General features: G+C 38.3%; 1 protein-coding gene across 1 annotated transcript; it reads left to right on the top strand.

The window, feature by feature from the left end:
• The first annotated feature begins 41529 nt into the window (after window positions 1–41529).
• Window positions 41530–45716, top strand: msx2b (muscle segment homeobox 2b). Its single transcript, XM_042431300.1, has 2 exons — window positions 41530–42150; window positions 42742–45716. The coding sequence occupies exons 1-2, from the start codon at window positions 41748–41750 to the stop codon at window positions 43194–43196; spliced, it is 858 nt and encodes a 285-aa protein (XP_042287234.1). The 5' UTR covers window positions 41530–41747; the 3' UTR covers window positions 43197–45716.
• The last annotated feature ends 26373 nt before the right edge of the window (window positions 45717–72089 follow it).

Raw genomic sequence — 72089 nt, 5'->3', positions numbered from 1 at the left:
TAGGCCTTGTATATGTTCTTAGACATACTGTAATAATAAAGAAATATAGTTGGAAATCTTAGATTAATTTTCCAGAGTATATTGAAAATAAATCTCACAATTGCCACAAGATATAATTTTAAATGGAAAGTATTACAAATAATGTGCTTTTTTTTATCTAAATGCAGGTGATTTCATGAAAAATTCAGAAGTTCGTCTTCAATGAGGCCAGTGGAGAGGAATTCATGGCCTTCAGTGTGTTGGCTGGAAAATCAAGAGTTGACAGCTTCCTGTACAAGGTCATGAATGAATGTGCAGAACTTTGGAGCTTTGTGGAAAGGCTGTTGCTTCTGTCCCATGGACAAGCCTCTGTGAGGCGTGGGTTCTCTATAAACAAGGAGGTGGAGATGTGCAATATCGAGGAGGACACTGTAGTCTAACAGAGACTAATCTGTGACTATGTGAGGGTGTGTGGTGGAATGGTGAAGATGCCACTAAGAGCTGCTAAATGAGTATGCAACTGCACACAACTGGTAGAGGAAGAAAAAGAGAAAAACAGAACAGATGGGCAAGAGAAAAAAGGCTGAAGATGAGCTTCAAGAGCTACACAAGAAAAGAAGCACAATCACAAATGTATGCGAAACTCTAGAAAAGAATGCAGACAGCCTTGCAGAGAAGGCTGAGGATACAACGGGGACCTCTCTATTCATTGGTTTCTCTTGTTAAAAGAGTCACATGATCCACTCATAACATTTGTGTTGTTTTTCAAACAAAGTCAGGAAAAATGGAAATTCATTAATTTGGATTTTGAGTGATATTAGTTCCAGATCTGGTAATATTTTCATTTAATAGAGAATAATCAAACGTTGCCCTGCTTATGCAGGTTGTTTTTCCATACACCTGATGATTTGCGAGAGAAAAAGACTGTTTGTTGGTCAAATTGCTGATGGACATACAACAGAGTAGCAGAGGACGCACAGCAGGTGTGCAGAGGAGTGTCTCAGCAGTCAAGAGGACTGATTCACTCCGCATCTCCTCATCACTTCATACAGATAAGCACTAAGATCTCACCACACTCCATTTAAAGGAAAAAACACACCAGCCAGGTCGATGAACATTGGTTTTATTTAATTTGATTTGTTATTTTCTCAGAGCTCTGAATTGTTTATTTAGTTTTTTTCCTCACCCTGAATTGGTTGAAGGGGCAAAGAAAAGACACTGAGTCTCCCAACTTAAAGGACAGCATAAGGGAATAAAACAAGAACTGAATCTATCTCAAACTATTTGGACTAAGGGAGATTTTGTGGTTTATGTTGAGAACTGGTTAATAAGAAACAGGGCTACATTAATTGATACAGTATTATTTTTCTTGTGCTGTTAGCCAACTTTCGTAGTCCCTTTTGTAACTGTGGACACTGAGCAAGAGTATGGTACAGATATAAAGAAGTCTGTGTACGGTATTGCAGTAGCTGATACTGATGAGCAGATAGCTGAATTCTGCTTACCTTTTGGGTCTGTGAACAAAGTGCTTTGGGTGAGGCAGACAGGGCGAAGCAGTGGTGTTAAAGCTCTAGTAGAGTTTGAATCTGAAGAATCTGTTATAAAGTTGGCACCTAGCCTCCCACAATATTTTCCTAATGTTGGAAACCCTAACATTATGTGGCATATAGCTAGTAGGAATGTACAGAGGGCCCAGTATTTGTATTTGTATCTGTATTTGTTGAGACAGCAAAATTATTTGTATTTGTATTTGTATTCGAATAAAAGTGGAAAGAGGCTTAAAAATCCTGTTCATGTTTTTATTACGCTTTTAATTTTAGAAAATTAAAGTGTTACAATAAGTGCTCATGAATAAACTACGTTATGAAGGAGATCCCCACACCGAGTCTCAAACTGGAGTCTCCCAGATCATGGATAGACGTAACAGCGCAGCAGAGGAGAGACACTGAGATAGTAATGTAACCAACCTGCGTGCTGGTATTGGACATGTTTTTCTTTCTTCCTATATTTTACAAATATTTGTAAAAAAACCCCACTATTTGTGCTTTGCCGAATAACGTATTTGTATTCGGGCACACCCCTAGTAGATAGAGCTTACAAAATGGCTCAGACCCCTAAGAAAACCTCACCCACAGTGCTAGCAGACCTCCTGGACCCAAATAACAGCTCAAGCTCTGAGAGTAAACCAGATTCTGATGATAGAAGGACACCTTTAATATGCAGACAACACACTAGGCATACTCAACATGTTCTTCCTAAACTTAGCTGCAAAGCTAAAGATTGGACAAAAGTAACAGCCAGCTCATCCAGTCAACCAAGGAGCCTCAGACAATGACATTTTCAATCCATCTGAGGTCCAGAGGATCATTGTAGAACAAGTTATTAAAAGTGATGGTTCCACTGTCAGGGATCCAAATGGCTTTGCCCTTTTTCAGGAAGAGTCCCTAAGCCTCCAAATTAAGTAGACTTTGAGACATGGTCTCTCCATGTGGAGCTTATGATCCTAGATAAACCCCCTGTTAACGTGCAGTGGCGTAAATTCTTAGAAAGCCTGCTCCAAACCAGCTTCTGATTTAGTGAGACAGCTAGGCCCACATGCAGCTCCTTGTGATTATGTGAAACTTCTCAGTTCAGCATATGGGTTAATTGAGGATGGGGAGGGGATCTTTGCAAGGTTTCTTAGCACTCATCAAAACACAGGAGAAAAAGCACCTGAGTTTCTACAGCGATTGCAGGTGCTGCTTGCCACAGCTATACAGAGAGGAGAGGATATCATGGGGAAACCTGAAAAAGTTGATGCTCTTGAACTCGTGCCTGATCACACACAAACATGGATGTTCCCTTGTTGATATGCACCAACACACTGGACCATCTGTATAAAAAATGTACACTTACCCAGGACAAGTGTGTAGAACACAAGACCAAAGGCAGCCATTGTCCGTTTGTGAAACATTTGAAACATCAAAGGTTCAAAATCTATCAACAAAATAACAGAGTTGGGACTGTGAAGCTGAAAAAAAGCAACTACAGAGCCAGAAGTAATCTAGCTGCCGGTATCTATTGAGTGCCTAGCCATTGAGGTATCTGCCATACCTGCAGATTTCTGTCGAACTGATGTGCTTGGGTCATGTATGTTGCCACAAATGTCACTTGAAGACTGGGCATGTGAGCAGAGACAAGATATAGTCATCAGTAGAGTAATAGCCATTGTTAAGGCGGGAAAATGTCTTTCATACAGAGCAAGGAAGCAGAAAGACTGAGAAGTCCAGCTGATGTTGAGAGTAATGGACCAGTTGGTCTTAACCATTAAGGTTCTATACAGAAAACAATTACAATAGAAAGATTAAGAGCAGGCTGCAGTTGGAAGCTGAGAGAGAACTTGGGAATCTAATTTTCCTTCACCAAGACAAAGATTTACTTCTGTTTTATTTGCCTATAGAGGAACCTAAGCATGATCCATAAAATGTTTATTCCTTCCTGCAGCATTGTCTAAAGGATTTTTCATGGTACATTGACTCCCTGTAAACTACATCATATCAAACTATCCTCTGCATGAACCTTTGGAGCATCTTTCACAACTGAATGCACAAAGACTCTGCCATCAACAGTTGCCTGCACCCAAAGAGGAATGTGCATTAAAATGTATCACACAGTCTTTGTTCTTTTCCCTTTTACAAGTGACATGAAGAGAATTAAGTTTTATTACTGAACACACAGACACTCCTCCCCCAGGTTGTGGTTGATGACAATTGCAAGGGAAATGTTTTTCAGAGTGGGTTTGTCAAAGTCACAGACACATACACATCATTATCACCACATCTCTTGAGTGAGCTAGATGTTGTATTAGGTTTTATTGTGTGCAGCTACATAATCATGAATATGAGCTGTATATTTAAATGCATACTATATAGGTGTTTTGAGTATTGTGATGAGCCAAAATAAATAAATAAAATAAAAAGGTTACCACCCTCTATTATTCGGAACAAATTATATTCAAAATGACAGGTATGCCATTCTACAGACTTACAGTATTCATTATTAATTAAATAATAAAAAATGAGTGTCAGTGATTTAATTTTGTGAAAAATGGCTCTTTACATTGTTGCCTTACGATAGCATTTCTAACAACAAATCTTTTGATCTTTCCACATTTCATGCTAGTGATTCAACATTGAAATCACTTGAAACGCCATATAAACTCTTTTTGAACCAGAGACCAAACAGCTTTCACAGCTGTCAATTTTTAAATAAACTAAAATAACTCTCATTGTTATGTTGTATGTGGAAGTTGCTATGGTGATCCTGGGGGGGTTGCTATGGTGTATTACGTGTTTGCAGTGTCACAGAGATGTTTCAGCACCATGGAAAGAGACAGCTCCCTCCAGCGCCCTCCATGGTAGGCAGAAATATTAATGTTTATCCCGAAGTCCCTCTGTTTTAACTTTTCCTGCCAAACACAAGTAACATTTGAGTCCATTTTCAGTCCAAAGAGGAAGATTTGAAAAAGAAACTGTAGATGGAGGTGGATGAGCTGGTGAGAGAGGAGGAGAGGAGAAAAATTGGTTCCAGAGAGGGGAGTGGTGGTTGTCATCATTCAAAGTCAACACATTAAAACAGTCTGTCTGCAGCACAGGAGTGTGAGGAAGTGAAAAAGCCTTCCATAGTGACAAGTTGTCTCTCCACTCACCGTGCAATGAAGGAAAATGTAGGAGAAGTGTTTATAGAGGAGGAAGGGGGTGGTAGTAGTTGTAAGAAGGCTGTAGGTATATGACTACTCAAATGAGCAATATCGTTAAAACTGTTAAAACTTTCTTTACGAATGTGTGTAATAACAGAACAATATACTAAGTTTAATATAAGTTTAACTACATACTAATACATCAATTAAGGAGTCATAGCAGCAATGAAACTTAAAACATATCACACCATATCGTAATCTGTGAAATTCGTTTGCCTTGCTTCAAACACGACTTGACTTTCAGAATATTGCACCCTCTGTGTAAGCTAAAACCTCTCAATATGCCAATAATGAGAAGTCTCTCCACTCTGGGTGTGGAGTTGCTGACACAAAGCTTCAGAGTGATACATGGCTTATGAGTGTGTGACTAATAGAAATAGAGGGATAATCCCCCTCACTGCTTGGGTCTGCAACTGACTGGCTTTGGAAAAGAGGAGAGAGGCTGATACCCTGCCTTTCATCCCAGAAAGATAGACGGAAAGAGGAAGGAGTCAGAAAGGAGGAGAGGGCAAAGGAATGACTAATAAAAGAATATGAAACAAAATCCCTGGCCGCCAGTTCATATTGTAATCACCATGGTAACAACAAGGAGGAAAATGGCAATACTTTGCCACATGGCAAGAACTGTGCGTCATTTAGGAGCCAGTTACTAATCAGAGAGAAAACCTGATGATTATTCTGTGAGAAACCTCCTGAGGAGGCAATGTGACAGTCATTTTGGAAGCTACAGTATGTTGTGAGCATGTTAAATACAGAACAGGTGACAGAAAATACGTTCTTCTCTTTAATCACTTGGTGGTTTATTCCCTCTCAGCTGGTGCCACTAATCCCTCGTTGAAATCTGATCAGCAGTTGTGCATAATGTTTAAATTGCAACATTTTGAATGTTTTGACTGATAGCTGACTGCTTCTTCAAAGTTAAAAGGCAAATTAGATCTTGAAGTTGCACTAATCAGTATTTTTATATTAACAATGAATCAAATGACTACATGTAATAGGTGTAAAAGGTGTTTTTTTAGTGTCTTTCATCTCTTTGTTTTGGTGTCTGAATGCAGGGAGATAAAATAAAAAAATGTCCTCATTTAAAAAGAGAGGTGAAAACTTTGGCTTACAGCAATTTAGTGGATATTGGTGGATATAGTTTCCTGTGTAGCAAACATTTTGTCTCAGGTAAGGGTGCCTGGAACAAACTATTGTGTAATACAACAGTACTTTAGTCCTGACTATGTTGGTTAGCTTTCCTGAATGATAATTTAGAAAAAACATACAGGTGGGATATTGAAACTTAATGTGTGTTACGGCATATTGATACTGTTGTAAAAAATTGTGGTTCATGAGTTCCTTATGTAAAGATTAAATCTACAGTAAATGTTCTGAAAGAATGAAACAAATGCATTTTCCAGTTTAACTGAGACATCACTAATGCTGCATTAAACAACACTTTAAATATTAATTGTGATTAAAAGGACCCTCTATTGCCAAAAAGCTGGTAGTACTGCAGTTCCGACTGAGAATCACTCCTCTGCAGCTCTGTATAGCTTTCAATTAATTGTTTCACTTCGCCACTTCATTGAAAAGAGTCAGGGGCAGACACTTATCTCACTGTCTCCCATTACCTACCCAGCACAAAACTGCAGATAGGTGGAGTAAATCATCAAAGCGGCAAAGAGATATTTTCTCCTCATGTTTATGTACTTTTCCCATTTCTGAAGTTCTTTGTCAACATTGGTTGGTAGTCTGTGTCATTTTGTCTGCAGAGATTTGACCTTGATATGACCTTTGCCTGTATTTTCGTATTAGTGTCAGTGTTTTGCGAACTAGTAGATTCTGTAAGCAATACCATTGATTGCAAATTATGAGTAAATTCGTCTTTGAAAGAGCAGCTTTCAGTGTGCCAAATAGTGTTTCATATCTCAAACATCAGCAATAAACACAGTGTACATCTATTTAAAAACGGTTTGCAAAAGAGAAGCTCATAAAATAATGCTAAACACAAGAGACTGCAAGAAAAATCTGTGTTTGTACGGATATACCTACCTCTCCTAACTCCATTGTTGGAATCCGTTGTTTCTAGTCCAATCTGTTACAACATAATGCCCTGTCTGGCTCTGTGCTTCTGTTTGACGGAGCTGGTAAAGTACTACCTTGAGGCTGACAGCAAGCTGAGGATGTCAGCCAGAACATCTCTGGATCCAGGGTGTTGAGTCTGGAAGACAGGATTGAGTATGTGAATGGAGGCTAGAAACGGAAGGGATGTACAGATTAATGGATTCAGAGAGCTCTTAAGTGTGTGAATAGAGGAAGTGGGGGAAGCTCCTTTGATCAGAGCTGCTACTAATCCCACAGACATCCAGTAATTAAGCTCAACTAAAATATTCTCAGTTTGCAGCATGTGGTCAGACTGAATGAAGAGACATTTAGTTTTCCTTGCTCCGGGTAGGTTCTTTATAGTTTTGTTTTTTTTTTTATAAGGGAGCTATCCCCTTAAAGGCCCTGCATGCCTACACAGGTGTTTTCAATTACCCAGGCTAATTAGATCTCTAGTCTATGTAAGTTGTCCCACCCAAACAGATGCAACAAAACCAACACGAGTGAGGGAGCTGTCAATCAAGCACAGTCGGTACACACCCATACAGTCCAGAGAAAGTCCTAATCAGGCACTGTAAGTGAAAACACCTGTGTGGGTGGACTATGGGTGGGTTACATCGCTCTAATGTACTCCAGTGATTATTGAGTACATTGGTAATGCATCATATGTGGTAGATATGCAGACACTGTTATTAACATAATACATATAAAACAGCCTAAACATAATAAAAATAACAAAGTGTATTATAGGTTAGAGTTAATAGTTTATAATGGTATAAAAACACTTATAAATGCTTGAATTGCTACTACTACTACTACTATTGTATTGCATGAGTGAATACTGCAGGAAAAAAAAAGGAGTATGTTGTCAGTGGAATATTTGCAGATATGTGCAGCAACATTTTGCGACTGATGTTTCCTCTCCTCTCATTATGTTGATAAAAATGTAATCTCGGCAGAATTACATTAGTTTCAAAATGTATTTGCTGTGCAAGTTAGTAGTATATACACATAATTTCTAGACAAGGTTGTCGAGAGCCTGCATGGTTTTCTTCAGACACTGCCTACTGTGACATGTAGCATTTTCCCTTTCATGTGGAAATTAGGACTGTATACATATTTTTATGATGTCAAACATTCACTTTAGCAAACTCCACTGAAAACAGTAGCAGTAGTGATCTACTCTGTCAGGAGCCCCGCATTATAAACCTAATGGATTCTGTTTAGCTTATCAAAGTTGTCAGCTGCCATGTTCCTCTGTCTCATCCATCAATGTTCCCCGACTGTACATTCCTGAAATTTACCAGAAAGATGCACACAGGAGAGACTTCAAAACCTCAGAAAAAACAAAGAAAAACAAGACTCAAACACATAATTTAAAGGAGGAAGAGAGTTTTTGTCAGAAAGAATCTGAAATCTCATCAATCTCAGGTTAAACCTCCTCCATCAATGCACAATCTCATAACCTACAAGATGACATAATTAATGGTACTTTTGATACATTTGACATTCACCTTCACATTTCAATGTACAATTTTGACTTAAAAAAGGTCTGGTTGATGGAAACACTAAATTTAGGATCTCCTTGTGATTAGCCTGATCACTGTTCACTCTTGAATAAAATTTTTAGTATTATCTGCTCAACCTCATACCATTTATACTGAAATTTGAGTAAATAACATAAAAGTGGGAAAAAAAATTGACATTGAAACAACAAACTACATGTGTAGTTTACTTTGCTGGATATTCTCAATCTTCTGTGTCTGAATGCCTCATATACTATAGTAGATTCTTTTCAAAAACAACGCTGACTGAAGACACACGAGTCACCTATATCAATGTCATTTTCTTTTTCTGACATGTTGGTGATGGTAAAATTTCCCTGATTGCTAAGATAACACTACACACAGCTCTGGTGTAACGTTAACCTCTCAAGTGGTGCTGACACTTTGTCGATGTGCAGGAATACAGTTCTCGGTTCTTAGCTTTTATATTAGACAATTTCTGTTTTTATTGTGAAGCTTTCTAAGCTGGCTGTGACACTCAAGATTCAATACTGTACATTTTTTATGATTGGTGATATCCGATCAATACCTCTGACCTAAACTTTGATTTCAGTTTCACACGCTGTGAAATTTCTCTGCTGCACTCCAACGTTGGCCTTTTTCACATGGAAAAGAATAGAGTAATGAACACTTTATATGGATTTTAGTATTCATGAAGAGTGGCATTTATGGCTAACTGCTATTTAACAGGTTGGGACATAAGACTTGTTTATGTGTACACATTTACAAGCTGATTGGAATTAATGAATGAAGCCTTGCAAGTAAAATTATACAGTTTTATTAATCAGATTTATTTTTGTTTCTTATTGCCTTTTTAGTCATATTAATGACCATTTTTAATGAGACCCTTGAAAATCAGCCTCCCTGCACTTTAAGCACAATATTAACATTGCACTACTACCATGTGAGTATCTAAACCTGATCCACGTTCTAGTGCCATGTCCCATTGTGTTGAATTCATGTTGTTATACTGTTACAGCTCCACTTCATTGGATGTAAACATCTTTGGTGAGAGGGTTTTTTTCAACCGGTATTGTGTGCATTGTACTATGTTCTGTTCTCTGCTGTGCTGCAAGCTTTTTACTCAAACGGAGCACAGTGAATGGACAGAGAAATTCCTGGAATAGTGTTCCTCCACATTTAGCACAAAAGGAGAAATTAATTCACTGATCCATACACACATACACACCAACCACGATGTAGCTCATTGGGGTTCAATGAGAAAATTCTGTCAAGAACCATCATCTGCAACTTTTAGTTGTAATCACTGTTGTTATTGTAACTGTTAGTGTAATTACTTGTTGATAGGCTCCAACAGTCATATACTTGATTCAGCCTCATTTATCTGTATTTTATTGGGTTTTTTTTTAATAATGTAATAATAATGTCACACTAGCACAGGTATAAATACTAAAATCAATGAATCCTGGCTCACTGTCACATTGTCATGGCTCCTGGGATGCTTGAATAGAATGGAGGCATTGTTAATCTTATTAGTACAGTTTTACAGTTTTACAGTAAACACCTGTACAACAATGACAAGTAAAAGTGTCTGTTGTGAAGAAGGCTTATGCTTATGCATGCATGTTTGTCCTTATTTGAATATGAAACATATTTGAAATTAATCAGTTTTAGTACTTATGGGGAAAAACAAACACAAAAAACAATTAAGATTTCCTGACGACTTAGACTAATAGAAGATGCTCGTGCTGCCAATGATCCAAAGAGGGAGAAAATACCAGAAGACTTCTTCTGGACATTTAATAAGCTGCCAATTAGCTGGAAGTTATCAAAATGGTTGAGAAACATCTGCAGTGTGCTTGATGAAGGCACGTCTCCAAACAGCAGCTGACAGTTTTGACATGCACTAGTGTGCATTGTAACTTCAGTCCTAATAAACAAGCACTTGGCACTTGGCACATCCCTATGCCTTGAAAATTAGTTGTGTTGGACATGCACATATCAATGCAATTCCATCACTACACTATAGAGAGGTATTATTCAAAACAGTGGCAGAGGACTTTAATGATAGTCCAATACTTTTAAGAACTATCAAGAGCTGCATTTGTGTTGATGTGCAAAAAACTCTATTAAAATGCTAATGTTTCCCCTGAGTTGACCTTGTAGATGTATCTTAAACAGGATGTATGAGTAAAACCGCTGTTGAAAAACACAATCACAACTAGTATTTGGGTGCTGAGGTGATTAATGATAGCCCAGAATAAATAGAATTTCTGTGAATCAGAAAAAAAAACTGTAAAGCATTTAGCTCCCTCTATGAAATCTTACACCAACTGATAATTTTAACCATAAAAAACATATAATTTTAAACTGCACTTAAGATGCTCTTCAATTTACTCACTATGGTCCTGCACAATTGATCACTTACTCAGCGTCTGTACTGAATAGCACTTAATACTTGTAGAGACAATCAACAAAGCTATAACGAGAGAATGAAATCAATAATTGCTTTCTTCTGAAGCGTCGCTCCAATAACTCTGAGGTCCACCATCTCTTTCTTTTATTTTACTCCATTTTGCTGTCTTTTCTTTCTCTTTCTCTCTCTCTTTAATTGACAAGCATTCTTAAGGAGAAAGAAAATAAGTGTGTGTGTGTGTGTGTGTGTATGTGTGTGTGTGTGTGTTTGTTATGGAGACTATTCCAACAGGGGAGAGTGAATTGTGCTCAGTGATTAATCATTTCGTACCCATGTTGGTTCGGTCACACTGTGTACTTATGTGCATGTCCTCTCGTGTGTGTGTGTGTGTGTGTGTTTGTGTGTGTCAGTGTGACCTGTATCCGTTGCAATTATCATTGAAGGAATACACACACACACAAACCGATCCTGCAGCCAGAGGAGAAGGAATAAAGTCTGAAGTACGTGGTCAGGGTATGAATAACCACTGGACTGTACAGGCCCCCGACTTTGGTGCAGTGGTTGACAACCTCTGCAACACAGCACCAGATTCACCTGATAGGAGCTGGAGAACCAGAATGCAATAACTCCCAGATGACAAAACACTGTCTGCCCAACACATTTGGTAAGACATTACTCTGTAAACCCTCATACAAAAGCCACTGAACTGACTTACATTTTCATCTCAGCATTTCTCAACATGAAAGAAACACAAAACATGTCAAAGAATTCCCTGAGGTTGGGAAAAACAATCACCAGCTGTACCTCAATTAGAGCATAAATCATACTAATATAAATTCAATATTGACCATTTTCACAAGAAAGAAAATATAACTAACAGATATACAGTAGGTGGTCAAGGCATGCCCAGCTCAACCCTGCTTTGGAAGCAAACCCCTGAGGGTACTAATGATACAAGATTCATATTCAAATCAGTTAAATTCTCTGTGTAGTAAAGTGAAGAACCAAAACTTATTAATTATTACAAACTTCACGCTGAAACAACAATCCATCCATTGCGTTATCTATACCCCCTTATCCTTTGCAGGGTCACGGGGAGCTGGAGCCTATCCCAGCTCACATATAACAGCTAAAAAACAAACAAATAAAAAAAACAAAAAACAAACAAACAAAAAAAAATCCAAAGCAGGTCTGTTAACTGAGCCTCTCCATTTAACACAGAAATCTAATTTTCAGTTGTGGTTTTGTGTAGTTTCCCACAATATAAGAATGAATAAGAAGGACTGTATGTAAGAAGACAAAAGAAAAACAATGATTGTTTGGGAAGCTGCATCAGTTCCTCATGATAGCCATCATTTATTTCATAAATAAAGTGTTTTTTGACGTCATGATATTTGTGAGAGCTCTTCTGTCTGCAATTATTTTCTGAGGAATCACAGTGACATCTGCTGGCTGTTTATATTTATTCAGGACACAAAGCTTTGGGGCTGAAGGATGATTTTCAGATGGATCAAGAAAACCTACCCACATATTCATTCATTCATTCATTTTTCACTCACATTTGGCTGCCCTACAGTGGTCGTTGTGGAGCGTGACAATGCCTCTACGCACCTGACAAGGAAAATGTTACAATAAAGAGACATTTGGTTAGGCTGCTTCTGTCTGCAGTGACATCTGTGTGTTTCCATCAGCTCAGTCCACATTATTAAACTGTGTTGAGATCTGAATCCAGTAAATTGTGTTCAGATCTTTTGAATAGAAATTCAGCTAGAGATCATGGATTTGCTGACCTTAAATGCTTGTCAGAAGTGAATCAATCACACTAGTCATTAGAAATGTTAATCACAAAAAAGCATAAAATCACCATCTATATTGTGTCTTTTTACAGCAAAAGGAATCAGTGAAATACTTATTTGCTTAATAATTCTCTGCATATAAACCACATATTGTGCAGAGTCTATCCATAGGTACTGACTGTTACCATTAAATATTTTGCATCTGTCTTTTTTCTGCTTGTTTTTGGTTGGCTATTTGAAATGTTTAATGTAGCTTGTTTAGTTTGGTTGTGTTTCTGTCCATCCTATGTCCAACTCTACTAAATTTGTGAGTGTGACATTAGTTCAGCCCTGTTCCTTCTTTCTGATGATCGTTTATGAGCTGTTTACAGCTGGAGTCAAAATTCAATGGATACTGAGCCCTTTGTAGGCAGAAGCTGTGTCTGTTTAGGGGAGAGAGTCAACATGAAGAAACCTTCCGTAGCCAACTGTGAAGGTTTGCTTATCTATGAAAGCCTGTTATTTATTAGTTATACATTAAATGAGGCGGAAATAATTGTAAATACTTTTTTTCTGAATAAATTCCTAGAAAGTAACTGAGTGGAACTGTTATTTCTTAGACTATACTTGGAAAGGATTACATATTTTGGTACAAGGGAAAATACCTGCTAAATTGAGTTTGTAACAGGAAATGACTGCATAGAAAATAGAAGAGCACATTTTTGTAGCAGTTTATCTAAAAAAGCACTACAAAATAGTACTGACAAGTATTCATTGATGTACTGAAAATTTATTTTCTTCACATGGGACTATGCTTACCCACAATTAACCGTACAACAAGACACACTTAACCAGCTGACCTGTACTACTGAGTTAAAGACTGTCTGGGCCATGCTAGGAATTAAAATATGACACCACATCTCTCCTAGAATTATAATGTAAGACTTTCCAGGAACCTTCCATAACATTAACAAATAATTATTTTCTAGGAAATTATGCCTTATTGTGTCGCAATGAAATGAGTGCCTTACAATGACTCTCTGCTATAGGATTATAGGAAAACTTCAATACTGTAAAAAAAAGAACCATTTACCCAAGTATATCTTTTCATCATAGCAGACATGAACTGTTATAAAATTCATTTCAAAGATTTCCTTTGAACGCTTTCTCCTGATCTTCTCCACAGCCCCTAATTGCTTTGATTTTATGACTTTTTTTATGACTACTGAATTACATCTGACCCACGTTGATCCCTGAGGATCTTTTTCCCTCAGACAGGACTGGTATTTATAGATGAAGACAAGCAGTTTATCTTGCCCATTGAGACCACAGGAAATCTAACAGAGATAAAGGAGTGGAGAGGGTTGGAGAGAAGAGACTGCATATGTTTCTGCTTCAGTGCAGCAATAAACCAGTTACCTGCTCTGGAGAATGTAGGACATCAGTACATATACATGAATATACTGTGGATGTATCCCAGTGGGTCACAATGGCTTCTGAAGCAGACATTTAAGAAAACAAACTTACCTGAACACAATAAATACTCAACAAACCATCAAGATATTATTCAAGGACTCAGTAGTTATCTGTATTCATTTTTTTGTGTACAACATCTGTTGGTCTTTTATGTACATTTTCAAACTGGATTCAATTTGCCGAGGGGCATCTACCTTTTATAGGAATCAAAAGTCAAAGTTTAGAATAAGACTAACTTTGGCCGAGCCTGCCAGGTGTCAAGACTAGAGACTATACTTGTGACTTGTAAATATGATACTACGATAAACCCCCTTTCACCAAAATTGCTGCATTTCATTTGCTTTCCATCCTCCATCTCAATGATCCTCCTCAACCTCCTGCTTCCAAGACCAAGGTGTGCATCATTACTGACAATGGGATGATGAAATGTGAGGTGCTATGAGCCTCTTAAGACTTAGGCATATCTTGTCAAATGCACTCAGATGCAGTAGGAATGTTGAAAACAATACACTCATCTATCCAGAATCTCCTCAAGAGCATGTTGTTGTGAGTGTGTGATTGTGTCACAAGAGGGAGCTCCTGTACAAGATAATCACTGCCCTCACTCTATATACAAATGTTACGTGAACTTGAAGTGCCACAGAAATAGATACAAGATATAAAAGTGTAAACTAACCAGGAGTACCAGAAGGTGCATGGAAAGATTGTGGAGTAGCTCAGCTAATTTGAAAAATATTACTTATGACGCAACAAAAAAGTCCCTATATCTGTGTCTAGCAGGGAAATAAACATAAAAATCAGATTACAGGTTGGTATGAGGTTGATCTTTGGCATATTTATTCTCATAATAACCAATTAACTTCGAGGCACGATGGATGAGCTGCATAGGAAACGCCTCCCACCAACAAGTCAACATAACAGTAAATGGACTGCATGGACTGCATTTATATTGCATTTTTACCCAGTTGAGAGTGCATGAAAACTAGCATGCAACGAGCATTAGAGTCAAAATATAGCTAAAAAAGAAACTGGATAAATAGTTTAAACTGCTACTCCTATTGGTAGTAGCACAAACACAAACTTGACCAAATCTATTGAAAAAGAAACAAAAGGAGATCAAGCCTAAGTACAGACAATTACAGGATCATCTCTTGCATGAAAAAAAAATATTGTAACACTATCTAATGTGAGTTATTTAATAATGTTAAACAACATACAGTTTAAAATCCATTCAAAAAAGTACATTTGGAGCATAATGGATGGTGTTCATGAAGATATATTTCAGTTATGGTGGTACATCAGACAAAACAAATTGGTAGTTACGGCTGTATAGATACTGTCACTGTGTGTGCCCTGCTTACGAAACAATGTGATATAAAAATGACCAGACATTGATTTGATTTAGCATGAAAGTTCATTCTTGACCTTGGGAAACAGTTGTTTGAGAAAAGAAAGAAAGATAAAAAAAAAAATCTTTATTCAATGTCCACTTACTAGCCGATACCGGAGCTGTCACTTCATCTGTGATGATCAGGAGTCAGTGGACGGCTGGAGAAAGGTCAAGGAGGTATATCCACATCTGACGTCAGACACCATTGTTGAACAGAGACAGGGGTTACAATCTCTACCTGTTACCTCAAGGAAAACTGAGCAACTTCCATCTAAGAAGACTACTAATCAAGATGTGGTTGAAAGCTCCGGTAAAAGCTAGTAGGACCCTGAACATTTTTTTGTCAAAAGTTGAAAAGATGATTAAGATGATGATAATTAAGACCGTAATCTAATAATCTAGTTTGTTGTATAAACAGTTGGCTTACTGTCAGGTCATTAAAGAAAAATAAGACATCTGTGTAAATCAGTAGAGTTCATGGAGTTTTTAAACTGTTTATTTATTCATTTATTAGTCATCAATATTCCTGGATGTTTCTCATGGGAAGATTACTTCAACATAAAAAAAGTTTATGAATAATGAAGAAATCCTAAAAATCTCATTTATGACTCACAATTGGCCTGGGGACTGTCATGAAGAAGTCTTATACAAGCTGCTGGTCATTTGGAAAACATCAATAGATATTTTTAGAGTCCTTTGACGTCACATGAGGACAAAAAAAAGTCCTGCTGTACTGAAGCAGCAGCTTTTCAGTTTGTCTCATCTTGTAGATATAAAAGCTCCAGAACATTAAATATTGAAATACTTTTTTCCTACATTGCCTCTCAAACTGACATCTCTTTGACACTGCGAGAGCGAATCAACTTGCAAATGTCAACCCACAATAATAAACTGTTGATTTTGCATAATTTGAGGGAAGAGACTAAACTGCCTGACTAGAGAAAACAAGCAACAGCAGGAAATGCAATTCAAAATATGCAGAAAACAGTCGGTTTCCATTCCTGTAGCCCCACCACACACACACACACACACACACCACACAACACACACACACACACACACACACAAACACATATCCTGCCCTGCATATATCTCTAGAGACGGGGACGGGGATGGGGTCTGAAGGTAAAACTTTACAATAAGGTAGCGAGCAGGTTAAGTGACGCTCTCACAAAATCACAAAACAGGTTCTTCTGTTTGAAACTGAGCCACAACATTTATGAGTGAATTCATCATAATGGGGACAGGTAGAGTTTCTTTGTTGTGTCAGAGACTCTAAATAACACAACGAAACTGAACTGTCCTGCTGTTGGCAGCAGCTGTGAAGAGGAACATGAGGACTGTCTCCGCCAGCACTCTCGTCTCTCCTTTTTGATTCACTATCTATCTCTGTCTCATCGCTGCAAGAAACCTGATACCTTCCCTCGGTGCATTTAGCTCAGAAAACTAATGCAATATGATGATTGATAGAACTAGATGGAGAGGTTTGCTCTTAATAGAAAAAAGTCTACTGAATAAAACATGACGTGACAAGAGAGCAAAACACGATGATTCATATATTATCTGTTTTCATGAGCACAGCTTTCATCATTAGCCTAATTTATCCATCTTTCTTTCTTTCTAATTTTACTTCAAGTACATTACTTTCATGTTTAATTGTCTTCCTTATAGGTTAGCCAACAATTATAGAGATGTGTATTTATTTGATTGCAATCTTTGTAGTCCAATCACTTTCTTAACTGCGGGCTACAAAAGCCTGATTCGCAATTGAAGCATGTGTGTAAACAGTTTTAGTATGGGCAGAGCTAGAAAAGTCTGTTTAATCATCGCTGTGGTCTTTTTATATGTATATATACATATATACATATAATGGACCTGAAGTAATGAGGAGCCTTTTCCAAATGTGGGGACTCTGTGGCTTCACACCACCCTGTAACAGAGCCACATTTCCTCTCTGGGCTTGTTTATGTGGAGATGTAATTACTGCAGGGGTAATGGGGATGGAAGGTTTTGGGTACTATTTAGTCACTTTGTTTTCTTGAAAAACCTCCATGCTATATTCTTTTGCTTCCTTTTACCACTGCCATCAAGCTTGCCTGCTTTATGCTACATCTTAGCTTTGTTGCAGTAAGATAACTTGCATGCTGTAACTTGAATAAGTTTGTATTATATGTATATTATCACCCATTACAGTAGTCAGTAGCAAATTAGGTGTTCTGTAATTTTAAAAAAAGATAAACAACAATGCTGCCTTGGGGACTAAGTGTCATTAAAGTAACTACAATATAAAGTCAACACATCTAATCTTGATTTGGTGATTTTAATCACTTTTATAGGATGTTTACAGCTTGAAATTGAGTCTCATTCATCAAAATCCTTCAAATTACGTCATTTAAGTCTTCATTTTAAAGCAAACAGACAACAGAAAAAGGAAAAAATGTTGTTATTGCATGCCCCCCCAAAAGAAATATATTTTGGGATGAAATAAAGACATCAAAATATTTTCCAGCTTGGCTCATTGGAAGTCATTTATTTCTTATTTGTTAGGAGTATCAAATCCATAACACGTATAATTAGCTACTGGCAAGGGCCGCACATGCAGCGTTAACGTCTAACTTTGACATATGACCTCTTGAAGTGCTCCAACCATCACATCGACATGAAATATTAAGTGGTAAAACATAAAGCAAGCCAAACCGCAGGCTTTGAAGAGTAATCCTCGTTTCCCCCCAGAGGTTCCCCGCGTGAAATGGGATAGGGTTTTTAAGTCCTAATAAGTTCTTAATTTAGCGGAAACACACACAAGAGGGCATGTGCGCACACACACACACACACACACACACACACAAGGTCAATAGCAGCTTCCCATCATGCTTGGGTTATTTCACCACTAAATTATGGTTTCTGTGTGTGTCCTTGCCTGCTCTACACATTCTGGGGTCCAGTTTCAGGAGATTTAAGCTAAAGGTTATACAGACATATACAGAAGTTTTAAGTTGAATTTTAATTATTGACAACAGCTCATTATGCCACTTCATTCCTCCTTTTATGCTGGTTTTAGGTGTCAACAGTCAGTGTGCCCTAAAACTCATTGAGGTTAGTTAATTAGAGCACATGGAAACCAGGGGGCCTCCGTCATTAATCAAAGCAGTGCTCTGGTTTAGAGACTAATAAAATCGCTCTGGTTGATTACACACTGCCGGCAGCACATGGGTGGGGCGCGCCGTCTCATTGAAGAAGAGTAGCACTCACTATATTCCCACTGTTTTTATCTCCTGCTGTTTAGTGCAATCAACTCATGTAAATATTTGAGAATCAACCTAAATTACAACTTCCAATTTAAAGCACAGCCTAACACAAAATACTGTTTAGACGGATGAAAGTTCTGACATTGTAGAGTTGAGCCTGACAAGCTGAGTCTGAGATGTCCTGAAATCGCCACTGCAGAGATGATAAGCGCTCAATTTAGAACATGGCCTTACTTCAGCCTAAAGTTTATATTAGTGGTTAATATCTAAGGAAAGGTAAGTGGTCTCATATTTCATCCATCTAACAGTTTTAATCTTTATATCGAGCCTCACAGGACAGTTAATGTAGCTATAGACCCTTAAACAATGGGTTCACAGTTTTTCAAGTCTGTCTTAGAACAGTAGTCATGTGGCCATATGAACATTAAAACAGGTTTTGCTTGCTGTAATCATTCCTCCTGTTCAAGAGATCTGCAAATGTGCTTACAATGTAAAGCTACGTGCAGACTGGATGTGATGCTGTATGTCAAGTTGACGGATTCTATTCATTTTCTATGGAGAGCAGGAGATCTGCCCGTACAGTGACTCGACCTCAACTTTATGCAATTGAGTCTCATAAAACTCAGATCAAACTGTCAAACTAGGCAGTACTGATCCAACATGAATCAAGATTCTGTTACTGTATTACCTATTTCTCAGCTCAAATGTTTTCAGAATATTTTACTGTACTGTTTAGCTTCAATTTGAGAAAGCGTTTCACCAGGGTGCCATTAATTCCTTCAGTACATAACCCACCAGCCAGAGCGTTTAGACACATTGTTACACCTTATTAACTCCCTGCTTATGTTTTTAGGGTTTTGTCTAACCTCTAGCAAATGCAAACACATACCAGTGTGTGTAACAATCACTGTCAGTTCTCTACAATGTCAAAGACAAGTAACATCAAAGCTGAAAATAGCTGAAGTGATAATTGCATCCTTTTCTGAGCATTGACAAATATGTGCACTGCTTCTATTAATTTGCTGTCAAACAAGCGGTCTGTGTGCATATGTGCGAATTTGTTCATGCAGCACACTTGAATGAATGTTTCCAATTCTAGTTATAAACCGTATACATCCACACACCCTCCCATTCTCCAAAGCAGACTGCGGCACGGCTGTCTGGTATTCCTCTCTATTGACAGTTGACAGCTTTAAGCCGATGTGAAGTGTGGATTTCACTGCTGCCGTGTAATTGACATCCTGTTGCTTGTCAGTGTCTTTTCTTTTTCTACTGCTCCTACGCTCAGAACACTGGTGCCTCTTTCTCATACTAACAATATAGGTCACATGATGAGGCCTGGGAAAATTATTTAGTTGTTTTTTGAATGCAGAAGTTTGTCTTTATGTGTTTGTGTGCCTGAGAAGTGAAACTAGATCCATCTCCCAGACTGACCACTATGCCTTGGTTTCAACAGTTTTTAATGCCTGTACAGCAAAATTCAAAACATCACTGATCACAGGCTTAAAGCCAACCACATTGACACACAGATGTTAAAGTGAAAACTTTTAAAATAGGACAAAACAAAATAATATATCATGACGTGGACAAGGTGAAATGCTTGTTATGTTTCATATTGGTTTGGAAGAGTAGTCCTTATAGTCTTGCATTTTAGGATAGCTAGAAATCTAGCAACACAACCATATAACCTCAATCCTGTTAATGATCCATGACAATAAAAACAGGTGTATTGTCTTGATCATTACTACATACACAAACCAGAAATAAAGAACACAAAATGTGTGTTACCTCAAAGTAGCAAAGAGTAAGAGGACGGTTATGCTAGAAAATAAGTAGTTTGTTCGACATGTTGTTGGACCACGTCAGGGGTCCAAAGTGTTTATAGCTGTTTCAAACAGCCACACTTGAAGGTTGGGTAAGCTGTTTGACCATTTGTCTCTTATGATAGATAGATAGATAGATAGATAGATAGATAGATAGATAGATAGATAAAAGAATCAACAGTGTCTGTTTAACTAGGTCAGATTTGATAGCATTGAGTCTTATTGAACCATTATCTCTATAGGTGAGACAACATCAAATAGTAATTGTCTGACAATTGCCACTGATACACAAGGAATTCCTGCAAGGATAATAAACAAAACTAACTAACTAATCAAATGTGAGTTCATTTCAACTCTGACATTAAAAAATAAAAGATAAAATAACTTTTGTCTCATATTTAAGCCTCATTGGAAATGCCAAACTTTCTTAGAGTCAAAACTCTGGGTTGTAATGTTTTTTTTTACCTTGTTTCTGACTAAATCCAGCTTGTGACAAACACGTTAGAGCCCTGTAAATGGTGTTTTGTTGGTGTTGGGCAATGAAGTGTCAGTTGTTGTATTGTCACTAATGGACACTTTGGAAATATCTCACTGAGGACAAAAGACAGGACTTAAAAGGCCATTATGGCTGGTCAAAGTCCTTGTAATTATATGGTATTAGTCAACTAGGACAGATGTCAGGCCTGAATAATGAAGGGTATTACTGTCTCACCTGCTGGTCGGCGTGACAACAGTGTCATTTCTACACAAGGAAAAAAAAATGCTCATGTTTCTCACGTGCTTTTCTTAGATAATAGCCAGGGCCTGAGGTGTCGTCATATCAAATGGCATCAGCACTCGTAAGTCTATTTCTTGATTCCATATTAGATACAACATTATGATATATGAATAAATTTGCATTATCTAATCTGATATGCTTGCAGAGAATGGTCTGAGAATCAAACAAATGATGGCAAACAAAAAAATCATTGGTATAGTAGCCTATATGGTATACAGTAGTAGGTGTAGTATAATAGGTGAAGTATAATGAAATATAGTGTATATAGTATAGAATAGTATACCTACAGATGTATATATCTAGAATGTACCTTTTAACTAATATATAATATATAGTGTTGGGAATATGACAATGTAAATGTGTCTACCGTCAGATATTTTGCTGTACTCCTTTTAATAAATACGAGTGTATTAGACCTTTGTGGGCTATACTACATCACTAAGCATCACTTTATGACAAACATTCATTATTAGTTAATTAATTCTTTAATTAGATTTTATTTAATTTGCTGGATTAGTCTAAAACAGACACCTTGCCTGGTTATTTTATCCATAAACAGATTCTATGCTGATAGTTTTCAGAAAATGTACAATATCACATTATTTATCAATACTGTGGTGTAAAATTAAATATATTGTGAAAGATTTTATCCATATCACCCACTCCTAATATGCATATAACTAAATATAGCTATTGTACATAAATCACTATATATACTATAGTAAATACTAAGTACACCTATATACTGCTGCCATCTTGGGCAGGACTCCCTGGCAGAAGAGATATTGTATCTCAATGGGACCTTTCTGGTTTAATAAAGGATAAATAATACTCAAGATGGTATAGCTTTAAGGAAGGAATAAACAAGAAGAAAAAAGATAGCTACCATTAAGGATCTTTCAGCCATCTAAACATATCATCTTCAAATTCCTCCCTCAAGGAGATTAAAGGAAGGATTGTTTTATGCTTTCATATATTATTACCTTTTTGGAACCTTCTTCAGGGCAACGGATCTCTCATAAAGATCCCGGTGTAGAGAAAAAGTGACAGTGACAACAGCATCATAAAACACAAGAAGTGGAGCTCCTGGTTTAGAAAAAGAGATAGAGAGAGAGAGAGAGAGAGACAGGGGGAAAAAGCAGCTAATCCACAAACTAACCACTGCTGAGACGGCAGGCTGAGCCTCAGGTATTTCATGCACTTCACAACTTCAAATTAAGAAGCAATTATATTCTCTCCTGGGTCATTACTAATCCTGCTGAGGTAATGGAGCCGCACCTACAGCCTTAATTGCAGGGATTACAACTGAAAAGGCACAAGTTCTTTAACCGATGCCGTCAGAAACAAAATCTTAACAGGAAGAAAGGAAACTTTAATGCCTCTGCTAACGCCAAGAAAACCTTGATTGAAAGGAAACTATTTCTAATCTCTCTTTGTACTAAAGCTTGTCTTTCATGCTTTTTCTCCCTCTTCACTCACTTTTGTTTCTCCTTTCAAATCTCACTTAACATACAGACACTAAATTATTTCTTAAATCATAGGTCCCTGGAGCTGAAACACCACCAAGGCTGTGAGACAATGATTTAAACACAGATTAATGGATTCATTACTTCCACCAACATTAGCACATGCTTCCCCTCCCCCGATACTCGTTGTTTTATGGCCCTGCAGCAGATAACTTAATGGATTCTCTGTCAGATATACAACTATTTGTGTACAAAACGTGGCATAATATTGGTGCACCCTGGTGTACCACTAACAGCTTCATAGTGACTGCAGAGAGACGGAGATTTGATACAACTTTAACGATTCCTGTGGGGAAATTACTCGCTGCCAGCAGCTTTCAGTCTTGTACAGACACAAGCCAATGAATTTCTAGAACATCACAGGGACCACTCGGGCACAACTTGTTAAACAGAAAGAGGGAGAAGATAAGAGAGAGAGAGCCATAGAGAGGTGAGAGCTGAAGAGTGCAGGGGCAGAGGAACATCCCCTTCCCATTAACCAGTATTAGCCCTGACCTTGTTAAAAGAGAAACATTCCCTGTTGTCACCACAATGTCTGCAGGGGGTGGAGAGTCAACCAAACCCAATTATCGACCCTTTCTCTTGAATTACAGCCTGTCAAGGCCATGTTCTTGTGACTAACACTTGTGTATGATTATTACTTATTTTCTTATAATTCCCACGAAACAGAACTGGTGATAAAAATAAACTTGTAAAAATAATCACAAGCTGTGTTTTCTCTTGAAGGAAGCCGTACCAGCCAGTTGGGGTTTGAGAAACTTGTGGTTTGATGAGTTTCTGAATGTACAGTACCAAGTATTAATATTGCTTCCAAAGAACTGACACACAGTGCTTACAGGAATGTAACAAAGTTAATTTCACTCATGTCAAAACATGGACAATGATTTGCCCATGTTTACACAGAATAAAAAGTGTTATGCTAGTGAAATCATTAGCCTACACGAAGGATGGGAGAATAAATAATCTGTCCTGAGACACAGAACATGGGTAGGTGTCAGTGTAATGTAGGATTTTTGGTGCCATGCATGGGTCAGCATGTTCCCGGACCCTTAAATCACCTGAGTGGTGGGGTAATTACGGCTCTCTGGGACGCCACTCAACCCTCTAATACCCAGGGGGCTCTACAGCGGCGCCACTTGTTGCGCAAGTATTCACAGAGAGGGAGCTGGAGGGAGGGAAACACAGAGAGAGGCGAGGAGAAGCGGCTGAGGGTGGAGGGGAGTTGGGATGCCCTTTGGCAATTTCGAGGTTAATCTTCTAAACGTCGGCTGACAAAGCAATATTGCTGAGTGAGTGTGCCTGTGTGTGAAAGGGCAGGGGTGGGGACCGGGTTGTGAGAGAGGGGTTTAGGGTCGCAAAGCAAATGAGAGGGAGAAGCACTAAAATGAGGGAGTCACTCTACTTCAGACAGTTTGGCTAAGATTTAAAATTTTATGTTTTCTTCAATCAAAACAAGTTTGTTTTTTTTTTGTTTTTTTTAATCCAGGAAATGTTTGCTGTTTTAGCAGTGCACATAAACAGACAACAAAGGCCTTGTTCAAGACGCTTCAGTAGCTAGCTGCTAAAGGTAGACGGAGAAAATAGAGTCATTGACTTTCTTTGTATAAACTTTTGCTTTTAACTTTAAGCCTTTTAACTTTGTCCAGTCATCCTCTTGAGCCTACAGGCTGCTGGATGCTATGACATACTGTAGGTAATGACAGCATTGCCATGAAAGCCTTTACTCCCAAACACTCAATCTCAAGTGAATATTTAACCAAGCAATGGCAATGATCCAAATTTTATGATGTTTCTCAACTGATAAATGAAAGATAGTTGACGCTTAGTGAATAGTGCAATAGTGACGCTCTTTGTAAGTCACTGAAGTGATTTTAATTAACTCTGGTTATTTATGGGCTTGATATTTACAGTCATAAGCAATGTGATCGATATGCACTTGCAGGCAAATGACAGGATCTTTGTGATTTTAACAAAGAGGGGTGAAGCCCAGACACGACATTTGATGCCTTCTGCAGTAAATTATCTGTCCCCCATCAGAGAGTGTGTGAGTATGGATTTGTGTGCAGTTGTCTTTGAGGCTGCATATCAAAAGCATTGTGAAGGGAACAATCTTGTGATATTGGATTACATCTTAAACCATCTAAACGTTTTTTCCCCTTTCATAAATGCTTCAGACTAATGCCCAAGTTTAATGGTAATGAAAAGGCAACAATCACCTCTGTGTCAAGTATGGTTGCTACTCTTCTGGTAATCTTTTATGGTGTAAAGACTGTTTGTTGCATCTCAAGCCCTCATGGCGCCAACACAAGAGGAGCCCATAGCTGCCAGAGGAAATGTTAAGTTAGTTGAAAGCCCTCTATAATCGCAACAGCGAAAACTGATAATAGATAAGCATCAGTCTGTTTTTAACCAAAGAATTACATTTTCATGGACATGCCATGTAGAGCATGTATATTATTTTCCAAGTAGGAGTTGTGACACAGGTTCATATTTTTTTTAAGTGTGAAAAAAGGAAGCAAATAAGTAATTTAAGTAATTAGAGAGGCCCAAATGCTTAAAACAGAAATCTGTTCTTCCAGGTGTGACTCACTGTAATTTCTCACTTCTCGACTCTAAATTTTAGCTAGTCATGTTTTCATGATAGATGTTCTCATCTGTGTGTTGGATGTATATTTTTAATCACTAGATAAATTCAATCAATCAGTCTTCTTAAACATGAATTTGTGGATATTACACATACCCAAAAAAGGTACACGTTCCACACAAAGTTGATCATAAACACTCATATTTTCATGGCTTGTCTAACATTATCCAGCTTTTTAAACAAAGCTCATCACTATCAATCCATCTTTACAGGATGAGGCAGCACATGACTGTTTTCCATACAATTAAGATAAAGCTTAAATTGGCGCCTAACATTTTATTAAAGGTTATTTCCACATCTATCTTCACACTGTGAAGACTTTGAACATGTAGCCATGACACAGGCATGGGCCAACAAGATTTTCACATGGGTGACTCAGTGAATCAAACAATTTATGTAAGAAGGACAAGGAAAATGCCTAATCTAAGAAAACCTGTCCACCCCTCTGTAAAATATCACGATGTGTGATGCATTCCTGTTTTTTTGTGAAGAGTGGTGTTTTAATAAAATGTAACCACACAAGTCTACGTGCATTTGATTAACAGGACAGATTAGTTTTACTCTTACTAATTGGCATGGTAACACCTGGCAGATCTGCTACCTATTGGCTACTGTAATATGTAATAATACACAAATCATCCAGTGACAATGCAATTAAACCAGTAATGCAGGTAAAGCGGAGCTCTTGTAAACACCACTGTAATTATGTTAATGCAGTTATGATTGTTTTCAAGGAAAGTATACTTGCGGTAAGATATGAGGTGTTATATAACACGTTATTATTAAAAGTTATATTAACCAAGTAAATACCTTATTTAATTAGTTGTCTATGAAAATCCAATGCAGCACCTTACCATTAGTCTGCTTCCAAACCTTTGAACTACTGCCAACATGTCTCATTTGTTCAGCGATTCAAATAGGTGTCTACTGTTTCTGTTACTGGAAAAACAAGCTATGTAGGCAGGATTGAGTGTCACGACTTCATCTTCTTGTACCAAAACCAGAAACATAAAGGTGATAGAAAAATTGCAACAAGTGTAGATAAGACTGACACAGCTATATAGCTTGTTGTGGCTCCACTTATAGAAATACAACTCTTGAATCAGCATATTTGAACATTCATGAAAACTAAACAGCATTATCAGATTATCAGGCTACCACACCATACTGATTCATGACATTGAAATACAGTATGTACTTAACTGGCACTCCCAATTTATAGTGCAGTATATCACTGGCACTATCACTGCAGCATATATTTACATTGCAGCTTTATTTAGATACCTAGTTTGAATTTTGCTTTAGTTTCAGTTTTTATGTATGGTTCTTTATTGCACTTGGTTTCTATCTACCACCATAAATGTGTCATCTTGCTCTTGTTTTGTGACTTATTTGAAATAGCTTGGCTGCTATAACAACACAATTTCCACTGAGATTAATAAATTACACTATTTATATCTAATCCGGCCATGAACACTGAATGCTACCCATGTAAACACTGCAATGGGAGTAATACTTCAACTGTTGACCAAAACTGTTGTAACTATTAAAGACCACCCTAAAGGCCAACTGTGAACATTTGTTTATGTTTGCCTCTTAAAGCATCAGAACACGTTCACACATCATTATGCTTGTTTTCATGGCGACACACACTCTTGCAGATATTTTTAGAAAGTGGTCTCGTCCTATCACGCATCCATGCATGACAGCTCACTGGCCGCACAAACACACATATATGCATGGGCACATTCATTTGTTCTTTTTTCTCATTATTTTTCATTATTTCATTGACTTTTTCATCTATTTCACCTCTCACTTCCCTCAGATTTGACAGGGCTCCCAGTAGTTTGTTGCGGTAATTACCTGTAGACATGGCGCAGAACAAAGCAATCAGGGAGGGTCCCTAAATACGCTGTCTAGACTTGGTGTCTCGCTCCCTCTCTCCGTGTCCCTCCATTTATTGTTTGACCTGTCGTCTGACCTGACGAGAAGTCAACCTTTAACTTGAAAGAGGACAGATGACACCAATTGTCTTCAGCTCATAACTTGTCATTTATCCTTTAATCAGCATGAAAAAATTTGGTCTGTTTCCAGCGTCGTTATATATTTTATTTCGGATTTCAGTATTTCAAATGTTAAAGCGCAACATATCTAAGACTTCTTACTCTGAGACAAACAACAGGGCAGTGCAGTAAAGAGACAGTTAGTCTGACCCGCTGTAATGGCCCTCCTTTGAAGTGGTGAAGATAGTGCTTGTAATCAGCTTAATTGATTGTAACAAGGCACCAGCACCAGAGAGTAAGATAGAGACAGAGCGCTGTGGGGTGGTTTTAGGGAATCACTTGTGTTTGGGTAGAGTAGTAATTCAACATAATGACAGCCATTACTCCAAAGGCAAACAATGTCACTCACTTCTCCAAACTCTGGGTCAAGCTGGCAGATGTAGTCATTGTACTAAAACATAGCCACAGGGGAAATTACAAGCAAACAGAGTTTAAGTGCTTTTCAAGTACTATTGAATCATGAGTAATTGCAATACAATTAGGTAAGGAATAAACTTAAGTGCAACACAAACACCTTTGCATTAAAGAGCAATTAAGAACACAGTGTTTGTCTCGCTTCAATCAAAACACAAAGTTGATTTTGCCACCAACATCTAGGAGCTGATGTTTCATTGCGTGAACACGAATGGACAAATTGACACATCTACTGTATAAACTGCACAATCAGTATATTCGTAACCCTCTGCCACTTTCATTAAAACCTCACTTCTCTCTCTCTCTGTTTGTCTGTGTCGGTCTTACTTGCTCTCCCCTTGCTCTTGTCTCTTCATCTGGAGTTGATCATTTCATTTCCTGGCTAGTATTACAGTCGACAATCATCTACAGATCAGCACACAGCCCAACTTAAAAGGCTTGGAGGGGGCACAGATACAGGGGCTGAGAGAACGAGAGAGAGAATGTCATATTATCTCAGTGAACTTGTTAAGGCACCAATCTTAATTTTTCTGTCCACTTTGAGGCACTTTCCCATCATCACACTTTAAGTTGATATGTCAAATATGCTCAGCAGATATGGAGCAACATTAGTGTTCATTTGGGGTCGTGTTTTTGGCCTCCTAGGGAATGTAACCTTTTAGCTCTGTTTTTGGGCTTCACCAACTTCCCGAGGGACATATCTGTCATGTCAGCTGCTAAATGCTCCACTGTGTTCTCCAGCTTGTCACAAACTTTGTCTGTCTGGTGATTGTGATGGGCAGGTAGTGCTCAGTAGGTTTTGTACAGCTTTATTGCTGACAACAGCTGCCTACCAGGTCAGGAAACGACTCTTATCAGACTGGTGGATTAAAACAATAAAGGTGTAAACATTTAGTTAAAAGATGCTGTAATACCATGTCGGGCTGAGAGGAACTGCAGAATTGGGTGATAAGTCTCTGTGGGTTTGTTACTACAAGCGACCCCTTTTCATATACATGTATTAATTTGATCCATTGTTAAAGGGGATGTATCATGCACATTTCCAGGTCTATATTTATTTTCTGGGGCTCTACTGGAATATATTTGCATTATTTACAGTTCAAAAAAACATATCTTATACTGGGTCTTTATGCAGCCCCTATGTACAGCCTCAGTCTGAAATAGGCCATATTAGCTCCTGTCTCTTTAAGGCCCCCTACTGATGTTCTGATTGGTTAGCTCCCAGAAACTAGACTTCCGATGGCTCGGTTGGTTATGTAAGCACATAGTAGTTGTAGGATTTCACTTCTTTTTTTGTTCTTTACTCGAAATGGAAACCTCTCAAATACATCTGTACATGTTTGAACCAGAATCCGAAATACGTAACACAAACAAACCATGGAACAACCTTAGCAACAAAGGCTACGGAACGGACAACTGTTTGTTGGCGTGTGTGAACAAGTAGAGGTACCTTTGCAAGTGAAATACTCAGAGTAGGCTGGAGCCTGGGCTTTTGACTTTCATGGAGCATTTTTACATACTGTACCTTCACCTCAAGTTTTAGACCTTTGACCATGTTTAACATAGACATCCGACATCATAACAGAATATAAATAAACAGAAAATAAAAAGTATTGTATGTCCTCTTTCATATAAAAATATTAATAGTAGCAGCTTTAAAATGATTACCAAAGCTATCTCTTGTAAGACTTTTTACCCCAAACTGTCCCAACTACTTCTCATCTTCACAGCACCCTGAAGTCAATTAATCCAAGACCAAACAATCTCAACAATACCTTCCACAGCAGTAAACTGTAACATTTTATGCCACCTCTCTATGCCATGAGATTAGATGATGACTGCCTGTAGATGTTGGCGGACAGGGTTGAAGCTAGTTGTGACATACATCATTGCAGCAGCATCCCATATTGTTTGAATGCATATTGACCAAATAAATAATGTTGATGTAGATATATAATAGAGCAGCAACAGTAGTAGAAAAACTTATTGAGAAAAAAAGACAATACAGCAACAATACAGTCAAGACTATGAACTATGGGTTACATATAAATTTACAAAAGCCAGTATTAATAGATATAATCAAAGGGAATTAACCTTTATCTACCCAGAAAGTTGTTAAAGTCTCATATATAAAATAAAGTGCAAATTCAACATCAGCATTATTGCATTATTTCGGCCCAGAGAACAGGGTACTGATGAATGAAATATAACAGTAAGCTCAAACTTAGTATGTCCACTCCATTTTTAGTCTGTTTGGGGTCAAAGCAAGGATGTCCACTCTGTCCACTACACTGCTTTCTCTGCCTCTCTCTCCTACTACTGGCTGTAAGGTAAAGCAGATAAATTGGACTAGCATCTTGGTAATTGCCCGGCTGCCAATCAGTCCAGCAGCAAGCCCCTGTTGTTCCATTTCAAAGGGCGCATGCAGAGGTTTGTGACCTTAGGCGAGGAAAGGGTCACCGCAAAGGACCCCAGTGGCAGTTCTCGCTCCACAGGGTCAGAGCAAAGATCAGTGTGCTTGTGTGTGTTTGTGTGCCCTGGACTCCATGTCATATTCTAGCTCTGGTCCTACTGTGACTGGCGTCTTTCCCTCATTAAACAGCGGTGAGTCTGAGTCTTGAGTCTGCTGCAGCCCCTCAAACACACACACACACACACACACACACGCGTAGTCAGACAGGAAGAATTGCATTAATGAAGAGAATCCTGATCCACTGTGGTGTCAGGTCATATGTTTGTTGGACAGTCAAGGAGTCTGTCAATCTCCGAGCCTCCCAATGATTCAAATAATCAGCAGTTCAGATAGCCTGTTGCAACAAGAATTCTTAAAGGACCAGTGTGTAAGATTTAGTGGCATCTAGCGATGAGGTTGCCGATTGACCAAATGAATACCCCTCCCCTCACAAGCGTGTAGGAGAACCTACGATGGCCGCGAAACTCACGAAAAACACAAAAGGCCCTCTCTAGAGCCAGTGTTTGGTTTGTTCATTCCTGTAGAACTGTACAGTGCTGTAGAAACATGGCGGTGCAACATGGCGGGCTCTGTGGAAGAGGACCTGCTCCCTATGTAGACATAAAGATGCTCATTCTAAGATAATGAAAACACAGCGATTCTTATTTTCATGGAATTATACTCTAATCAAAACATACTCATGAATATTGTATTCCATTTCTGCCAAGTCTGTTACGTTAGATGCCACTAAATTCTACACACTGGTTCTTTAAACCCACTAGTCAACTAATCAGTGAGTCAGTCAGTAAGCCAGCCAGTTCCTTCCCAACTGCTGACCTTTAAAACAGTTACGACCAGCTTTGATGTTCCCTTTTCCTTGTTTTGGCAGAGTGGCTGATTTGTTTATTCATTTAAGTGCTTTGTTCTTTATGACTCTATAAAAGAAGCTCTCAGTAGACACTGATGGCAGACTTGCACATACTAATTTTACCTCAACATAGTTAAACAGCAACACATACAGACAGAAACTTGAATCTCAGTAAAGAAAGTAAGAAAAGAAACAGAGAAACTTCTGTGATATAAGCAAAATATATAAAGTTCTATAAAGTTTTTAAGGCTCAAATTAAAAATAGACTTTATTCTTTAAAGCAGCATATTTTGATACCAGTATTTAGCGAATGAAAATCACTTTTCTATTAGTTACATGACACATAAGACACCAAACTCATGACCATCAAGTAATGAGGTCTTTTCGAGCAATAGTAGGCTTCTTATATTTTAAAGAAACTGTGCAGTCTGTCAGGTTGTTGATATACATGTAGGTTTTAGGGTTGATGCAGATGGGCCTCACTTCAACAAGATATAATACAAAAGGATTAACAGACATTTGTGAATTAATTTGGATGTACTCGAAACCATTAAGGATACTTTTTAGGTACTCTGTCTAGTCACAGTTGCCAGAAGACTTCTCATTGTTGTTGCTCAGATAAACGATACTTGTCTCATTTGAGTTCCTGTGTGTAAGCACATTTCACTCTCATACAACCCATAATAACTGGGAAAGTTGTGGCTTTTTCGACCATGAGATGCTCTTTGCTTTAATGAGACAAAAAAAATCTTTTAAGGAGATTTGTTTTTGTGGTTTAATTTGTTTGTTGTGTGGAAGGTGGATTTCCCCAATCTCTGGAAAACTTCCCAGAATACTGTGCATGTTCACACGATCACATGAAACAAACACACACACACACACAAATACATGCACACTTGCCTTTCCAGTACCACTTAAAAACAATTATACCATTTCAGTGCCTTGCCATAATGACAAGCCTCTTTGTGATTTACACGATGGCCTTGTCATAAATCCTACCTGTCAGAACTGATTAAGATATAGTGTGTCAAAGGGAATATACATGGTTGCGCGAGGAACAGATGGCCCCTGGCTAGTCTGTTTCGCTCTCTGCGGAGGTTGGGATCTTTAACACGGAAACTGAAGTCATGAGGCCTGTGATGCACACTGAGTCATAAAAGTCTGATGATGCTCCTAATCTCTGATCCTTTTTGCGTGCCATGGTTAATTCCATTGTTGTCAAAAAACTATTAAAAACACGTCAATGAGCCACACCGCTGCACTGGGTGAAGATTATAGTTACAGTAGTTATGAAATGGCTCTGAAGAGTAATAACAGTGATCATGTTTTCAGTTTCCCCGGAAAGTAGTTCCATATAAGGCAGATGCCTCTGTGCATGCCCGGGAATGCAGCTTCCATTTACAGAGCTTCGCAAACTTGTTGTGCTAACCTCTTGACCTTGTACTGCATTGTAAATTTCTCAAAGAATTTCAGTACAAAGTCAAGAGGTTGTTATATATTATTAGTCTTACTGAAGTTCTTTAGGAAATGTATAATTTCCTAAACAGAAATTGTAACTTAAATGGGAAATTTCCAATTTCCGATGTAGTACAAAGTCAAGCTAGCGAAGCTCTGTAAACGGAACTGTGTTCCTGTGCATGTGCAGTGGCGTCTGTCTTACATAGAACTACTCTCCGGAGACTGAAAACGTGATCACTGTTATTAGTCTTTTGAGCCGTTTCTAAACAAACTACCATGGCAAAGGGACATGTCACCCAGTGCAGAGGTGTGGCTCACTGATGTGTTTTTAACAACAAGGTCTATGGCACAGAAGAATAAGATATAACAGGCTTTGGATACATGCACAATACTTGTGAGAAGGATCAATTCATTGTTGGTGTGTCTCTGCACATGATTTGATTTGATTTTATTAGGATCCCTATTAGCTGATGCAGAAAACATCAGCCACTCCTCCTGGGGTCCAAACAAAACATATGACAAAGGAGAAACCATCAACACACAAAAAACAAGTAACAAAGATAATAAAAATAAATAAATAAAATAAATAAATAAAATTAAAGTAATAAGTCAGTAGATCTAATGTGAACAGCCATGAAGTGATGCTTCACTTGTTTTTTGAAACTAAGACTTAGATATATGACCTGAAAGGGAGTTCCATTCAACTGTAGGTCTATACAGCACTGCATGTCGAATTTGTTATGGTTTTTGGAATTGTGTATTGGGAATTGGGTATGTGTGTGCATTAGAGCTAAGTGTGAGCTGCCTATATAAACAGTCAGGGATATTCAATACATTAATAAAGAAAGAAGTGATGCTTTTAACCTCTCATAAACTTTCAGCTAGAAGAGTTGGTCATGCATATTGTTTATATTAGCTCTCAGTGGGTACGTTTACATGCACACTAATATTACACTATTATTCCGAATATGACAATATTCTGAATTTGATACAGGTCATGTAAATAGCATATTCTGTTTGGATATTCTGAATTAGGTCCTATTTCGAATGTAGCATTTTCCGATTAAGACATGTGGGATATGCCGGTTTTATTCAGGTTTTAGGAGCATTTGTGAGTTTGTGACACATGGCCCTCTTGGCTGTTTATCCCTGCACAGGCAAAATGACATATACTGGGAGCCAGACAGGGGAGAGGAGTGAGAGGAGAGTGGAGAGCTGTTCAGGGCCAGCTAGAAAAGCAGAGCACCCCTTCTCCATGATGGGGACAGACAAGTTTGGTTATTATCCTGACTGACGGTGACAACTCGGTGCGATGCACCAAAAACACTCGGCAGTGTAGTAAACATCATTGGACAACCTGGGTACTGGACATGCCTGTAACTAGAAATTTATAATATCAGTTATATCAATATCACTTATAATGTTTTTCACCTTGCTCGTTTACTTCACTGCCTGCAGAGATCTTGTGATTCCCGTCCCCTCTGGAGCAGAGGGAAACCCTGAAAACCCTCTGCATGTAAACAGGAATATCAATGGAATATTTATTTTCATTAGCCGTGTAAACAGCTTAGTAGGAATATTGCCTTTTTCAGAATAAGGGCAAAAAACAAAACATTTTGTGCATGATAACATAGTCAGTGCGCACTGAAAGGCAAGCTGAGATGCTCTGTTCTGAACCAGTTGTAGCTTCCTAGATAATCTAAGTGTGATAATACTCAAGTCTGCAGGACCTTTTGGTCAGATGCGGCATTGAAAAAGAAGAGTATCTCTTGACTACTGTTTCTCTCCATTTTTCCCATGCTGTATATGTTGTGCATTTGAGAAGCTTCCGTTTAAGAAAACCTTCTGTGTTCTATTAGTTAGGTAGCTTTCTATCCACGCTAAGGCAGGTGGAGTAAAGCCATAACACATAAGTTTCCTTAATAGCAAGCTATGATCAATGTCATCAAAGGCAGCTCTAAAGTCTAATAGTACTGCTCCTACAATATTCTGTTGATCAATATCTTTAGCCAATCATCTGTCATTTGAGTGAGCACTGTGCAGGTTGAATGCCTTTTAGGGGTGGGCCCGAATACAAATACGTTATTTGGCGAATATTTGTTTCATACAAATATTTTAAAAATTATTTGTTTTCGGGAAGAAAAAAAAGCTATGTCAAATACCAGCACACAGGTCAGTTACATTGCTATCTCAGTCTCTCTCCTCTGCTCTGCTGTTACGGTAAATAGGAAGAGGTCTATCTGCAATGAGGTGATGAGTAAAGTTTTAGCTCAGTAGTCAGCGCAGCTGTATATGATCTTGAAGACTCCAGTTCCAGACCTGGTGTTGGGACCTTCTTTGTAAGGTAGTTTATTCATGAACACTTATTGTAACACTTTAATTTCCTAAAATTAAAAGCGTAATAAAAACAAAAACAGGATTTTTTGAGCCTCTTGCCACTTTTATTCGAATACAAATACAAATAATATTGCTTTCTCAACAAATACAGATACAAATACAAATACTGTGCTCTCAGCACATTCCTAGTTCCCTTCCCTATATGCGTGCAGGTAGTTGCTTGCCAAGTTGTTCATAAAGAAATAGCATTGTATCGGATCCAATACAATTTTTTCAGTTTGCTTATGACAGGTAACAAGCTGATTGGTCAGCTGTTAGAGCAAGTAAAGGCAGCATGAGCATTTTTAGGTAGAGGGATTACCGTAGCCTCTTTCCAGGTTCTCCAAGGCACATGAGATTTATTGACATTGTCATCAGCCATATCCTTTAATTTGAATTCCCCAACATATGCACCTGGGAACCACGGTTTTACTGAAAAATTCAAAAGGAAGTCTTCTGTAAACTTCAGGTGCAGTTTATTAGAATAACTGAAAATGCCACATGGAAAACCTTAGACTAAACAATCTACAATACTGTTATTTTAAGTGCACATAAAGCATTACTTCACCCCTGCAAAATGTAGAAATTTTGGATGGGTTCCTGTGATGTTGCTTGATGAGTAATTACAGTAAGTTGCACAGTCTACAAAGCTATCTCTTCTCACCTACAGTACACTGTACTAAAGCTACTGCATTAAAGCTATCTAGAGCTAATGTTCTAAGAGGTAACCTGCAGAGGGAAAGAATGCACACCTATTTGCACAATTTTATGATGTACAAGGAAGGTCAAGAGGTTCCTGAGTTTGAGTGCACTCAACTTTCCAAAACCCCTGAAGGTGTAATGTTTTAGTCATGAATTAAAGGAGGACCTGATAATGATGGGTTACGGTGAGGTGAAGCTATGAACCTACATTAGCGGATAAGTACATATATGCTACATAGTGTTCAAAACTTAATCAAAGAGTGGAGTACAGTTCCAAAAATATAATTGCAGTTGGCAATTACCAAAGCAATTATCACTTTCAAAAGGAACACTTTGTTACATATCGTGGGTACAGAGACAGGACATTCCTTTTGGCAATAAGCAAATTTCTCTACACGTTTGTGTGAATGTGATGTGTTTCACCCTGTATGCATTGTTACATGATTTGAATTGGGCATAGGTGCATGTACACATGCATGTGACAGCACACTCCACAGCGACTTGCACCAGTTGATACCGCTGTATATTTATGACATGGTGTTATATGAAATTTGTTATACGGAGGAGATATGTGACATGTGTTGTGCCTATGTCATGTGTTATTCATCATTGTGGCTGTGTGATATTTCCCTATTATTCTATACCATGCCTCTAATAAATTCCACCACCTTGGCTGTGTGGTCATTAAAGTGAACTGAATTGAATGTGTGTATATCTGTGTTTGTAAACATATAAATAAGTATGCAGTATGGGCTCCTTAATGGGTGCACAGTAGTTTCTTTGACATTATGTATTTGGGTCAGAATCTGCTTACTTAGTTGTAAATAGGAATGTGTGATATGGAGAAAATCTTATATAATAGTATCTTTTTATATTCCATTACTGATATATATTGTAATGCAGTATGTTTTCTAGAAATTCAATTGATAAACTATTTATAGATAAAGCAATCAGTTAGGACTCACTGTTTTTGATAATGCCAGTGAATTAAATATCTTAATAATCAAGGTACCTCATCATATTGATACAATAATCTTGTAGTTTAAATATTGCCACAATAATATCTAACTCACACTGTTATGATGTAACATCTCTTCCGGTTGATACATTTCTGTCCTCTTATGTTATTTATCATCATATTGCCTAACTTGGTTGCAAACATGCATATTTATATGAATGTACGGTACCAATCAAAATTTTGGACACACTTTCTCATTGAAGTAAATTGTGTCCAAACTTTTGACTGGTATTGTTTATGCATCAGTATGTGTGTTAAAGTCCTCCATTCAACCCCAACAGTGACTTACTGTATACTCCATTGCTAGTTTTCTCAGGAGCTCTCCCCTGCAGGCTCACAGTCATCAGCTGACTATCCTGTAACATAGCCCAGGGCTGAGTCAAGCAACAGATTGCCTCCTTCTCTTGTCATTAGCAAAGTGGGCATCAATCTTTCACGTTACAGGAGGCCTCATTCTCTGGCTTCTGAATAGATCTGTCTCCAGTGTTAACAGCTAATTGGCCCTGGCGCCATTGTCGTATTGAAGGTAGTCATTTAGGTGCATTACAGGCGGAGGTTCTGAGGGCTTGGGAAGCTCAGAGAGGGAGAGATAGAGAGAGAGAGAGAGAGGGAGAGAGAGAGAGAGAGGGGTGAGGGTGAGGGTGAGAGTGTAACAGTAAACTAATTTGCATCTGAGTGCAAACGCTGTGATTGGATTGACAGTTAGTTATTTCAACATGTCCCACTGGTTTGACAAGTTAATTGTCTTACTGAGAAGAATGCAACTTAACTGTGTGTACAGTACTACACAGCATATGTGTTCTTGTGTAACCATGCATATGCATGAGTGCCTGTATGTGTCTAGGTGAGGGATATGTCGTACAAAGCAGGGCCGAGGTATAACTTCAAATGTCAGTGAAATTATACCATATGATTCTACTGTGTTATCATTTTAGAAAATTGCATAGTCCAAGTGTAGGTTTTAAAACATCCATTGGATTATTTTATTTATTTTGGACACATTTGCCACATACATAGGTATATATACTGATACTGGCAAAATGTTTTTATTAATAGCATGATACTGATCAACCACATTGCCCACTTTTTCAAAATTACTTCCTTTTTCAAAATTACTTCCTGGTTGGACAAGCAAGATAAACACACAAATGTGGGTGTATTATTGGAACAATGTAGGAAGTGAAATACTTGGAAATGTGCTGGATGAGTAATTTCATTAGAATACTATTGGTAAACAGACAGTTGTGGTTGAACTGGTGGCCTAAGTCTAGGAGGCTAACATGTCAAGTCAAATCTATTTTATGTATGTTGCTCAATATCACAAATTTGCTTCAAATGGCTTTAAATATACAACACTGTCTACGATTTAATGAGTGACTGAAATCTGAAATTACAATTATGGTATAGCTGTTTTTCTTAATCTTGACATCTTTCAGGTCTTAAACTAAGGAAGACTTTCGATTTAGAAGAAGGAAAACAAAAGCAGTGAACTGCAAAAACTGCCAACCAATAAAGGACTACATACATTTGCATATTATAACTTGACATAGTATGTTTTAAGTTACTCAGTAGTGTAAAAGCACTAATCTCAGTTATGTAACCCATCATTTTGACATGTTAACATGTTGCTTCCCCAACTTTGTACCCCCTAAGTATCAGTATAGATAGTAAAATTTGCTGGTGTGGCGGCATGAATGAGTGTTTTAATGGGAATGTAAATAGTGTGTGAGTGTAGCACAGCCTGCTGATTATCCCAACCAAACATTCCACCACTTCAAAGCTTCTGCTGTAATTACAATGCTCTGAGGTGTGCCCGACCCACACAACCAGAGGCTTCTCAAGCTTCTCTGTCATACACACAAACACACACACACACACACACACACACATACTGTACGGACATCCACACACACAAACATGTTCAGACAAATTGCTTTCGCTATTATCAGGCTTAAATGATATTATGGAAAAAAGGAAGTGGGATGTGTGGGTAATTTTGCTACACCCAGGAGAGCAGCCCTCTCATTCCTACCCCTCCTCCTCTTTCCTTCCTTCCTTTATTCCTCCTTCGTCTTCTCTTGCTATATTCTCTTTGAATCCACGGTCAGACAAAGCTGTGGTTGCATTATTTGCGAGTCTTAAATGTATTTAACATGTACAACCCTATTAATATTTAATATTTAATATATTTATATCAATTCCAATGCATTCACACATGTGTATCTAAAAGAACACTACCACAGATTATGTATTACTAGAGATGGGTCTGACATTGTTTATAGATAAGTTGTGAATGCATGCTGCAGCTCATATTGGTGCCAGATGCGCTATGGTTCCAAATAAGCCAATTAAATGAGTGCCGGTGGTTTCTGTGATTAGAATATTGGCAATTAGCAGTGTTCCTCATTCAACAGTGTTGAAAGATGGATTGACACACATCGTGCCAAGAATGTTTTGATTTTTTGCCCTTCCTTATTGGATTTGACTCTGATGATCACACTGGCACTTTTTGTCTCCTCCTTTTTGAGCTCTCATCTGATAGATGGACCTGAAGCTGGAATTATAAATAAACACGAATAAAGAATAGACAAGAACAAGAATAGAGGGGTAAAAGAAGGGGAGAAAAGACAGAGGATTAGGAGGAAGATAAACACGAGGGAAGGATATGAATAAGAAAATTATCAAGGAAGAGATAACGTAAAAAAAGGATGCAGAAAGTCATGTGGAGGTAAGGACGGAAAGGAAAAAGAAAGGAAGGAAAGAATAAGATGCAATAGATAAAAATACATGAAGCAAGCACTAAAGGGTGCAAGGGAGAAAACAGGAGGGAGTAGAGGAGGAAACATGCCACTGACGCTCAGCCAAGAACGAGTTCTGTGAATAATGACTGACAAGCTGCCTGTGGGGTGTACGGGCACAGCCAGAGAGAAAGAGAGAAAGAGAGCGAGAGAGGTGGAGGGGGGTGGAGGGGGGGTTCCTTAGCAGAGCTGCAAAAAAATAAAAAAAGGCAACAGTTTCTCCCCTGAGGAGTCAGTCCTTTCATCTGGCCGCTTACTGGCGCCTTCACAAACCTCTGATTGTCTGTGAAATAACCCCACTTTAATAAGGCAGCAGTGGCAGCCTCCTGGGAACTGAGTCCTGCTCCACAGTCTGACATAGACAAGCTACTCAGCCCTGCTGGCTACACGTAAAAATGTAGGGGAAGAAATTGGGTATTTACTGTATATAAATCTATCCTCAGGGATGTTCGAAAAAAAAAATGCAGTATGTCCTCTTTGAAGAATGGCTATATGGAAAAGGAGAAACTTGCCACAGTTAAAATAAACATCTATTTCTCTCTGAAGTACACAAGTGAGACTTTTGCCACCAGTGAGTTTAAAAAACCTATTTTAAAAACAACTTATTCCTAAATGGGAAAAAAATCCTGTTATTCCTGTTGGAGAGGCTGTAATAGTTTTGCACTGCTGCACTGTCTGAATGAAGGACACACACACACAAGCATACACACTCATTGCTTCTGCTACTCAGACATTAGCAGATTATGAGTGTGGATAGGACCTTGTGATGTGAAATACCGATTAATTATCATTCAGTGACAGAACGGTTTCAATTACCAATGGTCTGGGTGTTAAATATGAGCAATTAGACGACAGATAAAAAATGACTTAAACAACCATGTCCATGAGAAAAAATCTTAAGATAAGTGAAACATCCTTTCAGCTTAAAATATTTCAACCGTCATCAAAGAGCTGCTTCTTCAGATAAACTGCTGGAACAAGTGTGAAGTTCTCCATCAGGAGTCGGGCACTTTCATCTGACATGACGTGAAATTGTCCATGGAGAAACCACAATGAGTTACTTCATGAGAATCACAATGAGTTGCTTCATGTCTAATGTGCGTAGAGAATGGCATTGAATCATAGGACAAGAAGATGAATGAGTCTGCTAACAGACATGGAGAGACATGTGAATGTCTCATCAAGTTTGCGTCCAGTCGCGCCTCAGACACCAGCTGGACCGAGCTAAGGACTTTAAAACGTAAATCTGTAATTTCGTAAAGTAATTTACTCTGTAATTTGAGTGTGACACCCTTCTTTAAAGGCTGGACTGACACAGCACACATTGTGAGTTACAATGGAAAGTCCCAATAAAGGGAACAGCAAACAAATCAGAGAGAGAGATAAAGAAGAAAAGGGATCAGTGTTTCATCCTGGGTATAATTCTCCATAATTATCCGCATGGGGCCCGTGTTTACACATGCAGTCTCATGAGGTTAGAGTTAGAGCTAATCCATTACTGAAGCTTAACATGTGATAATGCTGTGGCACAGCTATTATTTTTGCAGCCTTTTCCCCTGAATTCACTTAAACCAAAGAGGCAATATAAGGGCAACCTGTGCCATCAAGTGATAAATTATTGATTTCACAGAACAAAATTAAGCCAGAAACTTGAAAAAACTTTATTTGGCACCGATCTGTAATTTTTTTTACTTCATTATGATACAAAACTGAAACAGCTAATAAGAGAAACAACTGTTGCTAAAGTGAAAATTCGGGTCAAAATAGTCATTCTTACATAATTTTATACACTGTCCTAATTTGAAATTATTTAGTAATTATGAAATTAAACATTTTTTTTATTAGCAGGGGAGTAAGTAACAACAACAACAACTACTACTACTCCTACCACTACTACTACTACTACTACTACTACTACTACTACTAATAATAATAATTTTGTAGGGTCTGTTGCACTGTATCCCTCAAACCAAAACAAGCATCTTCTGTTTCCGACTGTCCCTGAAGGCAGCATCTGCTCAGTCATAAACATTTTGGGCTGCAGTGATTGGCTAAAGTCGAGCCGTGTCAACGTGATGCGTCTACATACTCCCACACACAACTTGACAGCTGCATAACATTGCACTCGCTGGAGCGGGTCTCACCTGGCTGCCCTTTGACTGTCCCGTCCGCTCGGAGTTCAGTTTTTCAGATGAGACCTGGAGGAGAGATGGCTTCTCAGGAGACTTTTAAGGACTTGGGCTGCAGTTCGTCCGAGGAGGACAGTAATCGCGCGGACTTGACAGAGGCTACGGCAGAGGAGAAGACGTCTCCGGTGGTGCGCCGGCATCACCCGTTCAGCGTGGAGGCGCTCATGGCCGGGAGGAAGACTGACGAACGCGGCGGAGAGTCCACCTGCGGTAAACCGGAGGGCGGATCGGTGGTGGTGTCCCCCACAGGATTAAACTCTCTGTATCTGTGCCGGGAGACGTGCAGTCCTCCTGGGGGAAGCAAGAGGTTAATGGCTGCGCCTTCGTCGCCGGTAAAATCTGAAACATCGGAGTCGGAGGACTGCGCGCCATGGGTCACCAACAGCGCCTTTTCCGCACAGCCTCGTAAGTACATCCACGATGAAGCAGTATGAAAACTGTCTGAGTTTATAGACACATTCCTAAACCTTGTCATCTTGCAGCCTACAATGTCAGAGTTTAAATTGGAACGAGTTGCCTAGAAGACAAACTTTTCATTCTTTGGTCAGCAAGTTTTCTGATTCTCTACAAGCTGTGCTGCAATTATGTCTCCTGTTGGACAGAGCTGTTTAAAGAATTCAGGGCATTAAATGGTTAATGGCAGAAGGTAGAACAAAGTGAACCAGTTACTGTAGACTCACTCAAAAATACATTAGATTTGGGTTTAATGAGGGATCACTTTCACTTATGTCCTTATAGGCCCTACTAGTACTGCCTACTAGGCATTATAATGTGCAACATATTCATGAAATGTAGTCTATAGGATGAAAGTCTAGCCTGATAGCCACAACTTTAACTAAAGTAATTAAGTTGTTTTGCGACAAACTGATCAGTACAGGAAGGACAAGCTACAATAAATCAGTAGAATTCTTATATTACAACTATGAAGGTCATTACACAACATTTAGAAGCCAAATCTTCATTCTAAAATCTTGTGTTCATTGTTTCTTCTCCCAGGTCACGTCAATCCCTCCTGTCAGTTGAGGAAGCACAAGACCAACCGAAAGCCCCGCACCCCTTTCACCACGTCTCAGCTCCTGGCCCTAGAGAGGAAGTTCAGGCAGAAGCAGTACCTGTCCATCGCCGAGCGGGCCGAGTTCTCCTCCTCCTTGACCCTGACAGAGACCCAGGTGAAGATCTGGTTCCAGAATCGCCGGGCAAAAGCCAAGAGGCTCCAGGAGGCCGAGCTGGAGAAACTCAAGATGGCTGCTGATGCCAAGACGGCAGCAGTGGCGGCCGCTGCTGCTGGAGCATTACACCCTGGCTTTACGTTACCGCTGTCGTTGGGCGCCATGTCACTGTACGGACAGTCGTACTCCGCCTACCACCAACACCACAGACCCATTCTGCCCATTTCACCTTTAGGACTGTACGCTGCTCCTCTGGGCTACAGCATGTACCACTTGTCATAAAAATGGAAATATCACTGACTTTGGTGAAATGTGTTTCAGTACACTTCCCAGGATTCCCAATAATGGACATGGAGGACGTGTGACTGACATTTAGTAAATATATGTTTATGTTAATGATGCACAAGGAGTGTTTGAATGAACTTTCCAAGCACTTCAAGTCAAATCTATTTTTTCCCACAGCGAGGATAAAAAACAACTTAGATGCCCTCTTGCTCCCTTTGGACTGCCTGTTTACATGACTTGTCTTTTTATGAGGAGGGGCGTCTGTCCAGCTGTTTATATTCTTCTCATGTTTACTTCTGCAATAATTGAGCTGGGCGAGGACTTGCACTGGGCACAAACAATACAGACTACAACTTAACTTTCACTTAAGCCTTTCCCGTCATCAGATAAAGTGCCTTGTGTTGAAAAAGGGCCTTAATATCGAGACACTTTGTACACTTGTATGGATGAATGAGTGTTTCAGCAACTCAGGCCAAATAAAACATATCACTTTAACAGCATTCGTTTAATTCTACAAAAAATGAGGTCTTCAAGACAGTAAGCCTCAAATTATTCATCACAGTGAAAACTTTCACGCCATTGTAATTAAAACTTTGTTAATGTTTTATCTCTCGTAGCAATAAAAACCTTTTGATCACCCCCACCCCCCCACCCCCCATTTCCTTATCACACATGAATAGACTCTAAACATATTTATTCTCTTTGAAATATAATGCTGGAAATGTGCAAATGCCTCATGTTGTGTATTTATGTGAGAATATGGTACAAAAGTTCTGACCAAAATTGTATTTATATTATTGTTCTTCTTGAATCATCCCTTTGAAAGGGTTTACATTATGCTATGCAGTTTATATATTATTTTTTTTCCACTAATGTTTTATTCAAATGGACAAAACAAATAAAGCCTTTTCAGACTTCTTCCTTTAAATAAATGACATTTAATTATATGTGTGAAAAATGTAATAGAAATATGTAAACTTGTGCAGCTACATGAGTCATTTTAAGTAATTTACCAATGAAACCAGCTGTTAGGCCTTTTTTTTCCCTTCATGTTCAGCCTTGTGCAGATACAGCTGCTCTTCGTGCGTGTGTGTGTTCGTGTGGTTAAATCCAGTGTCTGTGTTTCCCATCAGACAGTGGTCAGTTCAAGGCAATGTTTGACAAACCATAAACGATACCCATAAATTATGCAACTTCGCAGATAGTTCCCGTTCTTACTGAGCTGTCATTAACCACTAGTCAAACTTTTTATTTTATTTTTTTAAAGCAGAGATACATTTTATATAGCGATGCTTTGTTTGTGTACGTTTTCTCTGGCAGTCTTTATCTCTGTATTTATGACGGCAATGAGTCATTTAGGTCTCCCTGCATTTACGACAGTAGCGTGAGAACTCACAACAGCATTTATCTCTATAATTAGGCAGTTGGGTTGACAATTAATAAAAAACTACCTCGAACTACTGTCTTAAATTTTACCTCTCTAAAATCTTTTTTTAAAAAGTTTTAAAAATCTTACTATTAATGACCACTGTTGACAAAAGTTTTGAATTTAGCCAAATTCTGCCAGACCCCTCAGGGTGAGTTTGGTGGGGTGTGGGGCAGCTAAAAGGTGCCTGTGCTTTGTTGCAATTATGAGAGCAGCTTACAACTTCCGTGTGACTTTGATGTGACGAGGAAATCGTTTATAGGCAGCAGCATATTTATGAGGTTCCCCTTTAATCAGAACAAGGCGGAGAGGCCAAGCAGGCAAAGGGAACTGGCAGGCAAGCAAGTAGCTTACAGAGGCAAGCAATCAGCCTAATGAAGTGCAGATTGGCAGGAGTGGCTCCAAGTCTCTTGTGAAGCATCGAGTTTGTGCTACTTACTGGAGGGGTGTTATGTTTCACTGGTGAAGAATTTCATAAATTGTCTGTCTTTGTGCTTGTAGGGTTGTCACTGGCACTGAGGATCTGTTTTTGTCATTGCCAGTTCCCTTCCTCCGACAGTGATTGGGCATGCTTGTGGTTCAGCATGTTACTTAAAGACAACATGTGACTCAGCCCTCCTCTGTTTGCAAGTCATGTGCATGTCTCCTGCCTCCTCTAGTGGCTGTTTGTTATATAGCATCATGGGAAAAAATGTCCTTGCTCCTTCGCCCTTGCTGTTCTGTGAAGCACCATGCCAGTAAAATTGGTTTGAGTTTATCAGGCGTACACTATACAAACAAAACAAACAAAAGGCAATCAATTGATTAGATTGTGAAGGGCAGTCTGTCAACAATCTTTAAAACTTTGGGTGAACATAACAAATAAACTCAGATTGTGCAGCAGCTCATTCTTGACAGTGCAGAACACAATTGATGGTTCTATAGTTCAAGATAAATTCCCATTAACTTCTTTGCAGAATGACATCTATGACACTCCAACTGCAGGACATTTTAGAGAAAATATGACTAGTTTTTTCTAGATGAAATATGACTAGATATGATGATGATATGATAATAATTTTGGAATTGTGCAGTCCTTGAAAACCTCATAAATCAACCAAATACTTGTATAATTATATTTCAGAGTAAATATACTTTGTATTAGAAATTGTGTTGAACATGTCTTTGAATTCTTATAAAACAAAATAAAAAAATGAATCAATCTTTTGTGTTTTGTTGATTTTCCCATATTAACTTACAAACATACAAAACATACAGCACACAAAAGGAAAGGGAGCAATTCATTGCAGATAAGAGATTTTTTTTAATACACTTAATGTGCTGAAATGTGGGCACTAAGATGAAAAAGGAACACAAAAAGGTAGATAAGTAGGGTCTATGAAAATTGAGCATATTAAAAATTTTACACCTGTAATGGATGATATCTATATTAAGTCACGGTTAACTAATTAAATGATAGGCCAGGTTTCAGCATCTTGCTCCATGTAATAAAAACTCAATTAAAATAAAATCAATGTATGAACCACTTACAGGAGTTATGATTTATGATATTTGGGCACAGATAACAATTTAGCTGCGTGTTTTGAATTTAGACATAACTACATTTAGTTTTCACTGACATATTTGACCTGATACAGTTTATCCAACAAGATTCAAGACAATTAGAAAGAACATTCAAAAATGTTTCTCCATTGATTTACTGATATGTTCTCTTCTTGTTCTGTTTTGTTTTGTTTTTGCTGCTGTGTCTGTCTATTACTCTTCTTTTCAGAGACTTTCTTGTCTTTTATTGCTCCCAAATTTACTTCCTTTTTGACAAACTGGGGGTCTCTGTCAGTGTCTGAATGTTTCACTGTGTCTGCTGCAGGACTCAAGTTATAAGGTTAAACATACACAAACCCAGTCAGCAGCAGGTAGTTAGGATCAGCAGCTACTACTAGCGTAGTAGATAAAGGTAACAATCAGCTTTTCACTGAGTTCAAACAAACAAACAAACAAACAAAAAACAGACTTTAACTCAGTTGATGTATGTATTAGTGTTATACATAATGAATTTGATACAATAATCATTTGGGGGTTTCAAAACTTAAGACTGAGCAACATTTCATAATCTTTTCAGCTCCTTTAACCACAGTCACAGAGAAGTGAGGTCACATAGTAAAGAGATGCAACCTGATTGGTCCTCCTACAGATGGAACCTTGTAGCACCAAGTATGAGATTGATTTCTGAGACAGAGCCTTTTGTCAAATATCAGGGCAAATAATGCATTGAACAAAAAATAAACCCACACAAAATGTCAATAACTTGTCAAAGAATAGTTCCATGTGAAAACTCATTTTTGCCAAAAATTCTAAGGCCACGATATGCTAAACAAACAAATGATTAAACTAACCAAATAAGTAATAAAATATAAAATACTTTTGAAATATAGTCTAAATAAAGCAAATATCTTGAGTAATCAAACTCGTTACAAATACTAATAATAATCAACAAAGTACAAACAAACTATAGCTCCTACAAATGCAATTCAACTAATAACAGGCCATTTACATTCATCACATTTATCTCTGCTACAAAAATACTCAGCAGTAAATGTGTTAGAACAAAAAGAACAAAAACAATGTTTATGTTGCTGTGCCACAATGGTACAGATGCATTTTTGTTTATAATAGCCCACAGCTGGCCTAACAGCCCTGAATGTTTGAGAAATGCAATTGTGCATTTTGCACTATATATCTCATAGTCTAATGTAAATGTAGTTTCTGCTCTCTCTTTCAGAATACAGAATAGCAGTCAGCATCCCTGCTGCTGCTGATTTGTTCTCTTTTAAACTTGTTTACAGATACTAATGAAGCTTTGGGCAGTGCCTCCCAGAAACAACTTGTACAGACTAGGACATGATGCACAAGAATTCTGTTGTTGGAGTGTGTGTGTGTGTGTGTGTGTGTGTGTGTGTGTGTGTGTGTGTGTGTGTGTGTGTGTGTGTGTGTGTGTGTGTGTGTGTGTGTGTGTGTGTGTGGTCTTTGGAAATATCCCTTGAGAGCCACACAGTAGCAGATGTAGGGAAATTGCCTGGAGCAGGCCAGTGGAAGAGGGGGACAGCCAAAGCTTCTAAAGATTATGCTGGACACACACACACACACACACACACACACACACACACACACACACACGCACACACACACACAAACACAGACACAGACACAGACACAGACACAGACACATGCACACATGCACGCACACACACACATGCTCACATGATGGCCTGTTTCTGTTTCACTGATTTCTGGGAAACATCTTTGGAAACTCTCTCTTTCACAAAAACAAACACACAAACTCACACACACACTGTAAAATACACAAGATGGCAGTTTTACCAGCTATTGTTTTCATATTTTGGTTTTGTGTTTTGCGTTTCTTTCCTCTGTGACATTCTAAACATTATTACTCAATATTTTGCATCTTTAAAATTCAACTGCGCAGTCTCTCAGAAATAATGAAGTCATTAAAGATTATTGTTGAAGATTGATGATATGAAATGGATCACCACACATGGATAACAAATACGATGAATCATAGACACATTTATTGCAACATGCATCATTCCAACAAAAATTATTGATGTGTTCATGCATGCTAGTGTTAATTGGTTTACACCGATAGTAGCTTGTCACAAGGAGACACGCTATCAATAAGAACACACATGGGTCAATGATGTATCAATTCGGTGTTTGCAGACTTTGCTGGCTGCAGCATGTCTGAATGTGCTCATCCCACCTCTTAAATGAACATGTAAAATGCTGTTTAATTTGACAGTTTCATATACTGCATGTTTGATCAAAGCAGCACATCTAAAGACAATCTCAACATTCCAGTAAAATCTTCACATTAAATGAGACACACTTTTCTTACTCTGCAGGAGTCCCTGCCTCTGTTTATAGGGCATTACGCAACTAATTGCATAATGTGAACTACTGAGAGAGAGGCAGAATCGGTCGTGGATTGATGCACAAATATAGATAAACACAAACACAGAGATTAGATGATTTGCCAATCATATCACTCATTTTGTTCGGGAACAGTCACTTCAGAAATGTCATGAAATTACTTATTCATCAGTGTTTACGCAGAAAGCATTGACAGACACACTAATGAGGCAAGATGGATCTGCACTTTAACAGTGTATTTAAAGCTCCTAGATGACAGGCATGACAAAATGCATCTCTCAGCTATTATAAAATCAAAATTCAAAAGAGGCCTCTGAAAGCAGTGGCAAATGGCCGTTCATATCACTTAAACTGCGCCTTTGACGTCATGAGTAAGCTGTAAATATGAATGTGATGCCCGCTGATCTGAAACCATTTCGGCCTCTCAGCTAATCGTTGATGCACTTGACGTGACACTTGGAGAGGAAGCTGAGAGACTGATGTTGATTTCTAGGTTCGATTGGTTTTGAATAAATGTCCTCACATTAAAAGTTGAGTGGATGTGGTAAAATGGGTAACATTTTTTATTCTGAGGGAGAACACGTCATCCTGCTGGGTGAAGAATCGAACCCTGCCCGAAGCCTTTCAAAACAGCAGTGGGGAGCAATAAATTCATGACCGATATATTAAGTGAAAAACATTTTACAGAATGTGTTCAAGAGAATGTTTGATGAATTATCAGGACAGTGTCAAGAGTTGGTTGATGAGCAGGCTAATATGCTGGAGATTCCCTCTGACAGTATTTGCAAGTAACTGATTTTCTTCTTTCTCTCTTCTTCTTTTAGATGAGAAGGCAAAGTCCTTTTAATATGTTGTGGCACTCAACCTGATGGAACAGCTTGGAGGGTTTTAGAGTGTGATTATATTCCAATATATGCCAATTTAGAGCTATTAACCAGCCTGTGATGAATTAAATTAATGTGGAAAACACTACATTAGGTCTCTGGCATGTTGGGGATTATTTTAGACATACTAAATGGTACGTCAGCAGAGCCAGTAACAAAAATAGTTCTATATTAAAAAGGAAGGCTGTTTAGGCAAACATCAGTGAGACTATGCCAATGTATTGGGGATCTGCGCCAAAATAAAATAGAACACTGAAAATACATAGAAAGACAAACAGACATGTCACACGGGTACAATCTAAAAACTACACAGTAACTGCTAAGATGAATCTAAGTGAAATCCAATATTCTTTTTTGGTTTGCTTAAATAAATCAGCTATAAAGGAGAAAAACAGGGGATACAGAAGTGAGAAGATACTACAGATGTAGACCGGAAGGGGCAGCAACTCAGAATCAGGAGGATACTTCTGTAATATCATTACAAGGTCACAGTGTGACAATCCATTATGCTAAAAAACAGCTGTCTCAGAGTTGTAGAAATCCATCATGGGGTGTTAGATAAGTCAAGCTCTCCCAAACTTTTTTTTACAATTCAGCTGTTTGAATTGAGAGGGCTGTAACCTTCAATGCTCTTTGCAGAAATAAAAAGAGTTGGAAACTATAGAAAGGACAAAAATCCATGTTTATAATGCAGTGAATGCACAGAAACAGCGCACACACATTTTTGTCTATTTATGCAATTATCATTAACAAATAAACAGAGAGAAAAATAGAGACGAGACTCCTTTGACAGACAGAGTGATGAGGATGAAGTCCCCTTTTTTATCCAGTAGGCGTCACTATAGCAATAAAGTTCAGCAGGAGCAGCCTCTGTGCGCATCAATGAAACCTTACAAAGCCACTGGTGACCATTTAAAAACAGGCTGCTTTAATTTGGCTGCTGTTCTTAAAATAGAGTGAGTGAGTGTCAATGGTCTAAAAAAAGAAGTTAGAGTTAAGAGCTGTTCATAGATGTTAAGAATTTAAGAGTGGGCCTAGCTGGAGTTATTTTGGTGAATAGCGAGTTGAAATCAAATGTCTCTTTAAAAATGCAAACGATGCTGCATATGAAGAGGAAAACATACTGGCATATTTATACACTCCCATACTGTTTCACCACCTGTTTACAGAGCAGAATGCCTCTGTACATTGTTTGCAGGAATGTGTATGTGCATGTACGTGGCTGGGGAAATGCTTTTAGCAGCCGTAAGTATTGTAAAGTGTGTGTGTGTGTGTGTGTAAAGGAGAGGGAGAGAGAGAATAAGTTTGAGTGCCTTTGTGACTCTGACATTCTCCAACTATTTAACCTTCACCACTTTATAGGAAAAGACAGAGGAGTTGAGTTGTCACAGATTGAGTTTGCCGCATGTGTTCCCACAATTACACACACACACACACACACACACACACACACACACACACACACACACACACACACACACGCTCAGTGCCACCATAGCACCTTTTCTACATCACAAATGGTCACAGCAATAGGAACTGACATTACATTGCAGTGCCCTCTATGCACACACACACACACACACACACACACACTAATTCAACAAGTCAGTAATTCAAATAATGATGCTTCAGCCATGTTACACACTGTTAAGTTGAATGGAAGAAATTTCACCTTGGCAAAAAACAAAATAAAACCTAATAGCCTTGACTCTGACTGAAGTATATGACCTTTTATTAGTCAATTACATGCACATTCCATCAGGTTGGCTTTGAATCGGGTTTGAAGCCATGTGATTTGCAGGCTGTTGAAGCCATATGATGTGCGAGAACATAGCTGTGGGATAACGGCTATTTATAGATTCACATGTATGATTTCATGTGAATGCTTACTGGGTTTCTCCCTCTTTCTCTCATTAGGACAGATTATGCACATGGATCTGCACAGGTTCTGAAGCGATGGGATCAGTAAGGGGAGCACAGGTGTTGTGTGTGTATATGTGTGTGCTATAGATAAAAAAGATCACATGGTTGTGTATGAGAGAGGGTGTGGATGTGTGTGTATCTCCTCACACTGGGTTGTATATAGTATAAGACAAAACTCACACTTTTACAGTTCTGTACTTAATATACAGTGGATTCAAAAAGTATTCAAACCCCTTCACTTTTTGCACACTTTATAGTGTTGTGGATTTAATTTTAAATGAATAAAATTGACATTTTTGCCCGTCAATCTACACTCAATAACCCAGAATGACAAAGTGAAAACATGTTTTTAGAAATTTCTGCAAATTTACAGTATTGCAATTAAAATAATGAAATCTCTCCCATACAAATGTATTCAGACCCTTTGCTGTGACACTCCAAAAGTCAGGTCAAAAATGGCAATTTTATCCATTTAAAATTAAATCTACAACAGAATAAAGTGTGCAAAAAGTGAAGGGGTTTGAATACTTTTTGAATCTACTGTATGTGTGTGAGGGAGAATAAAAAAAGGAAATTCTTTAGACTTAGAAACACATGTTATTGCAAACCGTACTACTACTATAAACTTACTGTAAACCTTACAGTGAATGCACTTTAAGGGAGTTGATTCTCACTTTTTTCATGGGATAGATTAAGAATGATTCCCCAAAGTTCATGGTAGTGTCTTTAAATATTATGGTATCCTGCTGAGGACCTAAAGCTTGATGTGCTAAAATACTGGCTGTTAATTTGCACCAGTTTTCACAGATGAATCCTACAGGATTAAAAAAAGATATTAAGCTCAACATGAGACCTTTCAGAAATGGCTATGTGATGTATGGTTTACTGGATGGTAAAATGGGATGAATTTGTAGTGCTGCACAAGATCTACAATTTCTTCAAGCTGTGCAAGTGTTTTATTGTTTACAATAAACAGAAATTTTGTTACTGTTCCATAGTTGCCATCCCACATGAGATTGCTGATCCACCATGGCTCGTAAACTACAGTCCAACAGATTTCAGCTGTGAATTCTGACCTTCTGTTCAGGATGCAATGTCGTGCCAAGCTATCACACAGAGCTTCAAGAGTGAGCCAGTGGGAGAGCAAATGTTTCAGTACATGTATGCCTGCATCTATTTATGCCTTTGTCCCAGTGTAACTGCATGCCTGTATGTATTTGGCTGCATATGCCAGTCTGCAGTCTTCAAACCTGATTGCAGAATTATACAAGAACTGACAGATTCGTGGAATGAAAATGGCTTGTGAGATTTAATTTAATGGCTGTTCTGTGTTCAGTAGAACATGGCACTAACACAAAAAGGGTAGGCAAGCACTTCAAGAGAAAACAGGCAGAATTATTGTGACTTTTATGTCACAAGAAAGCCAAATAAGCTTAGAAGAACACACAGTTCCTGATATACCTTACGGGACCACCCTCATTGCACAGTCATTGACTGACTCCTAATACATCCATAAATGCACATGCTCTCATACATTTTCACACATTTTGTCAGAGATTCGATTAAGGGTAAATTTCCCAGTAGAGCTATTCGAATATCAAAAATGGGCACAAATCTGCTGGTGCAAGGAATTTGAAATAGATATTGAACAGCGTGGGGTGAGCAGAATAGTGCTAATAAATTGATTTTCTTCCTGATATACAGTGTCTCATCTGAACACACACTTTCAGTCTCTCCTGGACATCCCATTATTTCAAGATGAATGATGATAACCTTTTTCATGTTTACGTTTTTCTGCCCTTGGGTCTTTTCTGCCTTTGTGAATGAGGAATTGAATGGCTCCAAATAAAGTGGTGCTACCGCTAAGACAGAAGAAAATGAGGATGGTAGAAAAGATGAGCATGCAGAGGTAAAGAAGACTGATTTAGCCCTTTATTCTAATAGAAAGGGAAAATAGTGCATGTGATGAGATCTTTGTATAGGCCGAGGGTTTATGCAGGGTGGTGCAGGGTGGCTTGAAGAGAGGTAAACAGGAAATATTAAAATATTGAGAGGGTGCCCAAATAACAATGGAGAGGAGGATTTGATGGATGGTATCTCCTCAAGGGGTCATCGCTCGTCAGCATAAATGACTCAAAGTTGGCCTTTGTTGCTGTTGCTGTTGCTGTCCTTTAATAATCAAGATTGTATTGTGCAGTCTAGGCTGCGGTGTGGCATTTACAAATGCTTGTTTTTATTTTGTCGTGATAAAAGCTTGTAGTGCATGTATAGAGCTCCAACCAGCCCATCAAGAAAATACTAAATTGTTTGAAATTAAAATTTTTAAACAAAGGAAATTGATTTTTTGACTTTTTGATTCTCTGTGTTGCTGATATGACATTGAATTGAATTGATAGTAGCAACTAATATTGAACAGCAATTACATTTTCTTAAAGGATAAGTTCAGTTTTTCAAGTCTGTCTTGTAACAAAAGTCAGGTGCCAACATAAACACTGAAACAGGTCTCCGTCACTGTAATCATTCCTCATATTCATACTGACCATTAGAAGATCCACCCCAAATGTGCTTACAATCTAAGTGATGGGGGACAAAATACACAGTCCTTGTTTGGAGCAAAAATGTATTTAAAAGTTTATCTGAAGATAATATAAGGCCTCAGGAGTCTGAGTTTGTCAAATAAAATGGATATCTTACACAGTTACAGTCTTTTTGGTAAAACTTTCCCTCTTTGTATCTCGGTGGACAGTGTTTTCCTGTTTAGCGGTAGTAGAAAGATAAAAACAAAAAGAGAGAATTTTGCACTAAAATGACTTAAGCTTTGAAAGATATTGAATTGATTTGACTAAAAGTCTCATATCAGATTCAAATAAACTTTTAAATACATTTTTGCTCGAATGAAGAGCCATGGATTTTGTCTCCCATCACTTAGATTGTGAGCTCATTATGACAGGATCTGAACAAGAGGAATGATTACAGCAAGAAAAACATGTGTCAATGTTCATTTGGGCACCTGATACTTGATACCTGAAGATACTTGAAAAATTGTGAACCTATCCTTGAAAGCTGCATTAATTGCATTTTTGGCTACTTAAGGACAAGAACATAAAAAGCTGAAAATTACAGACCCGAACACAGTACTGCTTTAGAATGTTGTTATGGCTAATGGGTTTGCAAAAAATGGCTATTTATACATCCACAAGATACAAAGCAATATTAGCACTCCTTTGGATTGTGTTTCTGTCGATGTAGTGACAATAAGGCCAATATTCACTCTCCTGCTCTCTTTTGGTCAACACCTACTGAGAAAGATACAATATCTGGGCCTTTAGCTACAAATGTTAGTTGTTCTACTTTCTTCACAAGCTAGTTGCTAACTTAATCTGTCTGCTGTCTGGTGCTGCAAAAGTAGCGTACAGTTGTTTATCATATCGTACTATTTATTGTACATGGTTTATCAGAATGTTTTTGCTGAAAAAAGCTGTCTGCTGCTGGAAACGGTTGATGAGAAAGGATACTTTGTGAGCAACAACAACAATGAGCTAAAGAGCTCTGTAGAGCTGAGGGGCACTGCGGAGTTGACTGAAACCTTCACCATGAGTAACCCCTTTCACATTATGCATAATGAGTTAGTGGAGCTTTAAGTCAATTTGTTTTGGATTTACATCACATGATGGACCCTAAAAGCAGGAATATGGGAGACACACAGAAAGACACAGAAAATGGTCAGAACACACACAGTATGTGTTTGTGGGTTTGTATATCCAACTGTGTGTTAGCAGTAACCAAGGGGATTTCATTAGCCACATTTCTTCTCATAGGGTCAGATGCCCTTGCGTAGATGGCTATATATGACTCACAGGAAGGAGGGAAGACCTCCTACATTGTAGCCTTTGAGTAGCAAATACAGCAGGAGAGTCTGGCTGTCAGTCAGCATCCTACACATTGTGCATCCCTGAGAGTCAGCAGAACTCTCTGCTGCTGTGTCACATTAAAGGCAAGATGACCCGAGGGTGTTGGCTGCCTGCTTTGTCAGTCTAACAAAGCCTGTTTGGCCCTTTTCGTACCATTGGAAGGACAATTTGCTGTGTGTGACCTTTGGAAGGGCAATGTAACATGACAAGAGCTGTTAACATCTGAAGAGCACCTAGGGGTCTCTGAAGATATAGGCCATTCTTACAGTTTTAGAGTTTATCCATTTGTCATCTTTAAAATAGACTCCCCCCCTCCTCCCCACCTCATTTTCTGTGCTTTAATCTCTGCTGTCTCTGCCTTCTATGAGCTTTATTCACTGTATGTGGGCAGTAGCACCCATTCAATGATTTCATGGTTCACAGTAGTATCACTTCCACTGCAAAGGGAGAAGGGACCACACCAGAGAAAATTGTCAATACAAATCAGGAGGTGGGATATAGCATTTGAAACTACTCCTCTACCCACACACCACATCTTAGCACAGATACACATTGTATGAACACTACAAACTCATCAACTAATAGATTTACATGTACTTTATGATGCAGTTAAGACAATAATGCTTGTTATTACATGTTACATGACCTCTTTTAAAAAGTACATAAAATTCATTCAAATTTTCTGGCTGTTAGTTCTTTTTTTCCCCATAGCTTCTAAATCCTAAAGATGAATAAGCAGTTATGGATGGATGGAGATATATACTATATATATGAACAAATGTATGCTACTATAATAGCCTCTACTATTCTTAGACAGCTTTCCACAAGATTGCGGAGCCTAGTTGCAGCGATTTGCTCCTATTCAGCCTCAAAAGCATTAGAGAAGATGAGCACTGATGTTGGCGTTCCATTTCATCCCAAAGGTGTTCAATGTGGGAAAAAAAACTTAATTTATTTATGGACCCTGCGTTGTGCATGGGAACGATGTCATTCTTTTCCTTTTTTTTTCTTCCTATAGTTGTAGGGAGCAGACTTGTTGAGGATACAATAATACTGTAACGTTAAGATTCCCCTTAATTGAAACTAAGGTGCCAAAACTATAGCTATATGCAGTAGTGTTGATACACAGATGGATAAATAGATGGTTAGATGGATGGAAAAAAGGAATTCAGGAGAGTGCATGGGAGACAAAAATGATACTGACACATGGTGACACAAGGGCTGTGATTGACACAAGCCCCTAACACACAGATAGTTAATTTATTCCTCCCACTCCAACCAAATTTACAACAAAAATCACTATTTACGTGGCTCTTTTATGGTTGTTTAGTTTTATCATGGGTTTTCACCGACAACATAGATGGAGGAAAATCTCTATTTCAGTTAAAAATAGTGGCTATCAATAAATAATTCTAAAGGGTATTTTTTCCTTAATTATTAAAGAAGAGTGAAATCTTATCTGGCACGATCTGTTGCTCTACGCATACAAGTGTATGTGAATGTGTGTGTGAATATTTATGTTATGTCTACAAATGCATGTGTCTCTGCGTTCAATTATGGACGTAAGCATGCACACTTCTATTTCTCTTTGTTTTGTGTATGCCTGTGTGTGTGTGTGTGTGTGTTTGTGTGTCTGTGAGTGTGTGTGTGCATGTGTGTATGTGTGTTTCAGCTAGCTTAAGTACCACTGCTCCTGAATAGAGGATGTCAGTGAACCGGCTAGCCTCTGGGGTTTAGTTTCCACTCTACACGCTGTGAACACTGTTCTATTCTAGGAACTTGCCTAAAAACAGAGAGGAACACAGTTGTGGCACTTTCTGACACTCCTACCTCTGGTGCAGCTGCTGTTTAGCTTCGGCCAGGGAGGGCAAGAGAGAGTGAAGGAGAGAAAGGAAGAGGGACGGAAAGGACAGAAGAGGGAGAGGCTGAGGGGAGACACTCACCCTGGAGGCATTTATTCAGGCAGCCAGCAGAGGCATACATCTACATAACCAGCTGGCAAGATAGACAGTCACTGAGTCAGTTATCCATCAATCCAAAAAGAAAGCTAGCCCAGCAACCGAAGTGAACTGAGTTGCTCAGAAGCGACAGAATTGGACTTCAACTGTGGCAGGTGTGTGCCTCACTTTTATACGGCCTCCTGACCAGGTAATGTTAATAGAAAGTGGCAAGATGGGAGGTGTGAAAGAGGAGAAAGAGTGGTTGAAGGGAACATGCCTCAGTTTTATGAGGTAAATGGAAAAAAGAGGCAGATGGAAGGCTAGATAAGGTGTGAATCAAACAAGCAGATATTGGTGTGGCTGTGCCATGGTTTGTGTTTGTGTTTCTCTGTAGAACGAGTGTGACATCATAGCTGCCAAGCCGTCATTGCTGCAGTTTTTGAACTACACTTCCCAGACATCATTTGGCAATCAAACTGTGTTGTCAGCGTATACTGGAGTGTGTTTCCTTGTTTTCCTGCCAGTTCTTGTTCTATTTATTTCTTAAGTGCTGTTAAAGCTGCAGAAAACATAAAACACTTCATCACTTCCTCATTTGTCTTGATACTGCTTGCTTAGAGCAACTAATATAAAAGATTTAATTTAGTGGTTATACTTGATGTTGAATCATGGCTGTGTTAGAGTGCTTAACAATAGAGACCAGGAAAGCAGATATTTATTTAAATGAAAAGGATTTCAATCAAAAGGATAATTATATTCCCTTCGTTATTCTCTGTCATCCTCTGTCTCCCTCTAGAGCAACTAAAGCCAGCCTCTCTGTGGAGAGGGATGACAAAACTACTGAAGGACAAATTTCAGAGAGCTTCTAAAACAATTTTTTCTTTTTTTTTTTTCTTTTTTTTTCTTTTTTTGGTCAGCTCATGGCTGGAAGAACTGGTGGCAAATATTTAGGGACTGCATACTGAGTCTGCCTTGGTGCAATGTAGTGCATAGCGACTATTAAATTAAAGGTCCAGTGTGTAAGATGTAAGGTATTTAGCGGCCTCTAACCGTGAGGTTCTAGATTGAAGCACTCCGCCGCTCACCCCTCCCCTCCCTAAGACTTTGGAGAGATTCCAGAAGCTACGGTGGCCTTCAAGGACAAGAAGCTATTTGCTGAAGATGTCATCGTCCACAACAACTTCGAGTATTTCTAAGAAGTCAAGCGATGAGGTGAAGATGTATGTAATTATTTAGTCTATAATACTATAGGTTATAGCTCACAAGTAAGATAGCAGTTATGAGTGTTTTATTGTTTTGGTAATATGAGCTAACATTAACAACGTCATGCTAAACAAAACTTACGTTATTTTATCCTAACGTTAGGCATTATTGATAGTGAGATAGCGTTGGCAGGATAACGTTACATATTTTATTATCCATTTGCAGAGTCAAGTACTGGAGGTTAGAGGAGGAGGAAGAGGGCGAGAAAGAGGGCGAGTTAGCGGTGCTGCTGCAGGCAGGGCCAAGCGAGGGAGGAGAGCAAACACCGGCACCGCGGAAGCAGGGGAAAAGGCTGGAAACCCTCCAAAGGGACCGAAGTGACTGAGGTTTGTGACGTATTTATACAATTATTTTATCATATTCCTACCCGTTCTGCACGATATTAAAAATGCCAATACAACACAAAGTGGTATTTACATAGCAGCTCTGTGCTTTACATTACTGTAGTCTGTATAGTTTGATGTGTTATCAGTGTACTGTGAGTCAGTAGCCCCTTTTACACAGCCCGTTCAAGGCGGGTATACTGCGCCTGTAATCCGCCTCGCTGTTCTGTTTAGCCTGTATTCAGACCAAATCAGGCGGCGCAGCACACAGCTGCAGGGTTGAAGAGGTGTGTGGGTGTGTTTGTGCTTTAGAAGCTAACCGCTGTGAAACAATCAGAAAATAACATTTATCGATCTGATTCACGGGCTTCCCCACTAATGTTACTAGCGCTCCCTCTCTTCATTCACCCTCTAGCTAATTCGACCACAGCTGCTCTCTCTCTCTCGTCTTTTTAAAATGAGTCGGGAAGCCGACAGAAAAGTCTAACTTTACTTTTAACGTTATCAAACAAAGAGAAATGTCCTCCCCTTGGATCCTCTTTACGGCTATAATGAGGGTTCTCTGTATAAAAGAGGCTACTGAAAACATCAGCAACACTACTGAATGATTATATAAATACTATATAGGGACAGTATCGAGCAGCAATATTTTGACTTTTTAAAAAAAAAACATGTTATTGTTGTAGACATGTTTGGGAACACTGGACAGCCTACAATCCATATTCTGCACTACCATTACCATATTTCCAACATATCATGAAACTTATAACCTATAAAGCCTTATCTGTGTTTTTCCTGTTTTATTTTTTCAGAAACTTCTTGAAGAGATGACCTTGGAGGAGCACAGGCAGCTCACCAGTGAACTGCCTCAGAGGCAGCCAGGGTTCATTTTTGGTGCCTTGATGATGCATCAGTGCAGGCATGGTGTCCCACCGTTTGCTGGAGTGCCAGGGGTACCATGGTGTACTTGTAGTAACTGTACAGACATGCCTACGGACCGGGAGAGGAAATGCTGTGGCCAGTACCCTGCAGATTGTGTAATAACAATACCGCACCTCTCCCAGTACTGTCTTGAAAATGCTTATTATGCATTCACAGGCAGTACTGGGAGGACATCATGGTATTTGGCCAAACCAGGAAGCCTGGGGATGACAACCGGGAGTACCGTTATGCTGCCTATAGACATTTCATCTATTGACAGCATGGCTCTTTAGGCCAGGGAAACCGACTTGTCATCCCCAGTTGCTGTGTTTGGAGGATCAGGGACAAGTTCCCTGGTCCTCCAAAGACATCACACTGGTTTCACACCTGGCCTCTGAGTTTCCCTCCAGGTCCTCTGGAACATCCACACAGTATCTCAGGTACTCACACACCTGCCTGTTCATCATCAAGGCATCAAATCATCTCATATTTATTTGTTACATTTCTGATATTTTATTTATTTTATACTTGTTCTATACATTTTCTATATTTATATATTTTCTGGATAATTATTAAACTTTTTGTTTATATACTCACATTTATTCAACTAAATGTGCAAGTTTACCAAATAAAAGATATTCATCTGATGTGCTGTGATAACTGCAATGATAAACATATTAAGATATACTTATACAATGACAGTATTTCCCTGCAGTCAGTATATTGTCATTACCACTTCCACCATTAATTTATATTGTCATTATTTATATTTATAAAGCAACATAAAACAGTAGTGAAGTTGGAATACCACTGATCCTCAGAACAGGGCATTGTAGTACATGTTATGGATTCATTTTCATTGCCACTTCAGGTTATGTTAACTGTAATTCACTAGTTTGAACCACAAATAAAAATATAAAAAACAACACTAAGAATAATGACATTTGTAATAAAAATATTGTTTACTTAACAGAAACATTTTTGGACATCCTTTTCAATCTGGACAATAAAAGGATAACATAAACATGCAGCTTTTACTGTTCAAACACAAACATATTGACAGCTTATTCTGTGTTCTTCAGAGTTGATTCTGATAAAGACCGAATAATCTATCAAATCATTAGTCTGTTTGAACACTAAAAGCAGGGTGATTAAACTTATCTGATCACCTTCCAGCAGTCAAATTGGTGCACATATAATAGCTGACAAAGGTCAGACCAATACCACACCAAAGGTATTCAATTTACTGCTCTGGATGAAGATGCTCTCATGGCAGGAACAACACCCATGATTCACTGGCACTGCTGTTCCTCATCTGCTCCAGGAGCTGTGTGTAGAGCAGCAGCTGCATGGAAAACTGCTTCTGTGGAAGACAGTACCATTATTTTACAGTTGTACATGTGAAAATAGTGCTATTTAACCAAGAGTAAGACTTACAGGGTAAGTTAAATTGCTACATAGGCAAACAAATGTGTATCACTTACCTAGACCTCTCCTGACTTGGTCTGCAATACTTCTGATATGGCAAGTGTGAATGTCACAGACATGGTAAATAATGCCAACCCATAGTGCCTGAGAAAAATAAAACAGCACAAATGAATGAACTTACTATTATAAATCATCTATCTATCTATCTATCTATCTATCTATCTATCTATCTATCTATCTATCTATCTAATGTGCTCACCAGAAACTGTTCAACCTTATTCCATGCAGATTTTCATCCCAACAACATACTAGATCAGATTATTTAATTGATTAACACACTTTCAGTCAGAGACAAGTAGCTATTCAGTGAAATCAACTTTTGTTGTCTTTGGTTGTAATGAAAACCAACGTACTCCCAACCATCAGTGGCACATGATGAAATACCCCTGACCTATTACACAGTCACTTTAGGATGAAGATAAAGGCAATACCATGCATTGATGCTACAGGACCTCTCTCTGAGCTGGAGAAACAACAGCAACATCAAGAAAATAAGTGCTACATGACACAGTCACAAACCCTTGTAATACATTATGTTATGTCCTAAGATGCTGGGAGCCTTGGCTGGCCTGGATAAACATACCAAAATAAATAACAGAAAAATTCCACTTCTGACTGATAAATGTAAAATTAAAACTCTGGTAGCAATTATATGTTTTTCAACATTGAAACAGGGAAAACGTTACTTGTGTTGGACTATAAGCTAACTTTGCCCCCCAATGTGTACATGTGCTCTTAAATGACAAATTAGGAGCAAACAATGAAATCATGGAGCACTATGAAAAATATAAATATAAATTCACAGGATGTATTAACTCGGTGATGAGCAGACTTCTCCTCAGTTTATCTTTCACACTAATTCATTACTCTGACTTACTGTCTTTAGTACATCACCAGCGCTAAATATCTTAGTTATCAATCAATGTGTTGTCTTACTGCCACAGAAAATGAGTAAATCGTTGGGTTATTAGCACGACGTTGCCTCCCTGTTGTCTCTTATCAGACCACCAGCTCCGTGAGAGGCACAAACTGAGGCTAAAGTGTGCTAATATTTAACATTACGTGGCTGCGTTTCTTTTCAGGGAAACTAATGTACTGCTAATAAACATTGTACATCATCTAGGTTTTGAACCATTACCAGCGGGTCAAAATAAATATACATTACACTCTTACCTGTCCAGCAGTAAACAGGAAACTTCGGCGTGAATCTGCAAACATTTCTCTCATCAGGGATTTCCATCTGGGTTTATCCTGGTTTTATGCCGTTGCTTGTCCCGATTTCGTTTAGCTTCTTTGTGTTTTCGTTTCTTTGACGTTGACAATTCATGCTCCTGTGATTTTCTAAATAAGTATGATCCTCCATTTATCAGATTTTGGTTTCAAAAACTTCTCACAACACAAAATGTTTGGTCCGTTCTTCTTCTTCGTTTTAAAACCGGTGCATTTCCGGTAGTCGCCTACTGAATCTAAAACGCTTAAGGCCCACACTGGAGCCAGTGTTAGGTTTGTCCATTCTACGCTACTGTAGAAACATGGCGATGCAACATGGCGGCCACCGTGGAGGGGGACTTGCTCCCATGTAGATATAAAGGGCTTATTTCTAAGGCAACGAAAACACAACAATTATTATTTTCAGCTGATTAGACACTAATTAAGATATACTTATAAATAATCTATTCAATTTTTACCAAATCTGTTCTTTTAGATGTTACTGAATACTACACACTGGACCTTTAAGTTCTATCCATAAGAAAATGCCGACGTTAGAACTTAGTGCAGGGTATTTTAATTAACACACACACACACGGGGGAGATTAGACCAAACCTGTCCAGTGAAGAGAAAAATAATCTCTCGTATACTCATGAATATATCAGGAATGAGCCATATGCCAATCTCCATTTCATTAGCATATTATGCCATCAGACTGTAAACACAGTATTTTCTCTCTCTCCCACACACACACAAACACACACACACAGACACACACAAGCACAGACACATTCGAACTGACAAAATGTTGGTCATAATCTGTATTGCCTAATATCCAAGGTGCATGTGTGATTGAATTTGTGAGTCATACTGAGACATGCACACACCCCTCCAGAACTTCTCAGCGGTTGTAGCAGGTACATGACAGAGGCTGCTGACACAGCGCCCCCCTCTCAGCTGTGGCTTATAGATTAGGCCGGGGCTAATGAAGTAGAAATGGTGTGTGGAGAATGAGTTTTTTTTATCTCAGCTCATTGTGGGAGGCTCCATGGCCAAGGCAGTGACGCATCTGAGGTAAGCATGGAGGTTGGGAAAATGGTAATCTAACTTGGATACATAAAAATGAATACAATAAATATAAAGCATATATATAAATAAAATAGAATAATATTAGTCTCAGAAATCTGCCTAAAGTTATTAGGGATTTGGTTTGGCAGTACAGGTGGACAGGCTACCTTCCAATAATACCTTACAACATTTTTATCTAATTCTGCCTCCATAATTGAACCCTTAGAGGATATTGAATGCTGAATTTCAAAAACAGTGTGTCCCAATATGTATGCAGATGTAGTTACAGTTGCAGACAGTTTTGTTTATTTAATGTCTTTTTTCTGTTATGATCAATTGCAGAGAAGTGCCTCATTGGAAAGAGAAGCTTTGAGTTATTTCTTAAGCCCTGTGTTATTTATTTCTATAATAGCAGTCATTCATTTTAGTAGTAGTAGTACTACCAGTGCTATTTTTTTTTAGCAGACAACACAGCTCTCAGGGTCACAGGGACACTCATACCACTCCAACACAATAAGTCGATAAGTTGACAATTCTCAGAGGGAAGAATTGTAGCTCTGCCTAAATGGATAGATTTAAATAGCGACAGGTTTCACTTAAGACCCATAGCCAAGCTGTAGTTTCCCGTACTTTTGAATAGTTCATTCAGTATCTAGGCTTACAATAAGTCACGTAGCCAGACAGAAAACTTCAATCAGATGCCAAAGTTGCTCTGTGTCTGCTGGATGTGCAAGACAAATGTATAACAGGGTTCTGTTGCTGTCAGTGTTTCAGCCCCCTGTGGAGGTAAAACATTGTTTAAAGCTATAATATGTAACTATTCTGTATTAAATTGTCTAAAAATGACTAGATCTATATTGTATATTTTGTTGGTTGAGTTGTTTACTTACATTATCCCAAATTTTCCAACAATTTTCAAACCCAGAGAAATCCGTAATCCTAACCCAGAGAAGCTGGTTGTTTAACAATGAAGACAACAACTCCCATGATGATGCACTACTTCACAATGTCATCAAACTCCATCTTTTGTTAATGTTTTGATTGAGAGACCCCATAGCAGCAGAAATTACATATTTTGGATTTAAAGCAGCAAGTACTTTATTTTGTATTGTCTTTAGTGATTTATCGTGTAGATATTTCTAACTGCAACACAAAAATCTCTGTATGGCATCTGGTCTTGTTTCCAGTCAATGTGGCTATTAGGGATGTGCAGAGGGCCCAGTATTTGTATTTGTATCTGTATTTGTTGAGGCAGCAAAATTATTTGTATTTGTATTCGAATAAAAGTCGAAAGAGGCTCAAAAATCCTGTTTTTGTTTTTATTACACTTTTAATTTTAGAAAATTGAAGTGTTACAATAAGTGTTCATGAATAAACTGCCTTACGAAGGAGGTCCCCACACTGGGTCTCAAACTGGAGTTTCCCAGATCATAGATGGCTGTGCTGGCCACTGAGCTCTCATTGCCTCATTGCAGACAGACCTCTACGTATTTATACACCCATAACACAGAGACAGTACACCATGTAACGTGTAGGGAAGATCTGCAAAGGTGATTGCTTTGCCCTTTTCATGTATTGCCTATTTTTTACAACCTTTTGTGGAAAAGAAAAGGGGAACAACAGGTCATAGGAGCACTTTGCACGTGTCAGTAGCTCAGCTTTATTTCTGGTGAACACCCCAAACTCCAGGAGTGATGTCCAAATTAGGAAATGTACATCATGTAGCAGGTGGATGTGACTCCCCCATTGAGACCTGCTGATAGACATTTGTTTTTTTTTCACAAAAACAAATAATTTTAAAAACATTTGTATGAAACAAATATTCATTAAAAACCCACTATTTGTGCTTTGCCAAATAATGTCTTAACGTATTTGTATTTGGGCACACCCCTAGTGGCTATACATACCATAGTTCTCAGGTCCGATCCAAGCTTTGTCACTTCATTTTAAGACTAGTATTATTTTGCTGAAAATAGCAGCCTTTTTGGTTTGGCTCAAGTGCTCCTCTATGCCTCTTTTATTCTGTGTAGTGAGCATAAACATTTTTGGAGATCAGGCCAGATTTGAAGAGCTGGCAGCCATCTCCAATGTACTTGAAAACAGACTTTGACGAGCCAGACAAAAAAAAAAAGCCTATTTGAGCTTTAAGGACACAAGTGACGCACATATAAGCTATTTTTTGGGTACCATACAGGACCAATTATTCTTCTCCTTTTCTTACAGTCTTCTCTCCTCATCTTAGCTTTTTCGCTACTCATGATCTAATACCTAGTGACTTGTTTTTTTACCAGCTGATGCTCCTTTCAACAATCTGCCATCCACAGGCTGCCCTCACACTAGCAATTAACTACTAATTGCTTCCCCTCTTCAAACTAAATATTTCAATGCCTGATGCTTTGATATCTTATTCTGACTACAAATGTGATGAGTCTCTCACTCCTTCCCAGCCTGTCACAGAGGGATAATAGAAAATCACAAGCATTTGATGGTTGGGGGAATTAATCCACAGTTTCTGTCATGAAGTCATATTTAGAAATAAGTCTGTCCACAGCCGTATACCTTTTATTGATGAAACAGACCAAGCTAACACCACAGGTTCTCCTGTGTCACATAAACCAAATAATCACACAGTGAACCCTTTGAACTCTTTAATTAACTGAAATGTCAATAAGCGCTAACACAGAATGCCCTTAAAAACAAAACATTGATCTGATTATTTCATTATCAATATTTCGACCAATATGATGACATATTATCCCTATATATTGATGGCCCTTCGACAAACACAGCCTGTTTAGCATTCTTGTTAACTTTCCTCATTACATGAACAGATTGATTTATCATATTTTCCAAGCTTATTGCATTACATAGACTATTTTCTTTAGAATCCAATGGACACATATTTTGTTACCATATTCAACAAACAGCAGTGATTAAAAAAATATGCATGAATAAAAACATTATATCTATATTGAGTAGTGACCTAAAATTTTGGCAATACCATAGGCTCAAAGAGAGACATAAAGATACACAACAAGAGAAAGAAAGAAGGAAAACATTACCAAACGAAAGAAAGCCAAGAGGAAATAAAGAAAGAAAATTATGTTTCCACATCATTTCCCAACAATCGACAGAATGTGTTTCAAACTTTTCGCCCACCTCTTATAGATCCACAGAGACACTCAGAGAATTGGAAACAGGAAAGTGGTATTTAATTAAATGGCTACTTGCCTCCGCTTTGTATTATATCAATCAGAACATTCCTGCACAGAGAGTGAAAGCTGCCTTTTGCTGTATTGAGCAGCATTGGCGGAGGTCACAAGCAATTTGACAGGAGGGAATTGTGCTTTAACTTTCCAATTTACTACAAAAGACAGAAGTTTTAAAACATGGTATTCATTTTTCTCAGATTGTTAATTAAACATCCCTTCTCCACAAAATTAAGACATGAGGGCAATTTGTATATGCTTTACCATTACAGTGAATTGTCTATTTAAAGAGCCTTCCTGTAGGAAATTTCTTCCCAGTCATAAATTGTCCTGAATAGCCCCAGACAATTATTTTGTTTATATACCCCTGACTTTATGTGGAGTATAATGTAGATGGTATAAATATTATTATTGAGTTTCAGAAGATATGTAGTGTTCCCTTTGTAATTTATGATACTTCCACATTTTAGACTACAGTAAATGAGAAAATATGCTGTTTTTACATAACTTTTCTGTGAAGAGGTACATTGTTTCCAGTGGATATGGCTGAACTTTGCAGTAAGTCAGTGACTACTTGACAGGCTCTATAGTGTCTTTATGGTCCCCAGGCTTTAAGGTGTCTCCCCCCACAGTGCTGATCAGGTCAGCTACCACCCCCTCATTGCAACCTTAACCATTAATAGACATTGTTAAAGTCAATTTTCAACTGACAGCACGTCAGCATTTAGGTGTAACTTCGCCCCGTTTCACGTGACTAAGACTTTACTCGACTACCATTACATTAATAACCGAATAAAGCTGAGAGACTCACATTTGTCTCCTCTCTACTAAGGCTGATAATTATTGTCCCCATTATTATGTGAAGGACAATGGCACTGTCAAGGTCTCTGATGAGTCATTCGTCTTTCAGTAGAGGATGACTCTATCCTCTACTCAGGGGTGTACATGAAAAGAGGTTATTAGAGGTTTGTATAGATCATTTTAAATGTCAATTTCACCAATTTAGGGATGTTAGTTTTTATTAAACCTTTAATAAAACAAAAAAAAAAACAAAAAAACAAAAGAAAGTTTGTATGAGGCAATAAACTGCATATTTGCATATAAAACAAAAACTGCTCTTTTTCCTCTATCTTATTATGCAATGTCCACATATACCCATGACGAGGAACATAAATGTCAAGATATTTTAATCTCCTCATTATAGAGAAAGTAATGTTATATTTTCCATTCTTTGGGCGAAATTTTGTTAAGTATTACACCGATTTGTATCAAATGACAATGTGTAATGTGAGAGAAACTTTACTGTTTTGGTATATTCTCACTACTGTCGTAGCGTTTTTTTCTTCTGCAGCAATTAGCTGTTTTCAGCGAAAAAGCTCTAAAAACCCACTATCTGCCCAGCACCAAATGGCAAACAGACACAGTTACTGACCAGCTGGTGAACACAGTGGAGCATTTAGCAGCTGAAGAGCCAGATATTTCCCTCAGGAGTTGGCAAAGAAAACAGAGCTAAAAGAGGAGTGACTAAGCAACTGTTTGCTAACAAGTTCGCCATATCAACTTGAAAAGTGATGATATGTCAATGTTGTGATCATAATTTGTTCCCCGTAACCCCGAGTGACCAAAAAGTCAATTATTGTAGGTTTAAGCACATTATTTTTAAACAGACAAACAGACAAACTCATAATCCATCCATCTGTTATTCTTCCACCACTTATTTGGGATACAGCTCAGGGCACGCTAAGCAGAAGACCAGACATCCTTCATCTCAGCCCCATGCTTCCCTCTGGGGGATCCTAAGGCTTTCCCAGGCCAGATATCTCTAGCGGGATCTGGTTCTGCCTCTGAGTTTCCCAGAAGAGTTGGACATGCCTGGAACCTCTCAAGGGGAGGTGTCCAAAAGACGTGAAGATCTTTCACACAGTAGCTTAATCCCCTTATGGGCTGGAACTGACTATTGAATTCTTTTGATCTGACCTCTTTTGGAAATGGGATGTTGAATGAGACTGTGCTCCCAAGAAAAAAACTATAGCTTTTGACATTTCAGCAAATGCCTAAAAACTTTGTTAACGGTCAAGTAACAAAACCCTCTATCGGAATTGGCTATGGGAATTATGACTCTTGTCCCTTAGGAGCAAAGGAAGAAGTTGGGTGACGTTATTATAAAGCCACAAAGTCTGCAGAGGAAGAAAGTCAGGGTGGATGGATGGGTCAACAAGTGGAATTTTAACACAGGAGATCGTTTCTTTCCCTCTCCTGTCGACAGTCAGCGTTGATTTCTTTTAACCATCACCAGAATCGTTCTCCATGACAACGAATATCATCTAACTTTACTTATTTTAACCTAAACTACGCTCTTTCCCTATGTCGTGTTTGTGCCTTAACCTACATTAACTATAGCGATTTTAAATGATAACATTTTGGGCACTGAACCTTATATGTGTTGTTCTGGTGGGCAGTTACAAACGCATATTTTGTGGACTTTTTGAACATATGTAATTGTCGAAATAACTACTCTAGTTTAATCAGCAGGAAAGAAATTATTATAAATACAAAAAGGGTGAAATATCTTAGATTATTTATTAGACATATTTTATTGAACATTGATTATAAGTTTTTAAATGAATAAATTTAGCACCCCCATTTTTATATTTCTTATAAATACCTTTGATTTTTTTTTAAAGTTTTTTATTCCAGATGAAATTTAAATAATTAATCTTCTTCTGATTAGAAAAACAGAATGTTTTTAAAGATAATTCATGAGAAAAATGAAGCAGGATAACTTCACACTGACAGTAGAAGGACCAATATTGACTAAGGCACCAGGTCTTCCTCACTGTCTCCAATAGGTCAAACAAATTCTCCATCAGAATCCCCACCGTCAGGGGATTAAGTATGCATCCTGACCTGCATAGTTTATGTTTTGTGACAGAATCTTCAGTCAATGTACTTTAAGTACTAACTAGTTTTTTGGGTGTAGGTTCATACAACTGATGCTTTATCCCATAAAACCAGAGAGGTTTATGTGACTGCCTTAACATGCAACTGAATATTCCAGTGACAGACTAAAAACAATTTTCAGTGAAAACTGAAGTGTTGTAGATATAAAACAACATACATATGCTGTATGCCCCTTACAGTGTGGTTGTATAAAGGCCAAATCACCGATAAAACACTTTTCACCCCTGCCTCCAACAAGATGTAGTGCAAGCCCAGTTGGAGAAAATCAATAAGTGAAACAGAAGAATGAAGAAAATCACAGGAGACATACGGAGTGCTCCATCATTAGTAGATTCTTGTTGTTTTAAAGTGTGGTAAAGCAATGTATGTGCGGCAGGAGTAATTATCCATCTGCAAGGTTTAAAAGCCACTTGGCCAAGTGAATATGCTTTCTTAAATGTGCAGCCAGTACAATAGACATCTTGCTGGTGGATCACTTAAAAGCATTAAAGGGATTAATTATTTTGCTCAAGCTGTGTGAGCTTGTTACTTGTGGGAAAAAGCTGCACAGCAACAACATGTCTGAAATATTCCATAATTTGCGTGCAGCAAAACGAAAAACAGTTCTAGTCCCACAGAACTTTACAAAAATAGCATTTTGTCTATAATGTATGTTGGCTGCTTGTTTTTTTTATTTTTTAGCTTTGATGAGACCATTATTGGAGCAGGGTCTCTGTACATTACACCCTGTTTTTTTCCATGTTTTTCCTGTTTTTTTGTGCAAGGTGTCTGAGAGTCGGCGAGACACAAAGAGGAGAAATATTTAAGGAACATTATCATGTATGCATCTTTGTTCTTTATGAGCCACACAAATACTCACTGAGAACTTTGCACTTACCAAACAAACTGTGAATTATCCCTCTTGATTAAACACATCTGTTTTTGCAGCCTACATCATCTTTTGTCTTATGTAGAAGCTCATTTGCGAAAGCAACTCATTGGTCTGATTTTCTACATGTTAATCAGGAATTGACCCAAGTAAAATAAAGGCTTTAAAAGTTAGTGCCCGTTGCTCCATTAAGCACCTCCAAAAAAATGTGTCTTAAAGGACCAGTGTGTAGGATTTAGTTGCATCTAGTGATGAGGTTGCAGATTGCAACTAACTGATTACTCCTCCCCTCCCACTCCTCTTCCAAGCGAGTAGGAGAATGTACGGTGGACGCGAAGCTCGCAAAAAACACTCTCTAGAGCCAGTGTTTGGTTTGTCCGTTCTGGGCTACTCTAGAAACATGGTGGTGCAACATGGTGGGCTCTGTGGAAGAGGACCTGCTCCCTATGTAGATATAAAGGGTAACGAATACACATTCTAAGGTAACGAAAACACAACACTTCTTATCTTCAGGTGATTATACACTAATTAACACATACTTATGAATATTATATTCAATTTTTGCAAAGTCCATTCTGCTAGATGCCACTAAATTTTACACACTGCACCTTTAAACTCATTAACAGCAAATTACAATGAATAAAAAATTGCATTATCTAAAAAAGAAAAAAAAGAAATGAAGTCAATGATTTCCTTTTTGTTTCTAGGGTTGAGAACATTTGCCTCTCTGTCTTTATTTAATCTTCTAATGCAGCCTAGTGTGGGAGGCAGGGACTGTGAAATGGGCCAAAACAGCTGGCACCTGCTTCGGATGTACTTTATTTTATCCATCAGCTTTATTTCCTTAATGTTTGGTAAATTTGGGTTTAGGGAGGGTGGTAAGTGTTTGATGCCTCTGTCATAAGCACAATCACTTCAACTTAAGGTAATTTTTCTTCTACATGTAATGGCCTTTCTAACACAAACACACCTCAAGATCAATTTTAAAATAAAACTGCCGCAAGGCTTCACTGACTGACATCTTGGCTACCAACGTGCAAGAATTAAGTGACATTACTTAAAATTATTTTTCAAAATTAATCTTTGGTGTAGGCTAAAGTATCACGAATTAAAGGGGAAAAAGGAAACAATGACTGTGAAAACCAATGAATAAATCCACTCAGTTCTGTCTTTAAGTGTAATACTTAAGTACAAATTTTACCCAAAACTGTAATGACTCCTTATCAATCAATTTGTAATTGCATTATGTTTTTGCAGATGCTATAAGACAATAATATAATTATGAAGTAAAATATTGAATTTTCCCCTTCAAGTAAAATTAACCTGGATGTTAAAATCCTTGGCATATCTCACATTCAAGTATATTGTATCACTACTTTCTGAAATTATTCTATTTCGCAAGTTCCATTGTAAAGACTATTTTGTTAAGTGCCATGTTTCAGCTGTATTTGATGTACTAATTACATTAGTACAATTAATTACTGCACCTATCTTAATATTATCTCATTAAACTTGTAAGATTACTGGTAATTAAGTTTAGGCAGTCT

The sequence above is a fragment of the Thunnus maccoyii genome, chromosome 13, assembly GCF_910596095.1.
Source record: "Thunnus maccoyii chromosome 13, fThuMac1.1, whole genome shotgun sequence".
NCBI classification, from domain to species: domain Eukaryota; kingdom Metazoa; phylum Chordata; class Actinopteri; order Scombriformes; family Scombridae; genus Thunnus; species Thunnus maccoyii.
Note: the sequence above shows the minus strand (reverse complement) of the source record. Positions and strands in the feature narration are given on the sequence as shown.

What these genes read in the sequence shown, in the direction of transcription:
- msx2b (XM_042431300.1), top strand. Translation starts at nt 41,748, where the DNA reads ATGAGACCTGGAGGAGAGATGGCTTCTCAGGAGACTTTTAAGGACTTG. An exon ending in CGCCTTTTCCGCACAGCCTC is followed by an intron (nt 42,151 to 42,741) that starts GTAAGTACATCC and finishes TTCTTCTCCCAG; the next exon opens with GTCACGTCAATCCCTCCTGT.